The sequence below is a fragment of the Xenopus laevis genome, chromosome 3S (assembly GCF_017654675.1).
Source record: "Xenopus laevis strain J_2021 chromosome 3S, Xenopus_laevis_v10.1, whole genome shotgun sequence".
NCBI lineage: Eukaryota > Metazoa > Chordata > Amphibia > Anura > Pipidae > Xenopus > Xenopus laevis.
The window spans coordinates 95,729,080-95,801,168 of NC_054376.1; the positions used below are offsets into that span (position 1 = coordinate 95,729,080).

Here is a 72,089-nt window from a genome sequence, read left to right on the forward strand (position 1 = left end):
GTAAGTTTACAGCAACTCATTGTGGGCCTTTATAGTAAATTTTATCTTGCTAATTCATATATTTAACCCAACAGAACAGTAACTAAATTTCCTTTGAATATTGCTTTTCCTGTAAGAGAACCAGACATCAAGGAGCCCAGTGTCCTGATCACTTGCATCTGGTCAAACTACTGTACTTACTAAAGTTGCTTCCATAGACTCCTGTAACTAAGCTGACAGCAATTGGAGTGCGGGGGTAGACAGTCTTCGAAACAGAAGCATTGATGTTACAGTGGAAGCTTCAGCTTCCAGTGTGGCATATTTAACGTAAAAAAGAGTTTAAAAGAAAAACAGGAGGTATACAGAACATATTTAATAAATAAGAGACATGTTAATGGACTCTACCTAGTCCATGTGGAGTGGCAAGAGCTCTACAGAGAGGACATTCTCCAAATTAAATAAACAGAGCAATCACATTCTAGGTTATCCGACCTCTTCAGCAGAACAGCTTGAACTGTAAGTGTAAGAAAATGAATTCAGTTTTCTATTGGTTTCTCTTTGCAGTAGGGATCATAGCTAGGATGGGAATGATGCCCAAGTGAGGGAAACTTGAAGGAATCACTTGCAAGCGAGAGGAACAGCCTACCTATGCCCCTCGCTCACACCTGGTTTTGTCTGCGCTCAGGTTAAATGTGTTCAACCGCAGAACCAAATGCAACTGTTGGTACAGTGGGCTGTAATCAGGACAATGCAGGTCATCACAGGTGGAACACAACATGCTGCGTTTCGTGCTTACAGGTGTTGACGGGAGTACAGACTGTGCTCCTCTGCGGCTGAACGCATTTAGCCTGAATACATGCAAAGCCCTTACGGTACATGGCCGACAGTCAGCGAGTGGCAAGGAGGCTGAAAAGCAAAAACATTTTGCAGACTACTACACTACAGTTGCCAGTCAGGTATTGTTGCTTAAAGCAGAGAGACTTTCTTGGCTGAAGAAAAATGTTGGCTTCTGTGGGAACAGTGAATAAGTGTCATTTGGTGGAGAACAAACTCCACAACACAGAAAACCCTTTTGTTAAAGATAGGACTATTATAAATTCTACTCTAGTCAAAATTAAAACCATGCTCAATTATTAATGGGTCTATCCTAAGCCCTTGTGCCCTTCCGATTTCTACTGTAAGCATCATCTGCTGCTCTGGCTGAAGCCTCAGGGTGGTATACATTTGTCAATGAACAGTTATCCACTACTTAAGAGGAGGAGAACTTAACTAGAAATGTATATGGCTAAAATGCCATTTTATATACTGAACTTATTGCACCAGCCAAGTTTCAGCTTGTCAATAGCAGCAATGATCCAGGACTTCAAACTTGTCACAGGGGGTCACCATCTTGGAAAGTGTCTGTGACACTCACATGCTCAGTGGGCTCTGAGCAGCTGTCGAGAAGCTAAGCTTAGGGGTCGTCACACATTATCAAGCGGAAAATGAGGTTTGTCTGTAATATAAGCTGATGAAACAGAGCTGATTAAATTCTGTATCTAATTGCTCTGGTTTCTGTGCAGCCATGCAGTAATTAAATGTATTAATTACAGTCTTGTATTACATTTATATTTTATATGTACTGTATATTGTGAGTGGGTCCCTAAGCTCAGTAAGTGACAGCAGCACAGAGCATGTGCAGAGAATCAAAAGAAGATGGGGAGCTACTGGGGCATCTTTGGAGACACAGATCTTCCCTCCTAAAGGGATGTGGTTGCCTTGAGCTGGTATAGAAGCCCAAAACATAATGTACAACATTTCTACCTACTTTAGTTCTCCTTTAAATTAAGTCTGGAAGCTTGTGTTAAAAAGCAGACTTAACCATTACAGATTGTGCTTTGAGTAGCCATTCTTAACCACCAACTCATCAGCATCATCCATTCTTTGAACAAAAATCCTACTAAAATGTGTTTCTGGACGGATATTTAGTTCTGCACATTAATTACCATCAATTTGTTCATCTAAAATTAACAGATGCATAACACTCGGTCATCTGTTTATTTCAACAGATAAGTACAGCGGTAAAACCAAGTTAGTGTGTGGGCTATGGGGCAAGGCGAGAACACAACCAATAATTACATCTGAAACAACTGCAGGTCCTATTTAGTTGAATTTATAAAAACGCCTCTTGAAAATGTTGGGGGAGTTTTTCATGATTTCAGTCCAAGTTTACTGAGTGAGCCCAAGCTTCTTCTTCAAGGATTCTGGCATCTCAGGGGGAGGAGGACGAGGAAGTCTGAAGTAAACCTTCACAGAGTCATAGATGAACCACTGCAAGGCAGTCAAGGTACCAATCATAATAATACGGGCAGTCAAACCCTTCCAGACACCTGTTGAGAACAAGAGAACGGTAAAAAATATGCAAACCTGTGTGGAGCAAAGGCATATTAGTTCAAAAAGGGTATATACAAACCTTTAGGCCCAAGTCTTTTCAGAACTTCCACAGCAGTGCTTCCCTTTTCCTTGTTAAGTACAGAGACCACAGAATCAGCAGGATGAGAGACAATAGCACAGAAGACACCAGCTAAAAAGAGAGAGAAAATGTTAAAGGAAACTATACACCCAAAATGAATATTTAAACAGATAGTTTATATGAAATTAAGTGGCATATGAAGGAACCTTATATATTTAAGTAAAAACTGCCCTTTTACATCTTTTGCCTTGAACCACCATTTTGTGACTATCTGTGCTGCCTCAGAGATCACCTGACCAGATACTACAACTCTAACAGGAAGAAGTGTGGAAGCAATAGACAGAACTCTGTCTGTTAATTGGCTCATGTGACCTAACATGTATGGTTTATTTATGTGCACTGTGAATTCTACGATCCTAGGGGGCGGCCCTTTTTTTTAAAATGGGAATTTTCTATTTATGATTACCCAATGGCACATACTACTAGAAAAGTATATTATTATGAAAATGGTTTATTTACACGAAGCAGGGTTTTACATATGAGCTGTTTTATGCAATATCTTTTTATAGAGACCTACATTGTTTGGGGGGTATAGTTTTCCTTTAAGTGTCTCATTTGCAATGTTTATTAATCCCATAAAACAGCAGTCGATGTATTCAGGCATCTGTTTCTAGCATCAGCAGGTTGGTTTGGCATTGTCCCCACCATTACCTGCTGTGCTTTTAATCAGTTTATGTCCTTTACAAATGCTAGCTACTGAGCGTTTAAATCCATACTACTATTACAGCCATATCACCCGTACTAATACTACTGCTGCAGTTATTGCTCAATTTATTTTAGTAGAAGACTCCCACTTACCAATATAACCAGCCACAAAAGTGACAACCAACTGCTCAGACTTTGAACATTCATTTCTGGGCTTGGGCACGACATGCTTGTAGAGAGCTTCAACAGTACGTTCAAAGCAAGCGAATTTCATCATTGTGTATGGAATCTGCCTCATCCAGAGAGGAACAACACCTTTGTAAAACCTGTATGTTAAGGGGAGAAAAAAAAAATGTTAGTTAGGCAACAGAACAATAAACAAAAGCTTTATGATCTTTAGTCAACACAGGTGTGTTTTTAGGCTTTACTTTTTCTGTGCCAAGTCTTTGCAGATATGTCCGCACATATGAAAGATTCTGATGGGGGCATGTGGTTATGAAATCACGGCCATCAAAATACAAAGACAAATGCGCAGGTAGATTAGTCTCACATGCCAATGACTCAAGCACCTTTGACTGTACAACCAATAAAGTTGCCGGTTGTCTCTTAGCTGGAACTGCTAAAGGCCAAAAATGTGCAGTTAGCAGGACTCAGCATAAGCGGACACCCACAAAGATGGATCTAAGGAGCATGTTAGCATTCACCAGGTGTTCTTATGACTTATGATAAACCGCAATGACTCGCAGTCAATGCAAAATTACAACCTGGCAACAAAAATTAGTACCATGGAACTTGCATCCACTGGGGCTCATTTATCAACACTGGGCAAATTTGCCCATGGGCAGTTACCTATAGCAACCAATCAGTGATTAGCTTTTTGAAGCCAGCAGCAAGTAGAACAATGAATGCAGCAATTTGATTGGTTGCCACGAGTTACTGCCCATGGGCAAATTTGCCCAGCGCTGATAAATGACCCCCACTGACTTCAGAAACCAGATTCAAATTCCTAGTGGCACATTTATCAAAGGTCGAATTTCAAATTTATGAGAGTTTTTTTTTTAAACTCCCATGAACACGAAATTCGACCAATCTTAATTTAGGAAAGGAAAAAAATTGAATTTGTAAAACTTGGGTCAAGAGGATTGACCCAAAAACGTAATTCGAATTTAAGTTTAAAAACTTGATTTGAGTTTTTTCTCCGAAAAATACTTGGATGTCAGGAAGGCTGCAGACAACTACAAATTGATCCCAGTTAGTGTGAGAGTTAGGCCATAGAACTAAAAACAAAAGCTTTAGGATCTTGGTCATTTCCTCAATGAGTTAATAAGCACTGGCAAATAAGTGTCCTAACAGCATGAGGGAACCATGCAGCTGTTTGTATTAGAAACAAAGGGTTACAATGTTTGTCTCATGTCAATGCCAACTGTCAGTGTAGAATCAGTAAATTCCTGTGTCTCTCTAAGTTGAATAGTTGACGACAATTGTTTGGGCTCCACTTGCCTCTGTATGGCTACAAATGTATTATTGCTACTGCCAATGTTTAATTACATATCTATATATGCAAGCCTCTACTATTCATATTCCAGGCGCTTATTCAAATCAATGCATGGTTGCCAGGGTAATTTTGACCCTAGCACCCAGACTGCTGAAATTGCAAGCTGGAGAGAGCTGCTGAATAAATAGCAAAAAAAACCTCATTAAAATGAAAAACAATGGTAAGTTGTCTCAGAATGTCACTCTACATAAGATGAAGAGTTAACTTAAAGGCAAACAACCCCTTTAATGTACTTTTTTCAACCCAACTTAAAGGGGTGGTTTACTTTTGAGGTAACTTAGTATGTTAAAGAATGTCCAATTCCTACTTTGCAATTGGTCTTCACTTTTTATATTTTATCCTTTAAGTTATTTGCCTTTTTCTTCTTACCCTTTCCAACTTTCAAATGGGGGTCACTGACCCCATCTAAAAAACAAATGCGCTGTAAGGCTACACATGTATTGTTATTGCTGCATTTTATTACTCATCTTTCTATTCAGACCCTCTTCAATTCTTATTCCTGTCTTGTATTTAAACCTGTGCATGGCTGCTAGGGTAATTTGGACCCTAGCAACCAGACTGCTGAAATTGCAAACTGTCGAGCTGCTGAATAAAAAGCTGAAAAACTCAAAAACCACAAATGAAAAATTAAAACCAATTGCAAATGGTCTCAGAATATCACTCTCTGCAATCATACTAAAAGTTAATTTAAAGGTGAACAACCTCTTTAACTATAAGAAGTGATTTAACTTACGCCCAGATGCCTTCTTCAGCAAACATTTTGGGAGCAGCTTGTCTTAAAGTATTAGCATAGCCTGGTTGTGTCTGAATGCGTACTTTTGCAGCTTCCATTGGAGCCAGAGCAATATCAGCAAAGAACTCAGCACTGGCAGACGCAGCCAGGTAGAGAGATGTACGCCACATGTAGGTATTTTCCTGAAAAAAAAATAATTAACAATATTTTTAACCTATTAATACTAAACGTTAGTATTACTATATAATCTATATAGTAAATGTTTAATGTCACATGTTCTGCCTTGACAACAGCTGCAGATTAACAAGTATTTGCAAAAGGGTTACTAGTTACCTCGCCCAACATATTAGAGTACAGTATCTTGAACACTTCATAGAAACCAAACTTGCACAGGCCTTGCATTGAATATCCAATGAAAGTTGGAGCCCATCCCTTCGCAAGACCACGGACACCATCTTCTTTAATGGTAATGGAAAAGCCGTTGAAGATGCTCTTGTATTTTTGGGGGTCAACCTTAACAAAAAGCAAATAAACGTTATTACACAACATAGATGTCTTTTTAGGCTTTACTTTTTCTGTGCCAAGTCTTTGCAGATATGTCCGCACATATGAAAGATTCTGATGGGGGCATGTGGTTATGAAATCACGGCCATCAAAATACAAAGACAAATGTGCAGGTAGATTAGTCTCACATGCCAATGACTCAAGCACCTTTGACTGTACAACCAATAAAGTTGCTGGTTGTCTCTTAGCTGGAACTGCTAAAGCCCAAAAATGTGCAGTTAGCAGGACTCAGCATAAGCGGACACCCACAAAGATGGATCTAAGGAGCATGTTAGCATTCACCAGGTGTTTTTATGACTTATGATAAACCGCAATGACTCGCAGTCAATGCAAAATTACAACCTGGCAACAAAAATTAGTACCATGGAACTTGCATCCACCGACTTCAGAAACCAGATTCAAATTTGCAGAGGCAAATTTATCAAAGGTCGAATTAATTTATAAAAAAAAAAAAACAACAAATTGAATTTGTAAAACTTGGGTGAACAGGATCGACCCAAAAACTTGAATCAAATTCAAATTAAATGCGAGTTTTAAAAACTGAGTTTTTTTTCTTCCGACAGGAAGGCTGCAAACAATTCCAAATTGAAAAAAAAAAAAATTCTAAATTCGATTTTTCAATTTGACCCTTGATAAATCTGCCCCCAAGTGTGCAATCCAACAGCATGAAAAGTGGAAAAGTACTACAATCGCTCCCCCTTTTTGGTAGTATATTTGAAGTGCAGGATTATTTCTATTTGCATTCAATACTTACATGCATTAGAACGCTGCAGGTTTTTTTTCTGTATTTGAGTAAAACAGGTCAGTAGCGTGGCACCTAACTCTGCTGCCTTCTATCCCATGACTGAAGAGCCACGTATTATATCAAAAGAATTCAAACCCCCCAAATTAGGGATGCACAGAATCCAGGATTTGGTCTTTCAGCAGGATTCGGATTCAGCCGAATCCTTCTGCCCAGCCCACCCCTAATTTGCATATACAAATTAGGGGTGGCGACTGAAATCACACGACTGTCCCAAAACAAGGAAGCTAATTCCCCCCCCCCCCATTCCACCCCTAATTTGCATATGCAAATTAGGATTCAGATTGTGGTATTCAGCTGAATCTTTCTCAAAGGATTCGGGGTTTGGCCGAATCCAAAATAGTGGATTTGGTGCATCCCTACCCCATATTAGCTGGTCTTGAACTCATTATTTTGTATGAACGTTTGCTTCTTATATATAAAGCATAGCAAATGCATATACCTTAAACCTTCAAAAATTTTTTTTACTTGCAGTCTTGTAGAAAGACATTCACCCTTTATTAGGGGTATAAAAGTGCTTCCCCTTGCTCGCAGTTATTGAATACACAGGCAGTGCCTACAGTTAAACAGCACATGGCTCTCTGCCCTTGAGATTTTAGAGATGTGCTGACAGCTGGAAGAATCAGCTCTGCATATAGAAAACTCTTCTGGAAGGAAAGGAAAACAGTGAGAGCAGCCCTTAGACTGTGCCATACTAACCTGAAGACGACATTTGACCAAATCCAGGGGTACGACAGCAGTGTGGGTTATACCACAACTCAGGATTCCACCAAAGCCACAATATGCATAAAACTGTGTTGAGCCATATTCACAACTGAATTCACCTGCTACACAAAAATGAAGACACGCCATGCTTTTTAGTCAAGTTAATGCTTTAGTAATTGATTGTTTGGCGGCAAAGATTAGTTTATGCAACACATCAGTTAATTTACATTATAAACTAAATGAAGAGAAACAAACCTGAATCCTGCATTTAACCAGATCTAATGGGACCACTGCAGTATGGGTTGTACCGCAACTTACGATTCCACCAAAGCCACAAAGTGCAAAGAACTTGGCAGATCCGTAAGCACAGCTATATTCCTCTGTTTAATCAAAAGTGACATTACTTCAAAAACACTGAATCAAGTCCATGAAATAGTCTTAAATATATATAGTTTCAAGACACTGACTAAACAAGCAATGCTGTTGCTAAAACAGCATCAATAATGTATAAATGTCTTGCACTCCATGTTCAAATATTTATATAAACAAAAGTTAGGCAGGAAGGGATGCAGGTATTGGCACTGGCCTAGCAACAAGCCAGCAATGAATCCAAAAATAAGTGAAAAGCCGATACCTTTTTATGCAACAAACGGGGCGATCCCAAGCTTTATTCCATTGTGCTCGACACGGTTCAACAGATCAAAAGTTTTGGGACCGCATGGCCCTCCTGAAACGTTTGATCTGTTGAACTGTTTCAAGAGCACAATGGAATAAAGCTTGGGATCGCCCCGTTCTTTGCATAAAAAGGTATCGGCTTTTCACTTGTCAAATATTATATATGCAGTCTGCAGTAATTATCCCCTAAATAAAGATATATCTAATGTAAATTCTAGTGGTGGCTAACTGTCAAGAGCAAGGATATTAGCCTGGTCTTTGTACAGAATATGGCTTGGCACGTGTTTTTTTTTTTAATGTTCAGAAACATGGAGGGCCAATGTAGCCCTTTTAGCAGCAGGAAAATACAAGGTTTAGATCAGCGCTGCACAAGAAAAATAATTATTCACTATGTTAAGCACAATGAATAATCACACTAAAGGTAGAACTTGGTACATGCCAGGCCAAGACTGGCAATCTGTGGGTCCTAGCAAATGCCAGAGGGGCTGCTATAAGGTGCCATAAAAAGTCAGTATTTAGTGGGCTGGTGGGGGCTGATCGGGCCTCTGTCCTGAAATGCCAGGGCCTATTTTAATCATCAGTCTGGACCTGCCTTGGTCCTCATCTCTCCTGAAGCCTTAAGATATGAGCAGGGAAGAATGAAAGACAGAACTTTAAAAGCTTAGATTTTTACTCTACTGGACATGGTTATTTGTACATCTAGGAGAAAGACCTCTTAAGAGTGTTATTCCCAGGGAAAACAAAACATGTCCAGGTGGAAAAATAGGAGTCAGCCTGCAATAAAGTGAGCCAATTCGTTTTTCTGATAAAAAAAACTGCTGCCTCGTTGCTATGTTAATTAAGGTCTAGCAACCGTTAAAATACAAAGGAGGGAGGCCGAACAAAACTAAATAATTTGAAGTTAAAAAGGGATATTTATTGAAAACGGAGTTAGAACAGCATCAACTCCATCCTAAAATTTATTTACCGGTAGATTTAAAAATCTGCCAAAAAAAATTTAACTAAAAAGCCATGAGATACAATGACAAATACCAACGGTGTCCTTTACAGTTAAGCCAATCACAGGCTGCCCTTCAAGTGACCTACTTCAGCAGGCTTAACCAAAATGGCCCAGGTTAAAACCAGTTCAAACCCCAACACTGCAAGTTCTAACAAGGACTAAATGTTATGCAGTGCAAAGATTCTGAAGGTGATAATAAAAGGCCGAGTAAATTTAGAAAGCATGCGCAGTATAGAATACTTAAAAGCACTGCAGCAGCTGACCTAGATTATCAGTGTCACAGTAAAGATGGCTACATTTATACCTTGGCAGTAAAATGTAATCGGCTGCTGCATTCACATTTCAGCTTGTCAGAAAGCCCATTACTTATATAACGGTTACATGTAAACAAACGTACCATCTTGAACAGCAGCAGCAGCGAGCTGACGGCTTGGCTTTGCTTGGGGGACATTGCTTTTCCTTGATGTTACAGAATCCTGCACCAACTGAAAGTGGGGAGCATTGAAAGGGTTGGTCCGCGCTAACTGCGAAACGGAGGAATACATTTTGGCGGCAACTGAGAAAAAAAAAAAGGAATCCTAAGCACCAAAACAGAAAATCACAAGTGTAAACAGCACCTCAAACTGTAGATAGAATTAGATTTTCCTCCAACCAGCCACAGATTACCAACTTATTGCTGGTGGTTTGCTACACTCTATACCTTAGTCCAAGCCCACACTTCTCCTTGCATGCCCATACAATGAAGCCAAGATGCACTTCTCATGAAAACCAATGTAAATAAGTAGATAAGACTGGTACTTTTCAGCACTCCCATAGTCTTGAATCGGTTCCACAACGCACTGTTTACCCCCTGATTTAACCCTATTCATGACTTGACATCAAGAGGACCAACCCACATTATAAACTTTTATAGGGCTATTCATAGTTCACCTTAGATTTTTGGTCAGTTTAAGTATTCAGCAATTAGTTGGTTGCTAAGGTATTACTAGCCCTAAAAACCAAGCATTAGGGTTTAAGCACACAGGCAGATTTAGTCGTCTGGCGACTAATCGCCTCTTCTGCGGGGCGACAATCTCCCCAAACTGCCTTCCCCCTGCCTGCTATAATCACAAAACGCCAGCACCAATGCACTCGCGGCACTGCGATTTCCCAAGAGGAACCTTTGGGCGACTTCGGAAATCGTAGTGCCGCAAGTGCATTGGTGCTGGCGTTTTGACATTATAGCAGCAGAAAGGCAGTTCGGGGAGATGGTCACGCCGCAGAAGTGATTAGTCACCAGGCGACTAAATCTCCCCGAATCTGCCCGTGTGATTAAACCCTTAACTGAATAGAGGGCATGAGCGGAAAGTTGAAAACCAGAGATGCACCGAATCCAGGATTCGGCCTTTTTCAGCAGCATTCAAATTCAGCCGAATCCTTCTGCCCACCCAAAGTCTAATTTGCATATGCAAATTAGGGTGGGAGGGAAATTGTGACTGTCACAAAATAAGGAAGCAAAATGTTTTCCCCTTCCCACCCCTAATTTGTATATGCAAGTTAGGAATAGGTTCGATAATTGGCATAATATTTCACCAAGGATTCGGGGGGGGGGATCAGCCAAATCCAAAATAGTGGATTTGGTGCATTCCTAGAGAAACTTAAGACTACACCATCCACCCCCCAAGCAACAATTATTAAGGCTGCCAGGATCAGTAAACCCATTTGAAAAGCTCAAAGCGGCATATAAAAGAGACCATCGGAAAGGTTGCTAAAAATAGGCAGTTCTAGAACAGGCTAAAATCCATCTATAAAGGGAGAAGCTTGTTTAGAATTGTGAGCAGGGGCAGTTACATATGACCTTGTTACGTTTTGAGCCAATTTATCAGCGGAATGAGGGGGGTGACATCCGTAGCCTGTGGCCAGTCCCATTGCTCACGGTGCTTGTGTGTAACTAAACCCCCTTATTTCTCTCTCTGACAGGCTCGCGCGCCAATAGCCCATAGGAGTTCCATGCGGCGGAACAGAATAAGACCAGTCCCGCGAGCAGAAAGTTACATTTGACATTACCAAACCAAAACGAGGCTTTCGACCATTTCCCTCTCCCAGGCAACCTTTAAAAATCGCAAATCGAACGCTAAGGCACCGCATAACCACTAGGCAACACACAAACTAAGCCCCGCAATGCGGCCTAGCAGAACTCACCCTACAAGATGGCGTTCACCAGCCCCCTCACCGGCTAACAGAGAGCGATCGTCCTCCAGACCTAATGAATTTGTCCTTCCGTGACGTCACAGCAACGCCCCTACCGGCAAAACGACGAGCGGATTGGATAAGGCTACCGACGTCACATAGAAACCCGCTTTCGCATTGGCTGGGGAGTTGCAGAGTCTTGAAAAAAATATGTCACGTGGATTGAAGTACGCGAGCTGTTACGTAACGGACGTATCTAATCTGCCCATTGGACGTCCTGCAAAGTGACTGTGCCCAATGTCAAAGCGGGAGGTCAATTTCCTCTCCGACCTTTAAATCCTTCTCAACAAGGTGTTCAAGGGAATCAATGTGCAGATAGTGGCAGTGATAGCCGTTTGTTTAGTAAGAATACACTACTTCCGCTTTGCCTTCTATTTCATAGTTACAATGCTTTTATTAGCGACATGCTTTGTGCAATGGGTCGGTCTTGTTTGTTGGCACTGCTGGGCCTTCCAATGTCAATGTCCAAATGGTAAATGTATTCAAACGGATCCGAACTCACACAATTGTTTGCAGTCGGGGAGCTTAGCCCTTTTATTTTGCTACCAATAACAACAACTTTGGGGGAGAGGGAACCCTGGGGGGAGGGGAAGGGCCTCCCCCTCCCCTGATGGGGGAAACATTGGGGTGGACCTCCCTGATGATGGAGGAAACCCTCCCTAGTGGGGGAAACATTTGGGTGGGGGAAACCCGTTTGGGGGAGGAGTAACCCATTCCCTCCCTGATGGAAGAGACCCTCCCTGATGGGAGAAATGTTTGGGGGGAGAACCCAAACCCCTCCCTGATGGAGGAAACATTTGTGGGAGAAACCCCTTTGGGGGGCGAACCCTCCCTGATGATGGAGGAAACCCTCCCTGATGGGGGAGACGTCCCTGATGATGTGGGAAACCCTCCCTGATGGGGGAAAGATTTGGGGGAGAAACCCGTTTGGGGAGGAACCACCCTCCCAAAGGGGAAACCCTCCGTGATGATGGATGAAAACCTCCCTGATGGGGGAAACGTTTGGGGGAGGGAAGAGGAAACCCTCCCTGATGGAGGAAATGTTTGGGGGGAGAACCCAAACCCCCTCCCTGATGGAGGAAACCCTCTCTGATGGTAATATTATTTTTTTAAAGGTGAAAGTCTGAATAAAGATAAAATTTATAGAAATGTCTATCTAATATAAGTAATTCAAATTACATTAGATAATTAAATGGCCCCTTCTATCTCTTTCTGACCGCCCTAAGCTATTCTGTCTTGAGCTGTTTTAATGCTTCATCTGGCTTTCCTCAAGCCTCATTTTGCTGTGCCCTTGTATGTACAAATTGCTGCAGAGGCAGACTGAATTTACACAGATTTGATTTAGATTAGTTTAACTGTCAGAAATTCTTCTGCACCGATTCCCTTGTCACTATTTTAGAAAGAGCATTTTGAAATGATCTTGGCTGCCTCATGCCAGCTTTGATTTGTCTGTCGCTACATTATCTTCTAAATATGCGTCAAGGGACTTTCATTTCATTAGATGCTGTCAACAGAGACAAAGTTTTAACACTTATGCAGCACTTGCAGCAAAATTTTTTTAAAGTTGCAGCATTTATTGCATTTTATGTGGGAATTCTTATGTGGGATTTCTCTGCTGGGTTGGGGTATCTTTTTGAAGACTGACCTGGTTGTTGGCATTAAATCAGGATTTGTTGGATCTCTTTTTCCAACTCCTTTAATTGAAAGGAGACATTTTGTGTAAAAAATAAGAATGTACCAGTGCATTATACTATTTAGATGTAGAAGAATTGTGCTAAAAAAAAGTAGGGTTTCAGGCTGATCAAGTGAATATTTCTGAAAAAACCTTTATAAACCCCCCATTTCCTTTCACTTAATGGTCCCTCGATTCCCAGGCTGTGCAGGGGAGCCAGTATCTCTCAGCTCACTGTACTGTAGGACAGGAACCAATCAGCAGCTAGCAGGACCTGATAGGGAACTGAAGTCTGTCTGTGCTTGTGTGACTGCAGGGCTGTGATTGGCTGTCCCCCTCCTACTGTGCTTCTGGCAGGGACTGTTAGGACACGCCCACTCCTCATTTGAAACTCGGACAGAGAACAACCCCTTTAATTCAGCACAGGTCTGACAATGTTCTTGCTCAAAAAGGCGTGGGGGGACTGCTGATCAGTACTGGATTTAAGACCAATAATTTCACATTTAAGGATAATAAAACTCAAGATGGAATCAATTCATCCTGACATCCTAGAGAAGAATATAAAACATAATGAAATTCAAGATAATATAAATTCATCCTGTCTTCCTAGAAATACATTCAGAAGACTAAATGCTATTGCTACATCTAAAAGATGCCTATCTACATATACTGTACCAATAGCCAAGACACTTTAAAGGTTTCTCAGGTTTACAATGGAAAAAGAGCCCCCCTTTTAGCTTAAAGGGATACTGTCATCGGAAAACATGTTTTTTTTCAAAACGCACCAGTTAATAGTGATACTCCAGCAGAATTCTGCACTGAAATCCATTTCTCAATAGAGCAAACAGATTTTCTATATTCAATTTTGAAATATGACATGGGGCTAGACATTTTGTCATGTCAAGTCATGTGACTTGTGCCTGCACTTTAGGGGAGAAATGCTTTCTGTCAGGCTGCTGTTTTTCCTTCTCAATGTAACCAAATGTGTCTCATTGAGACATGAGTTTTTACTATTGAGTGTTGTTCTTAGATCTACCAGGCAGCTGTTATCTTGTGTTAGGGAGCTGTTATCTGGTTACCTTCCCATTGTTCTGTTGTTAGGCTGCTGGGGGGGGGGGGGAGGGAGGGGGGTGATATCACTCCAACTTGTAGTACAGCAGTAAAGAGTGATTGAAGTTTATCAGAGCACAAGTCACATGACTTGGGGCAGCTGGGAAATTGACAATATGTCTAGCCCCATGTCAGATTTCAAAATAGTATATAAAAAAAAATCTGTCTGTTCTTTTGAGAAATGGATTTCAGTGCAGAATTCTGCTGGAGCAGCACTATTAACTGATTCATCTTGAAAAAATTTTTCCCCATGAAAGTATCCCTTTAATGATATCACCGCATGTTGCAAAGTCTTGCAGGTCCTAATTAAAGCTCTGAACAATCAAAAGGCCATCTCCCAGTAAGGGAGGTGGTGAATCTTTCAGGCAAAAACAGTTATTGTGACTGATTGTGAATAGGACAGGTAGGAGTGGTCATAGAGACAGGAACATACAGTTCACTCCATTCACTTCCTTTTTAGCTTAAAAAGACTGGAAAAATCATGCCATCCTGTCGTATTAAAGATATGCAAAGGCGGCAAATTGGAAAGGGGAATATAAAGTAGGAATTCACGCTGAACTTGTTTGGCATCACATGGAATGGCTTAGGATAAACAGATGGTCAGGGGAGAAAGAAAGTTGAGGCATTGGCAACTTACTTCTTCACCAGCATACAGTATATTGTGAGAGGAGATCAGTTATGATCATTTGTACAATTGTTTTAATAGAAAAATATGTTCATGCATGTGGATGGCCAGTTTGTACTGATTCAGTGGATAGCTTCACAGATTGGACCATTTAGAGGAAGTATAGTATATAGATTTTAGAACCCCTTATCAAGCCGAAATGGGTAATAAGTTTGCCATGTTTTTGGCATTCGCTGATCAACTTTGGTATAACTGCGCAAATGGTTGATTGGCTAAATTTGCATAGATAATTATAGTTAAAGGGACATACAGCATAACTTAACATCACCCCAATAGTCTAGGCAATGATGAATAATACACAGAATGTGCTTGATTTCTCTGTGGGCTAAAAATGATTGTTAACTTTAAAAATGACCCCTTTATTAGAGATCCCCAAAGGTCCACATTGTTCTTCGTCTGTGTTTGAAATGACTGGTGGGTGTGCCTTAAAGTCCTTCCAAAAGCACAGTAGCAGCTCTTCATTCACACAAGCAAAGACAGTATGTAGTTCCCTGCCAGAACTTCTTGCTTGCCGAATACAAACATGCTGAAATAGAGACATTATTAATATTTCATATTTTAATGTTTCATAGTGCTGATCAAATAACAGTTGCTCCCCACTTCCCAGCATTGCTCCTCCGTCTCTATGACATGTTTTTTTTTTAATGTAGTACTGGGCAATCTCCTCATCACCTATAGTTTAAACACAATATTTAAAGCTACAAGGTCACTATCCCTTTAAATCTATCCCTTTAAAAGTGAAACAATGTCCCCCAGGTTTTAATGAGCTCATTATAGGACACCTACTGTCAATATGAAAAAAAAATGGTTTCCTTCACCAGGTGAGGGCTGAGTTGTTTTTTTAATTGCCCCAGAAGCCAAGCTTCGTACAAGCTATGTACTTGCATAGGATCCATGAGTGGAGAAGAACTCATTTGCTCTTACAAAATCCTATGCATTTTTATATTTGGAAAATGAATTATGGTATATTGCCACCTTACAATTCATGATTGTACATGCATTCCTTAGATACAAAGTGGATGATGCAAACCTTTCCTTTATTATTGCCTTGTCCTAGAAAAGATCTAAAGCCAAGTCCCACTGAGACTGATTCAGTTCAGGAGAAATAACAGCCTGCCAGAAAGTAGTTTCATCCTAAAGTGCAGGCACAAGTCACATGACTGGGGCAGCTGGAAATTTCAAAATTGGATATAAAAAAAAAAAAACTGTTTTGCTCTTTTGAGAATTGGATTTCAGTGCAGAAGTCTGCTGAAGCAGCACTATTCATGGATGTGTTTTGAAAAAAAACATGTTTTCCCATGACAGTATCCCTAATAACTTCAGCAGTGTTACTTTAAGCACAACCAAACAAAACTGTGCACTATAATAAATATACTTGGAATTGATATAAAAGCACTTTTCCAGAAAACAAACAAGGCCTTATTGCTATTTAATGGCAACATCTAAAAAATAATTCAATAGGATGTAGGCCACAGACAGTTTTGTTAGCCCTAATACTTTGATGAAAAAATTGGGATAAGCTAAACGTGCTTCCCTCCCAACAGGAAGCAAGTATTGTTGGCAAACATGGAACTTGAAATATGTAAAACCATACCTGCTTTTCTCAGAAAGGCCCATGAAAAACATGTCATGCCTTAGACCTTAAAGGAATGTATAAAAAGTATTACATTGTTAGAAGTGCTATAGTTTATATTTACTGAAGTTACTGTCCTAACCATAGGTTTCAGAAGCCATAGAACAGTTATGACCCTTGCCTTCCAAGCTGTCCACAGGAGCACCCCATCTTGGATTTCTTGATCTTTTGCACATATTCAATATGTGCACTGTGGCCAGTTCAGGTAACTGATAGTACCCCAAACCCTTTAGCAGTAGTAACAACTTTTAAAGGACATGTAAACCCCCCCCCAACAAAAAATCTATCAGTATACAGCATCTTTGAAATCTTTACATAACCGCCACTCTGGTTGTTAAAAAGTTAACAGTAAGGCTGCAGCGTCTCCTTAATCACTTAGAAATCCCTCTCCTCCTCTAACCCACTCTGCAGGCTCCCTCAGGATTTTGCTTTGGCGGCTGGCTCATGAGCAGTTCTTTTCAGCTCATTTTACTAAACACACCCTCCAGTCTAACAGCCAATGAAGAGATAGCATTATGGGTTCCCATAGAAACTCTAGCTGTCTGATCCTATTTTACTTTCTCCTAAACACCTCTACTGAGCTCATCTCAACCATTACAGTGTTCAACCCCAGCAGAACTTTTTATCAAAGTATGTTTTTTGTAAACCTGCATTCTGCATTGCATAAACTTTACAGCATACATTTCTCAATGTTACTGATGATGTGTCAGTGGGAAAATGGCCGCCAGATGAAAGCTGCTACCGTATATACTCAAGTATAAGCCGAAGTACCTAATTTTACCTAACGAAAACTGGGAAAACTTATTGACTCGAGTATAAGCCTAGACACAGCCCTGTTTCCTAGCAGCGCACATTCCGCCAAAGCGACCCCCCCCCCCAGCGATCAACCGGACTTCTTTGCAAAGTTGATGGTGACAGAGAATTGCCAAAAGGATTACTGTGTGCATTGTCCCACTACCATGTGCATAGGGTGCTGTGTGATATTGCCATCACTGTTAATCTTTCGTATAACCAACAGAGGGCTCTGTGTGATATTGCAGTCACTTCTTTCATATAACCAACAGATGGCGCTGTGTGATATTGCAGTCACTGTTATTCTTTCATATAACCAACAGAGGGCGCATTGTTCTTTCATATAACCAACAGAGGGCGCTGTGTGATATTGCAGTCTCTCCCCAAGCAAACTGTTGGTATAGGAATGATTAAAAGTGACTGCAATCTCAGCTACTGCCCGCTGACCCGAGTATAAGCCGAGGTAGACTTTTTCAGCACATTTTGGATGCTGAAAAACTCGGCTTATACTCTAGTATATACGGTATTTGTTTAAGGAAAATGTGACAGTGCTGGCAAATGATGGGGTATATCCAGTACAAATGATGTGGCTTGGGTGGGGAAGATATGCCCAACTTATATACATGGTAGGAAAATGTAGGCTTTACATGTCCTTTAAGTATGTGTTGAAAATTAGAAAAGGAGATCGGAAGTTACTGAGGGTATTTTAAAAAACATAGGCCTTTACCCCCCCAAAAATTTTTTTTGCATATCTAGACTGATTTTTTAGTATTTCCTTTAAAACTAGATATGCGAACTACACTATACTTAAATTATATACTGTAAATACAAAATTATATTATCCAGCTTTTGATAAACACTGCTGATCAAAAATAGGGAATTCTGTTTTTTTAGTACTGAAAATGCACAAATAGTAACCATAAAATTTCAGAGTGATGCATCTTCTACACATGAAGGTAATTAATTAATAAGTTAAGATTCCTGAAGCACATCAAGATAAGTATCCAACATAAAATAGAAAGGGACAAAACAAAACTTTTCATTACCCTATTTTAACAAGACGAACACACAACTGTTTGGAAAAAGGCCATTGTATTGCTCATATTGGTTCACACAGTATTGTAAAATTGCTTGATGCTTTATACTTTGATTTGCAGAAAACTATGCAAAAAAGGAGATTTTGTGTACTCACCGTTAAATCCTTTTCTCTTCAGTCACTTGGGGGACACAGGGACAATGGGGTATAGCTAGTACCATTAGGAGGCAGGACACAACTACAAAAAAGACAACTGGCTCCTCCCCCACTGGCTATACCCCCAGCAGGCTGGAGAAGAGCTCAGTTTGTACCAAAGTCAACAGGATATTACCTAACTAAGTAAAAACTTTTCAAAAAAGCCAATAACAGTTAACAAGAAAAGGGAACTTGTCTGACGGAAGTGAAAGCCTCAATCCAGGGAGGGAAGCCCTGTGTCCCCCAAGTGACTGAAGAGAAAAGGATTTAACGGTGAGTACACAAAATCTCCTTTTCTCAACGTCAGCTTGGGGGACACAGGGACAATGGGGACGTACCAAAGCTGTCCCCTAACAACCGGGTGGGAAAAAAGAGGCTTATGTGGTGTCAGCCACCGCGGCCTGAAGCACTTTTCTGCCAAAGCGAGTGTCAGATGCCGCAAAGGTGTCAAAATGATAAAATTTTGCAAACGAGTGGACAGATGTCCAAGTTGCCGCTTTGCACAGCTGTTCAGCTGATGCCTGGTTTCTGAAGGCCCAGGACGTACTCACACCCCTGGTCGAATGGGCAGTGACCCTGGACGGAGGTGTTTGACCCCGGGCTTTGTATGCACCTTGTATAGCTTGTTTGATCCAGCGAGAGATGGATTGTTTGGTAGCCGATGCGCCCCGACGTGAGCCTGAGGGAAGTACCAGCAGGGAATCGGATTTGCGGAAGTCCTGAACTCTGAAGAGATAAAACTTCAAGGCCCGCACAGGATCCAGAGTGTGCAGTGCCCTTTCCTTCTGGTTTGCTGGAGATGGGCAGAAGGAAGGAACCACGATCTCTTGGTTTATATGAAATTCTGAGACCACCTTAGGTAGGAAGGATGGTATGGTACGAAGGACCGCTCTGTCATGGTGGAAGACAAGGTAAGGCGACTTGTAGGAAAGAGCGCTGATCTCAGAAACCCGTCTTGCTGTAGCAATAGCCAGGAGAAAAACAGTTTTCCAGGTCAGGAACTGAATGGCCACCGACCCCAGGGGTTCAAAGGGAGGAAGTTGAAGAGCCCGGAGCACTAACGTCAGGTCCCAGGTAGGTGTGGGAGCCCTGACAGGCGGAGTCACATGAGCCACTCCTTGCATGAAGGTTTTGACGTCAGGAAGCAGAGCAAGTCTTTTCTGGAAAAGTACGGATAGAGCCGATATTTGAGATTTGAGGGAACCCAAAGACAGTCCAAGTGAAAGGCCCTCCTGCAGGAACTCCAGTAGAGATGGTAGAGAAAAAAGCCGGAAGTTAACCTTGCGAGTGAAACACCATTGACGGTAGGTGGACCAGACCCTGTGATAGGCCCTGGCTGAAACTGGCTTCCGTGCCGCACACATAGTGCGTGCCACGGCCCTTGAAAATCCCTTCTGAATTAGAATCTTGGTCTCAAGAGCCACGCCGTCAAGTTGAGGTAGGTCGGATTTGGGTGTAGGATTGGACCCTGAGTGAGAAGGTCTGGAAGAAGAGGCAGAGGCCACGGTTCTGCGACGGAGAGGTTGAGAAGGTCTGTGAACCATGCTCGTCGAGGCCACCTCGGTGCTATGAGGATGAGGGTGGACCTTTCCCTTTGAAGCTTTCTGATCGTTCTGGGAATGAGAGGAGTGGGAGGAAAGGCATACGCCAGGCGAAAGGGCCAGTTGGCCGTCAGAGCGTCCACGTTTAGGGCCAGTGGGTCTCTGTAACGAGCTAGGAAGGTTGGTACCTTTCTGTTGTGCCTGGTCGCCATGAGGTCCACCTCTGGATCGCCCCATCTGGAAGTTATTTCCTGGAATACTTCGTCCTTTAGTGACCACTCGCCTGGGTCCAGGGATTGCCTGCTTAGGAAGTCGGCTTCCCAGTTCAGCAGTCCCGGTATGAAGATGGCGGACAGCTGTACGCTGTGATTCTCGGCCCACTGGAATATGATCTTTATCTCGCTTAGAGCCGCCCTGCTCCTTGTGCCGCCCTGGTGGTTGATGTAGGCCACCGCCGTGGAGTTGTCCGACTGTATCTTCACCGCCTGCCCCGTCAGGTCCTGCTGCCAGTGGATGAGGCCCAGGCGAATTGCACGGATCTCGAGGAGATTGATCTGCAACGTCGTTTCTGTGAGGTTCCACTGCCCTTGGGCCGACCTGCCTTCGAGCACTGCGCCCCAACCGAAGAGACTTGCGTCTGTTGTGAGAATGCGCCAACTGGGGTCCCCGAGGTGTTTTCCCCTTGAGAGGTGAGTGGTGTTGAGCCACCACAGAAGGGACGTCCGAGTTTGAGGAGAGAGGAGTATCTCTTGTAGTAGGGATTTCCGTCTCCAGGTGCTGAGAATGTTCCACTGGAGCTCCCGGAGATGAAATTGGGCGAAGGGGACTGCTTCTATGGTGGAAACCATGACACCCAGTACTTTCATGCAGAACCTCACGGGATGTTTGGGCTTCTGCAGCAGTGACCGAACCAGGGCCTGGAGATGAACAATCTTCTCCTGAGGGAGGGAGATCCTCTGGGTCAGAGTATTGAAGTTCATGCCTAGAAAGTTCATGGATTGACTGGGGATTAGAGAGGATTTTTGTAGGTTGAGAACCCAACCTAGTTCCCGTAGCTTCGTCATGGAGACCTGAAGGGACCGCTGAGCCTCCTGGGGCGAAGGCGCCTTGATCAAAAGGTCGTCGAGATACGGGGTGATGGAGATCCCCTCGTTGCGGATCAGAGCAGTGGCAGCCGCCATGATCTTCGTGAAGACCCGGGGAGCCGAAGTGAGGCCGAATGGTAGACTTGTGAATTGGTAGTGGAAACTTTGGAAGGCAAAGCGCAAGTATCTCTGATGAGGAGGGAAAATGGGAACATGAAGATAAGCGTCTTTTATGTCGAGAGACATTAGGAATTGCCCTGGGGACATCGCCGCAATGACAGATCGGAGGGATTCCATCTTGAACCTTCTCGGACGAATGAGCTTGTTCAGTTCCTTTAAGTCTAGGATCGGCCGGACAGAGCCGTCCTTTTTGGGGACTATGAACAGGTTTGAGTAGTAGCCCGTGAAGTGTTCGTCTGGGGGGACAGGAGTAATCACGCCTGCTAGGAGGAGGTTGGAAATGGCCCTCTGAAAAGCTGTACGTTTGCCCGATTCTTGAGGGAGTCTTGACATGAAGAATCGGTGAGGTGGAAGAGACGAGAACTCTAGATGGTAGCCTTGAGAAACCACCTCGTGAATCCAGGTGTCCTGAACAAGAGATACCCACGTGTCTGCATAGTGGGACAATCTTCCCCCTATACAATTCGGCCCGGGAAGGACGGCGTCATGCGGAGGCAGTCTTGTCGGTGGGCTTTGAAGAGTGTTTTCGGTTCTGCCAGGGAGTTCGATGCTTGTTGCCGAAACGGCCCTTGTTCGAAAAGGAGTGCCTCGGGGGAGAAGATCTCGCGCTCTTGGTCTGAGAGCCACGAAAAAACTTGTTCTTCCGAAAGGAGGGACGTGCTTTAGGTTGGGGAAGAAGGGTGCTTTTACCCCCGGTAGCTTGACTAATGATTTTATCAAGGTCAGGACCGAAAAGGAGCTTCCCCTTGAACGGAATGGAAGTCAGGGACTTCTTAGAGGAAAGGTCAGCTGACCATAGTTTCATCCATAAGGATCTGCGGGCTGCCACCGAGAGAGCGGAGGCTCTGCTGATAGCTTGAGTGGCGTCAAGTGAGGCCTCACACATGTAGTCATTGGCTTCCTTGATTTGAGATGCCAACTGAGCGAGTTCGTGACGTGGTGCTCCGTCCGCAATAGCGGTGAGGAGAGTGTCAGCCCAGGATTGTATGGCTCGGCTTACCCATGCTGTAGCCAGGACTGGTCTCAACGAGGACCCGGAAGCTGCGAATGAAGAGCGTAGCAAACTCTCTAACTTCTTGTCCATAGAGTCCTTGAAGGAGGACGCGTCAGGGACTGGTAAGGCCGTGTTCTTAGAGAGGCGGGACACTGGGGCGTCCACGGATGGAGGAGAAGCCCATTTTTCAGTAAGCTCAGGTGGAAAAGGATACAGCCTTAGGAAACGACGGTTTGTTTGAAAACGCCTCTCGGGTTTGTCCCATTCTTGTTGGATAATTTGATCAAGCTGGTTGTGGGACGGAAACATAGGTGAAGTCTTATTGCGTCGCTTGAAGAGAGATTTTGAAGACTCCGCACGGACCTCCGGTTCCTGAAGGTGGAGGGTTTCTAGCACCGAGGAAATAAGAGAGTCCACAGTGTCAGAGGAAATTCTAGAATCATCTTGATCTGAATCTGAAAAAAGCTCCCCATCAGAATGATCTTGTTCGTCCCCGGAATCAGGAGGTGAAAAGATCCTAGGAGGAGAGTCGCTGTCATCTTCGGATGGGGAGGGGGCCCTGCGTTTGGAGGGTCTAGGTTTATGAGTGTCCAGGCGAGAGAGCAGTTTGTCTAGTGACTGCGCTAGTTTAGGAATGCCTGTGGCCAATTGGGCTGCCCACTCAGGTGCTGCTTGTACTCTGTGTGGAGAAGCTTCAGGGCTAGATACTGAGGGATCCCCCTGTGCCGCCTGATTCACCAGAGGTGGAGAAGGTGGTGAGGGTTCAGAAACCTGCAGTGTAGTGCACTGGTTGCATAGAGGAGATTTGTGCCCTGAGGGCAAATGTTTGCGGCATTTGGCACACGACAGAAAAGTGACCAGGGCTGAGGTTGCCCCCCTAGAAAAAAGGCTAGCACTGGGTCCCTCAGACATAGTGAAAAATTTTTGCAAGTGGGAATGCCTGGGGGAATAACCCAGTAATGCCTGACACTTAGCTGTAGTAGTAGGAGGATCAGTTGTCAATCCTGCAGTGGTGCCCTGTGTCTCCGCTCCAGAGTATAGCAGTCTGGGAGCAGCGTGGATATTCCCCTGTGTGTGATCCAAAATGGCGGCCGCTAGGTAGAGGAGCGCGCTTAGGATCGCGCGAGATCACAAAACCGCGGGCATTTACTTCCGCAACAGGGAGAAAGAAAGGCGCCTATCCTAAGAAAATGGCGCCCGTCTGTACTGTGCGCATGCGGAGCGCATCTAACCGCATCAGAGCGCATAGGGAAGATCACTGCGGCTGCTTGGCGAGCCGCGTATGTGGTAGGAGACCCGTGCGCTCCACTAGTAGAATCCTGTAGGGGAACCCCCTCCCTGCTCGAGAGGCTTAAGGGGAAGCGCAGAGCCAGGAAAACCCCCCTCTCACCTCTCCAATGAGGCTGCTAGGGGCTGAGGAAAAAATCCATTCTGCCCTCCATGGATAGGGGAGGGAGAAGGAAAAGGGGGAGAGAGAGCCCATTGGGACTTACCTGTCCTGGAGACCGCTCTCCCAGTACTGTCTGCCGGCCAGCCTGGTCTCCATCTGTAAGGGAAGGAGAGGAATCGGCTGGGTGGTCTGTGTGAAACACCTGTGACCCCAGAGACAGGTCCCACGTTGGAAGGTGCCAATGAGGTACTTTACGCAGTGTAAAGGTTCCAGCAACCCCCTGGTGTCAGCAAAAACTGACTAAATAATAAAATAAAAAATTCTTCTGTCCTAACCTCCTGAGGACACAACTAAAACTGAGCTCTTCTCCAGCCTGCTGGGGGTATAGCCAGTGGGGGAGGAGCCAGTTGTCTTTTTTGTAGTTGTGTCCTGCCTCCTAATGGTACTAGCTATACCCCATTGTCCCTGTGTCCCCCAAGCTGACGTTGAGAAAAAAAAAAAAAATAGCGCTCAGAAGGGAATTGAAAAATATCCCTTGTTGCAAGAATCGGAGCTATAAATACAGGATTACATTTACATAATATCCTAAGTGTTACAGTCTACAATGCCAGGCTTTTAAGCATTATACAAAACATTTGCTACGTAAGTATATCAAAATATTTTCCCTTCACGTTGTAACATAATAAACCAGCTGAATTCAACCCCTCCAATCACAGTACAATTGCATTACTTTTTTCTGCCTGAGAGAGAAGGAAAAGGCTTCACATTGAATTTAAACCACTTTCCCAAACTCCCAAAAAAAATTCCTAAAATAACACGACAAACAGTTCACATTAAAAATAGCACTACAAAAATGTTCACACAATTCTATTAATAAGATATTATGGCACACATTCCTCTTCTAGCTGTCCAGAATAATGAATGGAATTCAGGTGTCCAAACGTACCATCTTTATTAATGTACAAAAGTTTGAAGTGCGGTGATATTTTCAGACAGTATTGGACAAATGGAAGTTTTTCTTAATCCTTGAGTTGTTAAAAATATAAACTGTAATTTAACCCCCCCCCTCAAAAAATTAAAAATCAGTTTTCAGTCTTGTTTGATTCTGTGATGCCGAGAAACAATTTAGAAAATGCTATTCCATCATTTGTTTCCATAGCTTGATAGACTAAAAAGCAAAAGACAACCAAGATGATACACAGTAAAATCTTTATCCATGCAGGTAACGATCGTCCAGGTTTCACTTTTGCAGACTTCGCCTCCACCGCTGGAGTGTACTTTGAAACATTTGAAACATATTTTGAAGTATAGGTTTCATCTGTTTTAAAATCTGTGGCATTTAATGGTCGCCCAGCGGCTCCTCTTATTGGCCTGCGACAGCTGGCACTGAAAAAGAAAAATGGGGAAAAAAAATCTCAGTTTAAAAATTTGCGATAATCATTTAAAACAATATCATGTAAATATGTAATCATTTAATGGAGAACAGCATATTTTACGGACCTCAGTACTGATGCTCAAACATAGAATACTTTATCCTAGTTGGGTAAAATACATTGTTTGCCAATTGGAAGCAACAAAATGTCTATTACGATGTACAGGTGTGGGATCTGTTATCTGGAACCCCGTTATCCAGAAAGCTCGGAATTACAGTTACGCTGTTCTCCATAGGCTCCTTTTTATTCAAATTTGATGATTTCTTTTTTTTTTCCTCTGTAATAACAATAGTACCTTGTACTTAATTCTCATTCATCCAGGTCATGATATCCAGTATCTAGTAGAATTAAGTCAATAGTACACAATACTTGAGCCAAACTAAGATAGAATGAATTCTTATTGGAGGCAAAACCAGCCTGTTGGGTTTATTGAATATTTAATTGATTTTCTAGTAGACTTGGGTATGAGGATCCCAATTACAGAAAGATCCATATCCAGAAAACCCCAGGTCTCACACCTGTACTTATGACACTCCAGCATATTCGGCAGCATTGTAAAATAAATGGGTGTATACATTAGGGGGGTTTACTAAACTCTTAGTATAAAATCAGAATTTTTAGTGAAAAAACAACAACAAATGTTTCGGGATTTATTATACCCAGAGGATGAAAAAAGTCTGCATCTAAAATTCCGGCATCTCTGACATATGAGGTTGCATAAGTCAATGGGAGAAGTCCCAAAGATAATTTGGCCTGCGCTGGATTTCGTGGTCTTTGGGCAAAAAAAATTTTTTTTAGAGCTTTCGGGTGGAAATTTGTAGGATTCATTTTTTTTCCACTATTTTTTCAGGTTTTTTTCTTGCACAGAAAATTTTTGAGAAATGTATTGATAAATAAAAAAAACCCGTGCGGATGTGGTCGGTGTAATTTTCCAGAAAATAATGAGATAAATCTGTACAGGAAAACACACAATAACCAATACAAATGATAAAGAGTACCACAGAATTTGCAGCATCCGTAGCTCTCTGTTAGAAGAAATGCCACCAAATTAGAACTGCAGGGTTCACTAGAAAGTCTATCTGGTGACATTCAATGGGGCATATTTATTAAAGAGTGAAGTTAGAGATTGCCACAGTCCACTAGAGTGAAATACTCAATACTATTCATTTCTATGGGATTTTTAAAGGCATATTTATCAAAAAGTGACAGTTCACCATTTGATAAATACGCCTTTAAAAATCCCATAGAAATGAATGGAGAGAGGCAGTATTTCACGCTAGCCGAATGTGGCGATGTCTAACTTCACTTTGATAAATATACCCCAATGTTTTTGCTTGCAAAATGTCTAGCACAAACCTGCCTGTTAAGTAAATATCTTATAATAGTTTTAATATATACTGTATGTTGATTTAGTACGAAGATTCAGGGAAGCCTCGGACAATTTACAGGGGAGCTTCACTAGGCAGTTACATTTTTGCATGTTATGGTGCATTCCAGAACCCTAGCATCCTATTCTTTTAATTTGAAGTATCGAATAATCAAAGAAAATGCATTTTAGTGTTAGTGTATTAATAAATATTATTATAACAACCTGATTCCAGTTGGAGTTAAAAATTCTTTTGGAAACATTTCTTTAAGAATATCTCTTTCAGTTCTTCTCTCCTCAAAATTCTTTTCTACAATCTAAAGAGAATAAAAAAAAAATCTAGTTAAAATGCAAATGGAAGGAAAAGTATTAAGAAAAACCATAGATTCACCAACTTAGAAAGTGGCTAGATAAAAAGTTTCACCACATGTGCGAAAAAAAGAAAAAGAGAAAATAAATCTTTCCTGCTTTTTTACAGGTGTTACAAACTTCGTTATTTTCAACTGCTTTGTCTTTTTGGGTGTTTCCAAAGAGTCTTCAATGATTTGTTTTGTTTCCTTCAATATGAAGAATATCTTCAGGGTTACTTAACTATACATTGCCAGATCAAATTTAAAAAAAAAAAAAAAAAAAAGGGGGGGGGGTGAATTTAAGCCATCACCTCTATTAGAGCTGTGTTTAGAAGATCAGTGGGGTTTGAAAAACCAATACTATCAATCAACCTGATTTGAGAAGAACCTGATTCCGTTTCACGTGTTACGTTCAAATGCTGCAACAGTATAAATACACGTTATAATAAAACGGCACCTTGTAATTAACACAGTTATAATACAACAGCTGGCTACATTTGAATATTTACCTTTAAAATTAACATTCAATTTTACAAAATTGAATCCCCATATAAACTTAACCACAATCTAAGGGAAGGTTGCAAAAAAAGCACGTTAGCTTGCAGAACTAAAATTACTTTTTTGTTACAAGCACAGTTTCATAAATGTAAATGACCATATAATGCTTTATTGCTATTAGGAACCAAAAAAAGCTAATCTAAATTTATAATTATTTACCTTTTCACTGATCAGCTGTTTCTTTGGGGTCCTTCTCGTCAGTTCTGAGATTTCGCCGACTGACAGTAATGTCTCTGCATGCTTCAAACTTCCAGGCACCCGATTAACAACCTTACTAGATTCAAAATGCTCATTTTCAGCATAAGCCTACATAAAAAGAAAAAAAAAAAAGTTAAGCGTTTTAGAGGGAATTATGCTTGTCCTCCAGTGCAAAAGAAAATTTTAGATATTTAAATTATCAAATTACACAGCTGTAGGCAAAAATCTGTTAATCGGTAAATCAATGCTTAAGGAAAGCTGCAAAATTAAAAAATATACTTACAAAAATTTGATTGCTTGCAGGTACTACCAATTCAGATATAGGAGGGACCTCTGAAATGTCTGCATCATCAAAAAGGACTGGATCTGGAGCTACCACCTATTAATTGAAACCAAAAAAAAAATTGGATTAAAAGGGATACTGTCATGGGAAAACATATATTTTTTTCAAAATGAATCAGTTAATAGTGCTGCTCCAGCAGAATTCTGCACTGAAATCCATTTCTCAAAAGAGCAAACAGATTTTTTTATATTCAATTTTGAAATCTGACATGGGGCTAGACATTTTGTAAATTTCCCAGCTGCCCCAAGTCATGTGACTTGTGCTCTGATAAACTTCAATCACTTTACTGCAAGTTGGAGTGATATCACCCCCTCCCTTTTCCCCCCCAGCAGCAAAACAAAAGAACAATGGGAAGGTAACCAGAGAACAGCTCCCTAACACAAGATAACAGCTGCCTGGTAGATCTAAGAACAACACTCAATAGTAAAAACCCATGTCTCACTGAGACACATTCAGTTACATTGAGAAGGAAAAACAGCAGCCTGCCAGAAAGCATTTCTCTCCTGAAGTGCAGGCACAAGTCACATGACCAGGGGCAGCTGGGAAACGGACAATATGTCTAGCCCCATGTCAGAATTCAAAATTGAATATAAAAAAAATCTGTTTGCTCTTTTGAGAAATGGATTTCAGGGCAGAATTCTGCTGGAGTAGCACTATCAACTGATGTGTTTTGGAAAAAACATGTTTTCCGATGACAGTATTCCTTTAAGTATAAACTAGTGTCAGGTCGACTTATACGATCCCCAAGGCCAGTGACTTCAGTGTAATAATCACCTTTTTCCTTGGGGTTCGTCTGGATATTTTAGTTGACTCCTTATAAACAGTCTGCACAGGTCCACTTTTCACAGGTCCAGATGTCCAAGCTGCCTCAGTAACCACATCTTCAGATACAGTCTGATTAAGTATCAAACATGAATTTAATAAACCCCAAACTCAAATTAAAACTTCAGTGGCTCAACTGTCTGGTACATGCAGGGGTGCCCAATGAAATAGCAAACCAGTGAAAGGGCAATAAAAAAACAAGAAACTGTATACATACATACTTACATATATGAGAGAGAGAGAGAGAGAGAGAGAGAGAGAGAGAGAGAGAGAGAGAGATAGAGATAGAGAGATAGAGAGAGATAGAGATATAGAGATATAGAGATAGATATATAGAGATAGAGAGATAGAGAGATAGAGATAGAGAGATATATATATAAATCATTTTTTTTTTTATTTGCAGAGAAGAACCAGCAACCACAGTGTATTGTTAAATCAAATAAATGTGTATTTGGTAAAGCATGTATGGCTTAAACATGCTTTACCAAATAAACATTTTTTGATTTAACAATACCCTGTGGTTGCTGGTTCTTCTCTACAAATGTATATCAATCTTTAACGGTGCAACTGGCAGTAACTTGGAAGTGGTCTGCCATCCATTGTACAACTATCTCTCTAAATCTTGGGTGCTGCTCCCATATATCAGAAGAGTTAAACGCACTGGAGGCACTCACACAAATAACCTGATGATGGTTCAGAAATGCGCTGATGTGTGTGGGGGGGGGGAAAGATGTGCGGATTGAATAAATTCACTTAAAATTATCTCAGTGAGTGCGTTTAACTATATATACGCAAGGTAAGTATTATTTCAGAGAAAAAGGAAATAATTTTTAAAGTTTGGATTATTTGATTATAATGGAGTCCATGGAAGATGGCCTTTCCATAATTCGAAGCTTTGTATGTAACGTGTTTACAGATCCCTGCCTGTTTATGAAGTTAAATCTCATGGCAGCATCATATATGATTGATATGGAGTGTTCCACATATACACACTTTGCTTTAAGTTGAATGAAAGATGATTACTCATAAATAACTACATACTGTGTGGTTTATGTGGCATACGGCAAATCAAAACAAGCAGCATAAAGCCTCAAACTAAGAAAAGCCAAAACCATAACCAGAAAATATGGGGTAGGTGATGCTTTACAAGTAACTATTTCAAAAGCATGGATAATTAGATTACACTAAAAGCGTTCTTATTTCAACTAGTAGTTTTATTTCAATAAAAGTCTTAAACAAACCTCAGTTTTTTCAGTCCGTCTGTTACGCATTGTTACTTGTGGCTTTGGGTTTCCCCTCAGTGGTTCTCTCTTTTCAAAAGTCAACTCTACTTTAGCCTCTGAAAACAAATAAACAGAATTACCTTATCTCACATTTACAAAATATGCTATGACAATGGCAACTTAAAGGAAAACTATACCCCCCTCGAATAATGTAAGTCTCTATAAAAATATATTGCATAAAACAGCTCATATGAAAAACCCTGCTTCATCTAAATGAACAATTTTCATAATAATACACTTTTTTAGTAGTACGGGTATAGGATCCCTTATCCGGAAACCAGATATCCTGAAAGCTCAGAATTACGGAATGGCTGTCTCCCATAGACTCCATTTTATCTGAATAATCCAAATTTTCAAAAATGATTTCCTTATTCTCTGTAATAATAAAACAGTACTTGTACTTGATCCCAACTAAGATATAATTAATCCCTATTAGAAGCTAATCCAGCCTATTGGGTTTATTAAATGTTTAAATGAATTTCTAGTAGGCTTAAGGCATAAAGACCCAAATTACGGAAAGATCTGTTATCCGGAAAACCCCAGGTCCCGAGCATTCTGGATAACAGGTCCCATACATGTATGTGCCATTAGGTAATCATAAATAGAAAATTGCCATTTAAAAAAAAAAAAAAAAAAAAATGAGCCAATAACAGACAGAGTTGTGTCTTTTGCTTCCACACTTCTTCCTGTTACAGTTAGAGTTGTAGTATTTCTGGTCAGGTGATCTCTGAGGCAGCACACAGACCATCACAAAATGGTGGCTCAAGGCAAGAGATATACAGGATAAAAACTGGTGTGTTTGCTTCAGAAACAACTATATTTTATATAAACAAGCTTCTGTGCAACCATTCAAAGCTGAAAAGGGGGAAACGGCAAAGGATACAAAGCAGTTAAAAGATACAGTAAACTCTCTAGTTTACAATGGAATTCTTCAGAACTTATCTGTTATCGACTGTGTCTCCTGTGCTTGAATGGCTGCCTCATGACTACACAGCAGCTTGTTTCTATAAACTATAGTAGAGTTTCTGGAGCAAACACTCCACTTTTACTAGTGCAGGGCAACAGTACATTATATTTCCATACCCTTTCATTTTGTGGTGTTACTGTTCCTTTATATAAATCTGCATCCATACAAATTTCAACTAAAGCACTATTATAATATATCCCATTGGTGTCTAATAAAAGGGCAGCCAAGTTTGGGAGTTTTACTTTGAAAGCAGCTAGTAAGTTGCAGGTAAAACGTAGTCCCTTTGTAAAATGTATAATGAAGTAATCGAATTCTTAATGAATCAGATGAAAATCGAGCGTAGGACTGGCCAGATATGGGATGACTTTGACGTAGTTGGCCAGCTTAAATATATTGCAATATATGGACAAACAATCCCTGTTTTGTTTAAAGGGTAAGGCATTTTTCAGTAGCAGTATGCACAAAATGTCTCTGTCTTAAATATATTGATAATGGGTTGAGTGCTGAGGACTCTTGTATTTGTCTATATGTACTTTGTGGTCACAGCCTCATTGCATCCCCGCCTAATGGTTTTAAAAAATAGCGGTGAGCACAACTTTCCCTTCTTTGTTTATATATATATATATATATATATATATATATATATATATATATATATATATATATATATATATATATATATATATATATATATATATATATATCTCTATCTATACACACACACACACACACACACACACACACATTCATTCTAGTAAACAACAAAAACTATGAAACACTGCACTGAAAATAAACATAACATATTTGTACAAGGCAGAATTTTGTATTTTACATATATTTCACCTTACCTTCTTCATTATCACTGTATTGCTCAGAATCTGTGTTTCCATTTTGCTTGTTGTCTGCTTTTGTAGTATCAGCTGGAAGAGCAGAAGATGCCAGACCTTGTTCCTTTAGTTTAAAAAGTCTTTGCTCATACAATTTCCTGGTATTACCTAAAAGATAATATTAAAAGTATATTATTTCATTATAATACACTTACTGGGGTAGCTCACCAGAAAGTTTTTATTTTTTTTGTTTTTAATTAGATTTGTGTAGGTTTCCCAGAAACAGAGGGTTGCCAATTCTCTAAACCAGGGGTCCCCAACTGCCAGGCCATGGACAGGCTTGAACTGGGCCGCCGAGCCTAGGAAACAATTAAGGTGGTGCGCCGACGCTCCAGAATTGGACGCTGACCCTTCCCGACCCCAGTCACAAAAGGTTGTGGACCCCTTCTCTAAACAACAAAAATTTGACAATTTAATTGTTTAGCAGCAGCAACTTCAGCCCCTGCACTATATTAAAGTTAAAGGGGCAGTAACTGCAATGAATAGGACTTGTGCTGAACAGACTTCCTGACTATTGTTTTAATCATAAAATCTAAATTTTATGTTGTTATTCCTTGAGCTAAACTGGAAAGCTTAAAAACAGATTTAAAGGAACAGTTCAGTGTGAAAATAAAAACTGGGTAAATAGCGACTGCAAAATAAAAAACATTTCTAATATAGTTAGTTAGGCAAAAATGTAATGTATAAAGACTGGAGTGACTGGATGTCTAATACAGTAGCCAGAACACTACTACCTGCTTTTCAGCTCTATAACTGAGTTAGTCAGCGACTTGAAGGGGGGCCACATGGTACATTTATGTTCAGTGAGTTTGTAATTGATCCTCAGCATTCAGCTCAGATTCAAAAGCAACAGATATGACCCATGTGGCTCCCCCTCAAGTCACTGATTGGTTACTGCCTGGTAACCAGCCAGTGGAAGCCAAGAGAGCTGAAAAGTAGGAAAAAGTGTTGTAGCTGTTATATTACACATCCAGTCACTCCAGCCTTTATACATTACATATATGGCTAACTAACTATATTAGAAACATTTTTTATTTTGCACAGCCTATTTACCCAGTTTTTATTTTTATACTGAACAATTCCTTAAAGGATTTCTTGCATTCCTTGCTTGTAGCCTCTCTCAGGCTAATAAAAAAAACCACTTACTTAAAATAGGGCCTGGTTTCATTCCATATTTAAGGAGCTCTTCTTTAAGAGCCTCATTGCTGAGTTCTGTAACATCTGGGTCATCTTTTTCTTCAGCTTTAGGTTTGTCAGTCTTCTTTGTTGCTTTCTAGAAAAACAATTAATAAAATGGTATTGTTTGTGAATACGTATAATATTAGGACCACCCATTATAATTGTGTACAAACTTGTTAGCAAAAGGAAATAAAACACAAAAAATTACTCACAGTTGTCAAAATAAAGCTTAAGATTTTCAGGAAATATGTGTACCTTTCTACAGATATCAGAGGGACTTCGGAGTATTATCTTTCCTATTAGTCTGTGAAATCAAGTACAGTCATGTGAAAAAGTTTGCGATCCCCTTTCAGCCTGCATAATAATTTATTCCACTTTCAACAAAAAAAAGATAACAGTGGTAATCTTCATTTCCCACTGGGGTGTTTTCTGAACAAAGATTTTTAATGACGCAGTATTCAGTTGAAAGTATGAAATTAAATCAAATGTGAAAAACTGGCTGTGCAAAAATGTGGGTACCCTTGTAATTTTGCTAATTTGAATGCATGTAACTGCTCAATACTGATTACTGGCAACATCAAATTGGTTGGATTAGCTCGTTAAGCCTTGAACTTCATAGGCAGGTGTATCCAATCATGAGAAAAGGCATTCATGCAGAGGGAGAAGTACAATATTCTGGAATGGCCGTCACAGTCCCCCGACTTGAATATCATCGAAAATCTATGGGATGATTTGAAGCAGACTGTCCATGCTCGGCAGTCATCAAATTTAACTGACCTGGAGAGATTTTGTATGGACGAATGGTCAAAAATACTGAATCCAGACACTCATCAAAGGCTATAGGAGGCGTCTAGAGTATTACATTTGCAAAAGGAGGCTCAACCAAGTATTGATGTAATATCTCTGTTGGGGTGCCCAAATTTATGCACCTGTTTAATTTTGTTATGATGCATATTGCATATTTTCTATTAATCCAATAAACTTTATGTCACTGCTGAAATACGACTGTTTCCATAGGGCACGTTATATATTAAAAGTTAGTTGCTAATTTGAAAGCTCAGCCAATGATAAACAAAACGCCAAAGAATTAAGAGGGGTTCCCAAACTTTTTCATATGACTGTATGTCTTGATAATTTCAACCCTAGCAACCAGATTGCTAAAATTATAAACTGGAGAACTATTGAATAAAAAGCCAAAAAAAAAACACAAAACACAAACAAATAAAAATATATTGGTTTATTTCGTTTTTAAATATTTTTTTTTTACTGGACTTAAGGTATTAAAGATCGAGCCTACGGAAAGATATGTTATGCGGAAAACCTCAGGTCCTGAGCATTCTGAATAACGGGTGGGAAGGGGAAACATTTTTTTACTTCCTTGTTTTGTGACAAAAAGTCACGTGATTTCCCTCCCCGCCCCTAATTTGCATATGCAAAGGATTCGGTTCGGCCAGTCAGAAGGATTTGGCCGAATCCGAAACCTGCTGAAAAAGGCCGAATCCCGAACCGAATCCTAATTGTCAATCAGATTTCAATGGTTAGTTTGACTGCACATTTTACTTAATACATTTCAACCACCTTTTCAGTCTATAAGATGTCACAAACCAACACACATAAAAATGTAACAGTCAATACAAAGGAGTGGACTCTGCGCTTGTTGGTTGCTTAGTGGCAGCGCTTATAGCAACTCCAGAACCCGCTAGTCCGTATATAAAAAATGTCAAGCAAAGGTAAAGCATGCTTCTAAGACTTAGCCGTTTCCTGGAACAAAAAAAAGGTGCCAACAGTATATTATCTTCTTAATTGAATAGCTGTAGTTTAAGTAAACCTACTCACATTCAGTAGGAACAATAAGACTGCATTTAAGTATGTAGCTTTCTTGGGTTCCGGATTGACCTGCCGGTACAAAGCTGCAATCGTGAAATACTATGAGGACCCCCCGGCTAAATCTTAGAAGCGTGCTTTACCTATGCCTGACATATTAAAATTAAAAGTGGGGAAAAAAACACCTACAAGCGTGCACATCAATATTTCTGCCAATAAAGTGTATATAAAACATCAGGTCATAGCATGAAGCCCATGTACCAGGGCGATAGTCTCAAAGTACCCAATTTCTGCTTATTTGTCTCATTAAGTTTTAACACCAGGTTTTGTATATGTCTAGAGACTAATAATCACCTATGCTTGAGACTGGCCAATTTGCAAAAAAACAAAACTAGATATTTTGTGCTTATTGAGTGCATAGTGCAGGAGCTCATTCCTATACTAATCACTTTACTATTGGTTTTTGTCTATGGATGTTTTATAAGATCACAACAGTAAATAACCCTGGTTTATAAGCAGCCAGTATCTGCACAGTTATTTAAGATGCAAAAGTAAATGCGTGTCAAACGCCGGACACTGACATGTCTAAAACCTAAAGGCACTGCATGGGGCCCCTCTGCCTTATAAGCAGGACATTTACTAATAAATTGTTTCTTGCATAATGAAAGATAATGCAACTTTAAGCAATATATACAGCTTTAAAATATGTCATTTTTGTTGAAAAGCAGTTGGGCTGTTTCTATTCTGATCACTCCTGGTTCTGTCTCTTGAAACAATGTTACATAAGCCAAGAAGAGTAACAAATCCTGACAACTAACTTTGGCTACACGGTTTCATGAGCAAAGGGATAAACAAATCCAGCTTTTAACTAAGATACATTTATTTTTGGAAAGCTGCTTAAAGTAGAATTGAACCTATAACTTAAAATAACCCCTGCCCTACGTAGTCCCCCCCCCCCACGGGGAAATGCCCCTAACTTTTTACTTACCCCTCGGTGCAGTTTCAGGGATCGCAGTTCACCGCATGCCATCTTCCGGGTCTTTGTGTCTTTTTCCGGCGCTTCGACAATTTCCATCCATTTCGGCACATGCGCAGTTGCCCCTAACCGGGAAATTGCTCCAACTGCGCATGCGCCGCTTCGCCGGTCTCAGTCTCAGATTACTGAAGACCCGGAGGATGGCTGCCGTGAACTGCGATCCCTGGAACTGCGCTGAGGCATTTCCCGGAGGTGGGTGTCTACGTAGGGTGGGTTTTTTTTTTTTAGTTATGGGTTGAATTCTCCTTGTGCACTTGACTTGCGTTGCAGCCGAAATGAGTGACACTTTGCTGCAGAAAAAGGCATATTGTTTAAAATTACATAACACAATTGGTCATAGATTTAAAAAGTATAAAGACTTCATAGGAACTCCCACGCCTTGTGTCTCATCCCCTTCCCCTTTAGATTGGAAGCCCTTTTGCCCAGGGCCTTCCTCACCTTTTGTACTGGTACATGTTGTTATGTATGTAACTCTATGCTATGCAATTCATGTGATGGCTTTGTACAAGCACATTTATTTACAGGTTCTGGAATAAAAACCAGGGCAAAGAAAAAAATTTTTTTTTAAAAAAAGCAGGAACAATGAGTGTTGTGACACTAGGGGGCACATTTACTATGGGTTGAATATCGAGGGTTAGTTAACCCTCGATATTCGACCATCGAAGTAAAATCTTTCGACTTCGAATATCGAAATCAAAGGATTTACCGCAATTCGTTTGATCGAACGATCGAAGTAAAAATCATTTGATCGAATGATGAAATCCTTCTAATCGAACGGTTCGAAGGATTTTAATTCATCGATCTAACGATTTTCCTTCGATCACAAATTGCTAGGAAAGCCTATGGGGACCTTCCCCATAGGCTAACATTGGTGCTCGGTAGGTTTTAGGAGGCAAAGTAGGTAGTCAAAGTTTTTTTTAAAGAGACAGTACTTCGACTATCGAATGGTCGAATAGTCGATTAAACGATTTTTAGTTTGAATCGTTCAATTCGAAGTCGTAGGTCGAAGTAGCCAATTCGATGGTTGAAGTACCCAAAAAAATAATTCGAAATTCAAAGTTTTTTTCATTCGAATCCTTCACTCGAGCTTAGTAAATGTGCCCCTAGGGGTCGATGCATCAAGACAGGCTGTGGGAAACAAAGTCTGATATTCATGAGTTTACTTGTGATTTAAACACTACAACGGCAACAAAATTAAATGTCCGATTGCAATTTTGGAGTCAGAAAGGAATTTTCTGGAGAGGCTTCAGATGGGTTTTTTGCCTTCCTCTGGATCAACTGGCAGTTAGGCAGATTAAAAAAATAACTAAAAGGTTGAACTTGATGGATGCGTTTTTTTTTAAGCTTACTTACTATGTTACTATGTCAATCTGGCAACTCATTCGTTAACTGAACCCCCTACAGTACTGTCCAACACCAACTAGCTCTAATAATCCGGCTATGAATGATGGGAGTAGCGCACACAGCCTCTGGGCAGAGACACCTGACAGAACACCTGACTCGTGTCTCCCTATCAAAACTGCAAACACCAGAGCGCGCCTAAGGCCTTTGGAACCTCTGGCAGTGATAGAGTTCCCCAGCAGGAGCCAGAGCGGTCACACAATGGTGTTCACTCTAGTCTCGCACTCTTACCCTTCCCGGCGGGCGGCCTCTGCCCCTCATAGGGGTGGCCTCTCTCTCTTCGTCGCTGGAGAAGTCAGGGGTGCCGCTGTTCTGGGAGGTGAGGTGCTGGAGATACAGTTGCACGTATACATCTTTCCGCTGCTCCCCACTCGGCAAAGTCACGTTGTTCGCAACCAACTCGCTCTTGAGCTTTTCCTTAGTGAGAACCGACGGGTCTTGCAGAAACTCCGGCATGGTGTCTCCCCCCCTAAACCAAGAGTCCCTGTCCCGCGAAGCGCAAAACAATGAGAGTAGGTTCCAATGAGCAGGACAAGAAGGGGGGGGGGAATCAAAACGGAAACAGAGCGCTCAGTAACAACGGTCGCACTTCATTCGACGATGCCGTGCAACAAAGCGCGCCTCCATTGGCTGGCCGACAAACCAAAACAACAAACCATTGGCTGCGGGGTTTCTTTAAAAAACAATCGACAGCGCGGCCTTTTACAACATGGTTTGAGGTGGGAGTGAGGGAGGGCCCGCCGTCTTTGTGTATATGGTGCTGCTGGGTAGTCTCCTAAAACAATTTGAGCTAATAATCAGCGCTTCCTCAGGGCTTACATGGTCTGACGAGTCAGGGGAAAGAGAGGAGCAAATTGTAGACGAGAATGATTGCAAATAATCTAAAAAAAAGAAACGATTTAATCAATTCATTAGAGAAAGTGTCACATTTAGTAGTACATGGGTGGAAATGTATCCCTTGAGAAAGCTCCTTGGCCAGGCTTCTAAAAGAGATTTCTTAAGTAAAGTATGACATCGGCTTGATAAATAATAATATTTATTTAATAAAGCTGACAGGCTGTCCATAACAGTTGTGGCTATTCGATGGAAGCTGTTACATTTAACAATTTATTATTGAAATCCTCTACTACCCCCTGCAGTGGAAATGTATATGGTCGTCGATCAGGACCAGACCTCGCTAGGATTGCCACCTCTTCACTTTTGGCCTGAACAGTTCGGTTTTTCTGAGGCCTGTTCGGGTCTCGACTTTCTGTTCGGTTTTCAGCTTTGTGAAACCTGAACCATAATCTGGCCAATAAATAAAAACATTTAAATACAGATATAGGATCCCTTATCCGGAAACCCAATATCCAGAAAGCTCCGAATTACGGAATGGCTGTCTCCCATAGACTCCATTTTATCCAAATAATCCAAATTTTTAAAAATGATTTCCTTTTTCTCCATAATAATAAAACAGTAGCTTGTACTTGATCCAAACTAAGATATAATCAATCCTTATTGGAAGCAAAACCAGCCTATTGGGTTAATTTATTGTTTAAATGAATTTCTAGTAGACTTAAGGCATGAAGATCCAACTTACGGAAAGATCCGTTATCCGGAAAACCCCAGGTCCTAAGCATTCTGGATAACAGGTCCCATACCTGTAATTTAAGTTAACATGGCTTAGTTGTTCTTATCAAGTACATTTAATTTCTTATTACAGAAAAAAAGCAAATCCTAGTTACATAGTTAAGCTGGGTTGTAAAAAGATCAATGTCCAATCAGTCAAAAATAAGCATTTGTTTTTCTAAATTAGCATTTCTGTATTTCAGATCTTTCTTGATAACCGATTTTCGTATACTAGATCCCAAAACATTCAGAAAACTGAACAGAAATAAAGCCATTTGCATCTAAGTGATGCACTCTGATGAAGTGCCCAGCTTTAGGGCATGAAACGCGTTAGAATCATACTCCCTCCGATGTAATCTTCACAAGCGTTTGAATAAAGCAGTAAATTTGATGTTATAAGCGCCTGACTCCTGAGCAATCTTTGAGCAGCGCTCCGCAGTGTGGATTCAATGGATTCAAGTGATGCACTGACCCTACCCTGGCTTCATAACACCACTGACATCATTGTGCCTTCCTCTGATGTCATCATGCCCACCCCAACATCACTGCACTAGCCCCAATGCTATCTGCCCCCTCCCCCTGTTCGGGTTTAGCCTCTGGCAAAGGTGGCAACCTTAGACATCACAATAAAACAATGTATCTATTATGGGTAGGGTTGCCACCTTTTCTGAAAAAAAATACTGGCCTTCCTATATATTTATATTTTTTCTCTGTTGATAACATTGTGATCAGCCATCATTTTTACCAGCCAGGTCAGGAAAATACCAGCCATGTTGCAACTCTACATTTGGGCAAACTGCTCCCTATGGAAGTTCTATAAAGTAAACCTTTAACGTGATGATTGTGTGTACATATACAAATACATCAGTGATCGTGTTCTAATTATATAAAACTACAATTTCAGTTCAGGATTAGTATGCATGTCTATTACATGTGAGTGTTTAATATATAGGGACTGATTTATCAGCTTTTGAAATTTTCACCTCAAGTCAAGTTTTTTGTAATAAAACAAGTTTGTTTTCAGTTTCACAAATTTGAATAAGAGCAGTGGCATAACTAGCTATACTGCAGACCCCCCCCCCCTCCTCACTTTCTTTACCTTCAGTTCGGTGGCACAGAGAGACCCGACGCGAGCGGGATTGGGGACTGTTCCTACCTGTCAGGGAGCCGGGAGCTCCCTCCAGGGAGGTAGTCAGGATCAAGGAGGAAGCCCACTGTGAAATCAAGGTCGCGGTATCCAAAGGGTTAATCAAACGGCTTATCAGAGTCCAGGCAAGAGTTCAAAGGCAGGCAGAATAACAAGCAAAGTCCAAAGTCCAGGCAAGGGGTCAGGCAACAATCAGAAGCAAGATACAGTCTAAAACTAGTACACAGGATACCCAGGAAACATGCAGGAAATTAATCCTATACTTGGGCGCCATTCAGGTGTCTTGGTAGCGGTTAAATATTTGAATTTGGCGCCAACGTCGACGCGCTGACGTCATTGCGCTGGCGCCGCTACCCACGTGGCGGCCCTGGGCGCCGCCATTTTGAAAGCGACACCGGCAGGGAAGGACGCGCCACCCGGAGCTCCTGGAACTGGAACGATCGTGACACTACCAGGCCCCCTATGAAGATATTTTTTGCAGGGGGGCCCAGCACAACCAAGCTACGCTACTGAATTAAGCTCACCATAGACGTTAAGATTTTTCTTTCCTTTACGACCGATTTTAGTGCGATCAAACAAATCTGTCAAATGGGCACCAAACGATCATGCATGCAACCTTTTTTGTCATCATTGGTCAGAAAGTCGATCAGGCAGGTTAGAAGATTTTCATCGTTCACAGTGAAATGTTTCCGTTGTCCAATTGTTTGCAGGGACAAACAGGCAGCTACCCACACTTTTCCTGGCTTCAACTAGACAATATCGCTTGAAATGGTCTTTTAAGTTGATGGACAAATCATACATTCAAACAATCTTTGCAAGATGAGTTTGGTTGCAAGATGAGCTTGGTTTCAAGATAAGCTTGGTCTTACCACAACAAAATATCTTTTAAAAATCTTTAACATCTATGGTCACCTTAATAGCTTCTAGAACTTGAAGTTTAGAGATTTATTAAGCAAAAAAATAAGCATCTAAAACTAAATCTAAAAAATTGTAGAAGCCAATGTGCATTTTCCTAGCAAAATGTATGCAATTTCTTCTTCCAATTTATGTTTTTTTGCATCTTCCTTGAGACCCATTTAAAATGATTAGTAAATTGCTAATTTGCTGCATTTAAGTTTTTAATCAATTTTTCATGTTTCTGAGAAGTGCAGATAATGTTTGGCAGATTATTAAGTCTATTTCTAATTAAATATTTCTCTGTGAGTTACCAAAATATTTTCAAAGCCAGAGAAACTATATGAGGCAGCTCAAAAAACTCTTGCCCAAAACTACACCTGGTGCTTTCAGGCACTTTCAATTCAAGTTAAGAGAAGGCTATTTGAAGTGTTTTTACCAAGCCATTGACGTGCAAATGCTGCAAATCAACTTCTGTGCCAATACTCTTATGGGGAAGATTCCAGTTTTCTTTATAACAGCACGCAGGCCTCTGTGGCCCAAGCTCCTGTCTGAAATCCATCATTTACATCAAATTTTAAACCCTATTTATTGTCAGACTAGTTGCCTGAATGCTACACGAATGCTTTATAGAAAAATGATAGAAAAGTGACTGCCACTGCATACAACAGCACAGAAATATACCAGATGGAAATTTGGGGGTTGATGGTATTTCTTCAATTAAAACAAAATGATTTATTTTGCCAGATTATGTGCCATGGGCTGTTAGTTTATGCCCCATGATAGCTCCTTGGAAGGTAATATAATAAAACAGGAGGTTAAAGAAAAGTAAGGTCCAGATGGTGATTTCTTAGTCAAAATTAAAACAGACTGTGAGATAAAGATTCTAACAAAGAGACTAATTTGAAATCAATTCATTAAATCAAACAATCACTCTGGAATTAGCACTCGCACTAATATATTGATTTATATATAAGACAGGGAAAAAGCTGGCACTCATGTCTAGAAGATCAATAAATCAGCCTGGGTGCAGTCCTGGGTAATGATGTGTAGCGAAGGAAAAAAATACCACACTCGCAGGACTTAAAAGAAGTGAAGATTTATTTAGATGTGAAATTGATTTATATATATATATATATATATATATATATATATATATATATATATATATATATATATATATATATATATATATATATATATATATATATATATATTCATTATTTATTTTTCTTTATTTCCAAGATAAAGGGATACATGTACTGTTAATAGGAATGAATTTTGTTACAACAGTGCCACCTGCTGGTCTATTGTTAGTAAGTGGAGCCTTATTTAGTAAAGGTGGAATTTTAGTGGTTTCAGAGGTTTTGGAAAACACGACTATGTTTGGAAAACCACGCCTGTCATTGAATTTATTAAAAGTTCAGAATAAAAAAGTATAAAAAAAAAAAAAATGTGTTGGAACGACCTGAAAAAATACCAGAATAAAAAAAATTAAGTTTTTCAGGAATTCGTAGAGAAAAAAAAAATCCTAAAACCTCTAACGTTTAAATTCGAAAAATGGTTGTATAGGATCAACACTCGTCCCACACTCGTCGACTTGTATAGTACCTCAACAAAGTTACTTGGCAAAGTTTGGCATGAAAGACTTCCGTGGTTTTTTTGCTTGATGAATCTCAAATTTTTAAAGCTTTACTAAAAACTGTGAAAACCACACATTTTTCATGATTCGTGGGAAAAATTCTAAATTTGATTATTAGTAAATGGGCCCCTTAATGTCTTGGAATCCGAATTGAACTTTGTTATATCTATATAATGTTATGACATTTGTCGGGTCAATTTTATGGCACTTGTAAAGATTTTAAATTATCAATCCAAATCTGGTCATGAATTGCCATCTTAGGTAATGCCTTCTCTAGGCTTTTATTAAATGGTTTTCACACTACAGGAGGAAGGCATAATGTGATGATATGGAAGATAGCAGTAAGGAGTCAGAGTAACTATAAAGAAAACCATATGACTTATTAACACACACACACACACACACACTCCACAAGGTAGCCAGCACTCTCGAAAAATAGTATAAATTGCCTGGGTTCAGTATCAATAATTACAATTCATATTTGGCAAGTAAGATCCGCACTCTCAGGTCTTAAGTACAATTATAAAGAGTTTTATTGTTACATACGAGACTGATATTTCGGCCCCCTCGAAGCCTTTCTCAAAGTGTCTAATCAATTGCAAGAAAGCCATTTATACAAAAGTTGGCTGGGAAATAGACTGCCTGGAAGATCTAAGAACAACATTCAATAGTAAAAACCATGTCTCACTGAGACACATTCAGTTATATTGAGAAGGAAAAACAGCTGCCAGATAGCATTTCTCTCCTAAAGTACAGGCACAAGTCACATGACCAGGGGCAGCTGGGAAACTGACAAAATGTCTAGCCCCATGTCAGATTTCAAAATTGAATATATGAGAGAGAGAGAGACGTAGCACACACAAATGCAAGGGTGCACAAAAAAGTCACATACAGAAAAAAGTTTGTCATACAGATTTAATGTTTATTTATACTGTATTTACTGCAAAAAAGTGTCTGCATTCAGACCAAGCATTCTGTGGGTGCTATTGCCAATAAATGTAAATCTGTGGTATAAAGGACCAGCACTCTGTAGATAAATCAAATTTATGAGGATTTTTATTTCACACCATCACATTGTGAATCTGACCCATTTATATATATATATATATATAGAGATATAGATATATATATAGATATAGATATCAATCCACAGTTTCAAATGAGTTTTGCATCCAAAGTGCTTCAGTTCACAAATGTAGGCTTATTTACTAAAGGTTGGATTTTAGTGGTTTTAGCGGTTTTTGAAACCAAAACAAACATCACAAACTCTAAAACCACAATTGTCAATGAATTTATTAAACAATCCAAAACAAAAAAGTATGAATGAAAAAAAATGCTGAACAAGAGCTAAAAAATACAAAAACCTGGAAAACCCCTAAACATTTGAGTTTTTTTGGACAATTCCTAGTGAAAACAGAATCCAAAAACCTCTAAAAGTGCAAATGGATTAGAAGTGGCCTGATAAAATCAGCGCAGCTCCCATTGACTTCTATAGGACCTCTACAAGAAGTTTGGCATTAGAGGTTTTTGTGATTTTTTTTTCACTTAATAAATCTCAAAATATTAGAGTTTTAAGAAATAGAGGAAAACCACAAATGTTTTGAGATTTGTGGAAAAAATGCAATTTAGTGGTTAGTAAATTATATCATATATAGTCCAAGACATTCATCAAAATGTCCACTCTGTGGTATCTACTGCGATTACTAAATTTAAAACCTATAGGCCAGTGTCTGCAATATATATTAAATAATTACTTGGCATGGGAAAAATTATTATTAACCAATGAATCAGTTAATAGTGCTGCTCCTGTAGAATTCTGCACGGAAAATCCATTTCTCAAAAGAGCAAACAGATTTTTTTATATTTAATTTTGAAATCTGACATGGGGCTAGACATATTGTCAGTTTCCCAGCTGTCCCAGTCATGTGACTTGTTCTCTGATAAACTTCAGTCACTCTTTACTGCTGTACTGCAAGTTGGAGCAATATCACCCCATCCCTTCCCCTCCCAGCAGCCTAACAACAGAACAATGTGAAGGTAACCAGATAGCAGCTCCCTAACACAAGATAACAGCTACTTGGTAGATCTAAGAACATCACTCTAAAATCCAGGTCCCACTACGACATATTCAGTTACATTGAATAGGAGAAACAGCAGCCTGCCAGAAAGCAGTTCCATCCTAAAGTGCTGACTCTTTCTGAAAGCACATGACCTGGCAAAATGACCTGAGATGGCTCCCCACACACCAATATTACAACTAAAAAATACACTTGCTGGTTCTGGAATACAATTTTATATCGTTGAGTGAATTATTTGCAGTGTAAACAGTGTCATTTAGAAATAAAAGCTACACCATAAAAATCATGACACTTTTAAAAAAGTGTTGCTATATTTAGCCCCACAGGCTAACGCTAGGGTTGCCACCTTTTTTGGAAAAAAATACCGGCCTTCTTATATATTTATCTTTTTTCCCTATTAATAACATTGGGATCAACCATCATTTTCACCAGCCAGGCCGGTAAAGTACCAGCCAGGTGGCAAACCTAGCTAAGGCCCATGGCACTCATCATCATAATGTATTTCTACAGTATATCGCCAGCAAGTTACACAGGGTGTTACAATAATTTATAACAAACAGGGGTCTTACAATAATTTATCGAACAATAGTTACAGAGTAGAAAATAGTATGAGAGGGCCCTACTCCCAATAGCTTTACACTCATGATCTATTCTCTTTTGGTGGTCATGCAGCATATGCATCAATGAAAATCCCTCACTGCTGGGCATATATAGTTTACCCTGAAAATGGACATTTCTAGCCCACAATTAAATAAAATCAGGCTTAAAAACAATGGCTGAGAATATGCTACATGTACCATGAGCCTATTAGGCATATATCAGCTAATTCATCTTTTGCATACATACTTTATTTGTGCTTCTTCAAAACAGATTAGGGCACACTAAGCAAATGAAGTGTTGCAGATACAGTATGAAGGGAAATGTCAACCACAATCAGAAAAATGGGAAGCTATTGTGATCAGCATTGAAGGCAAGTTTCACTGTTTGCATTATTAATGTTCAAGAGCTGCCTTATCTCTGTTTTGGAACAGTAAGCCCTATATAAAACATATAATTCCCAGCCTAAACTCTAGTTGGGTTTGAGTTACATGTATAATAAACTGTTTTTACATTCTACCAGATATTTATATTATTCCTTTCTCGAGGTTCTCTACTGAAAAAAAATGTTTTTTTTTTTTTGAAGAACCAGACATATTTTCTGGTTTCAAAGGAGAATTCAATATGCCAATATGTTATGCAGCAGTTTCTACTTGAAAATATATCATGAAGAATGGAATGCTGTTAGTATACATAAAGCGTATGACTTGGATTATCCAGTTAAAGCCAATTAGCAGGGTAATAGTGAAAGAATTAAATTATTTTCTGATTGCTTAGCAAGTGACCTTCATGAAATCAGTACATTAATCAAAGGCAGCTACAGCTGCATCATCCATAGCGCCGTCTTTAAAGAAAAAGACAATTGTGAAAGCCATATTTGCTCCAAATTCATTATTTCAGAAAACATATTCAAAATTATGTGTCACCATTGAACAATCCAACTGCACAGTTATCTCTACAGCGGTTAGAGTTACAGACTGGATCACAGTCCAGTGAGCCTGGAATGTAGATCAGGTGGCTAGAGCAATGACGTTTTGGCTTAGGACAGGGGACATGGATAACTAACTGAACCACAAGCCTAAGAAACTGGCTGGAAAAATGGACTAAATGGTGAGCATAAGGCCTGACTATAATACTGTCTTAGGAATGTTAGTTGATTAATTATACAATGTAGTCCTATACTGATAAGATTCTCAGGCCAGACTTTAATATGACGTCAGAAGGAGCAGAACAATAACAAGTAGAGGCTTACATAAGCAGAGATTTGGCTATTTAGGTGTTATAGGACTCAAAGAAGGAAGAATTATCTACCTTATATGGACATAATGAGTGAAGAAAAAAAGTTGTTTTTGGATATTGTATTGGTACTCTGTTATACCATAAGATGTTTTTATTAATGTCATCTTTATAACACAAGTATGTTGTGGCCAATGGTATTAAGGCAATAAACAAGGAAAACATGGTGTTCTTTGAACATTTTGGTTAAATTCTCACATTAAAGTAACAGTAACGTCAAAAAATATAAGTGTTTTAAAGTAATGAAAATATAATGCAGTGCTGCTCTGCATTGGTAAAACTGCTGTGTTTGCTTAAGAAACACTACTATTGTTTATATAAATAAGCTGCTGTGTAGCAATAGGGGCAGCCATTTAATGGAGAAGACTCAGGTTACTCATCAGATAGCAGATAAGCTCTGTCTGTCTAATAATGTTATCTTTTATCCATTAGTTATCCTGTGCCATATAGCCATTTTTCAATTTCCGCCATTGCTCCACAGCAGCTTGTTTATATGAACTATAGTAGTGTTTCTGAAGCAAACAGATCAGTTTTACCAGCGCAGGACAACAGTACATGATATTTTCATTACTTTAAAACACTTACATTTTTTTGTGTTACTGTTCCTTTAATAAGTATAGTGGGTGACAAACTGCCTCAGAAAATATATTCAGCTGAAGTCTTAACCTTTTCAAATATCCAATGTCCTTGCAGTATTCTTCAATTTTCCTGCTACTTATATTTTAGGGGGAAAATAATTTTAGATACACCTCTATACATTCCCCAGATTTTCATATACGTGCTATATGTCTACAGAAGTAGAAAGACATCTCAAAGTCAAAACTGCATAAACAAGAGAAAAAAAAATAAAAAAAAATATTATATACCAGATGAACAAGCAGAACTCAATTTGTTATGGCCAGTTAGAGCAAAACTCATTTCACACAAAAAAGAATAACCAAATTTGACATATGATCCAGGTACTTATGCTTTAGACCTTCATCAGGGGATCACATATAAAAGCAAGTCAGTTGTAGACCCCAAGAATAAATAAAAAACTTTTACAAAAGTGACCTGAGTTTCTTGATATTAATAATGCATATACAAAGAGGATAATTTCCAATAATAACAAGATAACAATATTTACTGTTCATCTCAAACTGTTGTCTGCTACCAGTACCAACAGAATCCATTTGATCTTCTGTAGATTCCTATAGCGCATAACATCTCCAGTCTACCAGAATAATCTAACAAAAAAAAAAAAAAGTGCAGTTCAATGTGAAATGGGGGTTCCAATTTGTTGGGCTTTTTGTTAGACTCTTTTTAAAGGTATAATCTAAACTTGGAACCTGTGCAAATGTATTTTTCTACATATTTATTTTAAGGATTTCCCAGGGGTCGCCTGTAGTGTCAAAGATTGACACAGTGCTTAAAGAAAAATTACTCTGGTCCAGTGTGTGTTTTTAGCAAGAAAAGTACCGGCCCTGGCCTCAGGGTTAGAGATTATATTTACTGCGGGTGCCTAGGTGAAATGCACTTTCCTCATCTTTTAAGAAAAAACTGCATTCCCAAAATGCTTGCCTGAATCCATGTGCTTCTGCCTAATGTAAGCTCATTTCAATCCAAAAGCAAAAAATAAGAAGGGAAAGCCTACAAAGCCAAATAAAATGAAGCTATAGCTATCAATAAAGAATACAGTTATAAAACATAAATATTCTTAATTAAAAACACACTCATTTATCAATTATTACTCAACAACTTTCCTTTTGAAAGCAATAAAATACACCCTGATATATATATATATATATATGATCAAAGAGTGATGGTATATTGAACTGGAATGGACAGCCATGGCATTTACACCTACTGTAGTTTTCAAGCATTCAAAAAGAAATTGCCAAAGTAGTCCATATGAAAATATGAGTTAAAGCAGAACAAAATGAAAGAAACCAGTTAGTATAAAACATTGATTAATAACCAGTGGGCACAAATGCCCAAATGCCGCCCCTCCTGCTTCGAGCTTAAAAATCATTGTCGGAGCAGGTCAAAGGGGGCAGCATCACTAGTGCAATGAGCATAATAGCGCTTTCTGCACTAGTGGAGCTAAATATCCGGGTTGAAACTGGGAAATTCCTCTGCTCACTGCCTCCTCAGGCAATGTTCTTAGTAGGGTCTTGGCCTCTACCTGCTAAAGCTCCAGGACCAAGTATTACTACTTATGAGCATTTTTATGCAATAAGTTAATGTTTGCATCTGTGAGATAAATGTAATGAATATGAGGCCTCTACTCACAGATGGATAGCGTTTGGATTAGCGTTTGGGGTGCTACCTGAGAAAGTAAGCAAACTACTATGGGCTTCATGCTCCAGAGTGTTTTGTGGATTTGTCTCCCCTGGTAGTGATTACTGGAGGAGAAGTGATTGAATAACAGGATATACTGTATCAGAGTGCCTGTATTTTGTGGTTTTACTGCTCAGTATCCATGTTAATGGTTGTGATAGAAAAGAACTCAGGTAAGTTGTTTGGCAGAATCATCCCTTTAAACAGAGAAAGGAGATGTCTGTGTGCAGTTAATTACTGCAAGGTTTCTTTAGCCAAAGTCCTGTACCTATCATGGCTTTATGGGATACAGCAGTGACCTGCAAGAACTGAGTATACAAACTCTTTGGCTATAAGCTTGGAGAAGCAGATACGCTTTCTAAATATGCTATACCTGTCAGAGAGAGGCTACTAAATCAACTAGAGGTCTGAAGGCCTACTTACCTTTCAGCCTGTTATGGTTTATTGGAGACATACATGTCCCGCAAGGTATGTTTAGCTAAACTCCTACAAGTACTCAAACTTGCAGAGCAGATATGCTGTGTAACAATGTTATACCTCTCAGAGAAAGGCTCCTAATGCAATGAGTTGTCTGTATGGCCTAATTGCCTTCCAGCTTAATTATGTAATTATTTAATTTGCAGTGTTGGTGTAGCATATTTCTCTGCAGTAGACAGAATGCTGGCTTTCACATACCATTTATTTAATGCCATATGCCAAGGTTCTAGTCAAGCTTACTCAAAGAAGCATGCTAGAAATATAGTTTATAGCAGTTCTGCATGATGTACTTATGCAGTCTCATTATCAAGTTGTGCTACTAAATTTATTTAGTCTGTATATTTATGCAGGTTATTACCAGTAGGTAGCTGCTCAGTATATTACTACTCTGTACTTATGCAGCCATTAATCTTTTTCTGTGCTGCTATGTTAAAAGGGCATAGTGCTTATGTGGTCTCCGTTACCATATTGCATTAGTAAGTTTAAAGGAGAACTAAACCCCCAGATAAGAAAAGCCCCTAGCTACTACCCTAGATAGTCCTCCCTCCCTGCTTCCCCCCAGCATAGTTTATTACCCCTGAAGGTGTCCCTAATACTTTGCTCGCATATCGGTGCAAAGTAAGCGCAGAGGAGCATCTTCCAGATCTCTGGTCTTCTTCGGGTCCTCTTCCTTCCCTTCGGCAAATTCCGGTGCTCCCTTACAGAAAAATAAGAAGATCCGGTGCGCATGAGCTCATGCCCCTTGATCTGATTGAATTGTTTGATGACAGTCACATGGAAGGATGAAGCGTTTCTATAGCTTTTGTGCTGTAGTAGCTGTGGCCTAATCAAGTGAAGGTACTGCAACAAAACTATGTAAAACACTTATTCATTTCTAGAAACATTTTGGAGTCTAACATCTTAAGTGGGCTTTGTAGATTTATCCCAACTGAACTGCTTACACTGGAAATGTCAAATTGATTGTACTTCAGTAGTAGGGATGAGGAGTTGATAACCTTTCCCCTTTTCTGCAAGGAGAGAATTACATATAAGGACCAGCCCAGGACTTGAACTCTAGGAGGTGCGCTCCCTGTGTGCTGCACTTACTCCATGAGCCACTGGAGGCTCTTAGGGCTGGTTCCTATGCTATATGTTAGGTGTTCTCCCTGTCTATAGTTTTCACCTCCCTGTTCTCCACCCACCTCGTTTCCCTCATGTGTTTCCCATTCCTCATCACCATCCCTCAGACATCATACAGTCATTGTGTGTGTTCCTGTATGACCTGCGTTCCTTGTTCCTGAATCCCTTGTTCCAGTGTGCTTGTTCCAGTGTTCTTGTTCCAGCATTCCTTGCCCTCCTGGATTTCCTGGTAACAACCTTGGCTTGACCTTGTTTTTAATTTATCCTGTTTCTGTTATCTTCTGTTGCCATTAAACCTGCAATATCACTATGTCATCTCTGATTGTTTATGGGTATCCCCCTGGACTTCCACCATACCCACTTCCAAGTTTGTGGCTAACTCCAGTTATATCGTCTCCCCGCTGTGAGTGTTACAATAAGCTTTATTATCCTAATATTTGCTTGCATCTTTTTGTTGTCTTGCTTCTTTAATAAGATGCTGGCTGTTCTAAAGCAGAACTTTGATCTGACTTTTCTGACTAGTATTCTGATGTTCATTTCTTTTCATTTTTCATTGGCTTGGGAGTTGTGCAGGCTTTGGTTGGCAAATGGCAATGGAGAGGGGTTACATCTTTTTAGATGAAATCTGGTTTATCTAGGTGAACTTCAGTCCTACCCTTTTATGTTTAGCTGAGTAAAAACCCAATCAGAAGCCAATTTCTTACACTGATAACTGTTTCGCACTAATCATCAAGGTAGGACCAATTTCTGATACTGCTTAAAAGAGTAAAGCTATATATAGTGCTAGTCATGACAAAGATATGCTTTCCACTTCATTAATGAATAAATGCAATATATTGTCACTGGAAAGCATTAAAAGGTGCAGTGACACTCTATTCTACTCATAACATTTGGATTGTCAGAAACCATAGATAAAAACAGCTTATAGTGGAAAAGCAAGGTCAAGGGTGCACTACCATCTATCACTGTTACCTCAAATGATCAACCTTACTGCTTCAATTACAGGCTCTCCACCCTTAATTTACATTATATGGACCAGCACCCTTTCTCTTACTTAGGACAGGAAACCCAGTACAAGCTTCATACAAAACAAAATGGCAACCATTGAAGGCGGTGCTTCTCCTCATTCCCAGGAAAAAGCACTGAAGTGTTAATGCATTTAATTATCTGGCTAAAAGTAAACCTTAACCCCTTCTTCACCAAGCAATGCACAATGGTCCTATGAAAACCACATTTATGTACATTACTGACCAAACAGACACATGAGCAAAATATATTAAGCATATTATGCTGAAAATATGTTTGCCTTTTTTCTTTCTTTTATTATAAAGTAATTACACATAATAGTTGTGGTTTCACCCTTTCTAACTCCCCTAAATTAAGCTTGCCATACAAACAGCTGAATCTCCAGAGTTGGCATCTTGATGACTTGTCTATTGGGGCCACCTGACTGCTGCCCAATATTGCAGGTTAGACTATGGCTGCCATTGGTGAGGACAACATCAGCATGTTTATAATATTTTCGACCAAAAAGTGTTTTTAGTAGACAGTAACTGACACTGCCTAGAGTTGCAAAACCTGTTATCCACAATTACCCCACATCTTTCTCAATAATGGAGTCTCCAACACAATTAATTATTTTTATAGTACAAAAGCATACACTTATGTCTATTAGTGTTATTGCTATTGCCAGTTTTTGCCCCCACATTTATTCAAATCATATGTACCAAGTGGAAAAATTACATAGAATCAGTTGTTTAAAATATTTTAGATCATAAGCATACAATTAAACAGTTGGCTTCATTACAGGGCATATATTTGGATTTCACTCTGTAAGTTCTCCAAATACTGGGCAACTTTCCCAGCCAGAAATTCAAGATGCTGAATCAAGCACCAAACATTAGGAACAAGATATAGAGGAGCAAAAATTCGCCAGCGTGACGTAATTTCGTTACTTCGCCGATTCACTAACGGGTGCTGGCATAAATTCGCTAGCGAAGTGGACCTACTCTAGCGCTACTTCGCACCCTTACACTAGGCGAAGTTGCACTATGGCGAAGGGACGTAACTATGCTAATTCACTAACTTGCGGATTTTACTGAACGTTACCTCTTGCGCCAGACTTGCCTTCTCCACCTCAGACCAGGCGAAGTGCAATAGAGTAGATAGGGCTTGCTTCAAAAAAAGTTGAAATTTTCACAAAAAATGCTGGCGTCTTTTACTTTTTTAAGGGTTATAGGCTGAAAAAGAATGTAAATTTTTTTGGGGGTACCCTCTTTCCCCCCTACATTTCCTAACATATGGCATCTAAACTATATAGGGAAAAATAACAACTCTATTTTATTTTATGAAGCTTTCCCGGGTTTGTGTAGTGTAATGTATTTGCTGCTACATATACATCCATTGTACTTTAACTTGGTGCCGTATGCAAATTAGGCATCACTCGCGTAACTTTGCTTTGCTTCATAAATTACCGGTAGCGCAACTTCGCTACCTTTCGCCTCCCTGAGCGCAACTTCGGATTTTAGTGAATTAGCGCGTCCTGGTGAAATTTTGCCTGGCGAAGTGCAGCGAAGCCATTGCTGGTGCAACTTCGAAGGTAAGTAAATTTGCCCAACAGTGTTTTTTTTTAATCTAATTGTAACCTTGTATAATAAACTAAGGGATGGGGGTCACCAGGTATTTGACCAGAAAGAGGATCTTAACCTAAGGATTTTAATACCCACTATCATTATATGATCAACATGAAAGACCTTTATTCGTCTCAGGGCCAAGACATATGAATACAATGTCAGAAGCTTACACTTAGCTCAGTGAAATTGTTCTTTATGGGGATACTATTAAAGGAAAGCTATACCCCTCACACAATGTAGGTCTCTATAAAAAGATATTGCATAAAACCGCTCATGTGTAAAACCCTGCTTCATGTAAATAAACCATTTTCATTATAATATACTTGTTTAGTAGTATGTGCCATTGGGTAATCCTAAATAGAAAATTGCCATTTTAACAAATAAAGACAGCCCCCTGGGATTGTATGATTCACAGCGCACACAAACATAACTAACAAACTAGACTTGTTAAGTCACATGAGCCAATTAACAGAAAAGAGTTCTGTCTTATGCTTCCATACTTCTTCCTGTTACAGTTAGAGTTGTAGTATCTCTGAGGCAGCACAGAGACCATCACGAAATGGTGGGTGAAGGCAAGAGATGTAAAAGGCCAATATTTACTTAAATATATATTCCAGTTTGATACGATTCTTTAATATGCCACTTAATTTGATATAAACTATCTGTTACTAAAGTATTCATTTTGGGGGTATAGTTTTCCTTTGAATTTGCACTTATAAGTCCACAAATAACAAAAAATCATATTGAGAGTGAACTCACCAATAGATATGTGAGTCCAGGTGCACTTGCCCCAGACTTTCGGGTTAAGGGAGGTTGCAGAATTTTTAACTTTTCATGTAGCAGGCTGGCACATACTGGATCCAAAGTAGCCAACAAGGTGCAGATAAAAAGATATTTATTTAATGAAAATACGTCATAAAATGCCTTACCCGTTTCATGCCAGAAAAAAAGGCACATAATTATTATGTAATAGTATATTACTATAATACTATATTTTGTATATGACTTATCAATAAGCAATTTATAATAATAGTTCCTTAGGTCTAGAAGAAATGTATCTTCTTGCCATCTATATTTTGTCCACTTGATGTCAGTGTACTACCATATACTGGATGCTTGCAATTTGTACTTTCTCAGATCATAACAAATGCATGCCTGTGTCATTAAAAAATATGACAATACTTCTTTTGTCATGCATCACATATCCCACATATTCTATCACTTGAATTCATCTGCTACCCTGGATAACTTCAAAGAATCAGACCAAATGAATATATTTGATACCAGTAGCTAATTGAGAATATTTCAAGGATCAAAAGTTTTCCGTAGTGTTACTTCTAACCCTCTGTTCTTTTATTTAATCCTAATTAAGTAAATAATAGAACTGAAAATGACTATTCATCATTCACAATCCAAGAAAAGTATTTATGTAAATAATAGATCACTGAAATCTGTTTGGCTTTATTAATAAAGCTCTCTTATCTTTTCTTCTCCTTCACAAACATTAAATCACTTTTATGAACAATTTTTCCTTATTCGTTTTCCTCTTGTCAGTGTAATTAAAATATAATATTGCCTAGGCCTAATCCTTTAGAAGACAAATCCACTATCCCGCTTTCTCCGCAGCTTCAAACTGTTAATGTAAAAGATTATCTCCAAGTACAGAAAATAAAGTGCTAGAATCCTCAAAAATTCATTGAGGAGGGGGATTTAACAGAAAGGATAAAATATAGTGTAGTATTTTTTCAAAAAAAAAAAAATTTTTTTTTGTTATTTGTTTTTTTTAAAGAATTTCTTAAACACCCACCGTGATTATTGACAGTGATAATAGTGTTCTTTTATTTGACTTAGAAAAAAAGAGAGCCCAAACTGTGATGGATTGTGAAATAACAAGTGAAAAAAATATATATAAAAAAATGAAAAATGAAAAATAAAAAATAAAATATAAATAAAAATAAATATAAAAATAAAAATAAAAAATAAAAAATAAAAAAGAGTGAAAAGTGAATTTGTTCAGTGAATTAATAAATACCAACGATTTCTTTCCAAGTGATAATAAATGCAGTGTTATTCATTACTTAAAACACATTCAGTGCAGTAGGTGAATATTAATCTGATTAGTGAATATTTAGTGTGGGTTAAACTTCCCCTTAGATTTTTCTCGTTTGAGATCCACACTCTATGGATTAGAGGAAAGGTAACGTAAAATACTTTGCCACAATTCCGGTACAACCGGTTGTGCAGCTCACTCACCAAATGTGAGTTAAGGGAGAGCGTCTGATAGGTCCTGTTCGCGCTGTTTCCACTCTTTTTCTGCTATCCAGGTTTTTGTAAGAGGGATAAAAATGGAGAGGGGCATGTGCAGGGATCACTTTAAAACAGTTTAATAGAATAAAAAATACACTCACAAACACGATCGGTAAAACTGCAAAAAGGATTGGTAAAAGTCCCGCGAAAGTCGCTGTGTTTCCTTGGCGTCCCTCGGAAGGTACAGACGTCTCTCTGGGTCGGGTACTCCTGCAAAAGGTTAGCGTGGTCTTTTTCGCTTACGCGTTTCGCCTGGCTGGCTTCTTCCTGAGCGATGACGTCCACATACTTTCTTGCCCCTTTATTCTCTGTGCGCTCTCAACCAAACTTCCAACAACTTTATTTACAAGTGTTCCAGTGCATTTAGGCACTGTTCTTTATGCAGCTAGTGCGTATCATAACTTTAAAAAATCTTGTCCTATTATTTCTACACCCACAAAGAGTTTTGTGTACCCATTTATACATATAAAACAATTAAACATATGTATTTAACATTTCTACAGTATTAAAATTCATTATTATTAAAAAAAATTTTTTTAAAAACAATTTAGAAAACAATTTAAAAAACAATATAAAACTTGGACTCCAACATTAGTTTAAGTGATAATTGTCACATACAGTGTTTGTCACACTCTCGCATATAGCTTGTATGGCATCGCTCTGTATTTTATGAAACTTACAATTCAAAGTGTCTATTTCTGTCTCCTGATAAGACCTGAAACAAGTAGCTGTTTCCTTATCTAGAATTGTTTAAGGGAAGTGTCAATTATCATTACAAAAGTAACAGTTTCAATCCCCATAGTGTTATCAGTAAAAAATAGTTACATTCAGGATTTTTGTGACTCTGTTGCTTATTTATTTGTCTAAAAACGCTTTAAGGTTAAAGTCTATGTTTAACCCCAAAGGGGTGAGGGATTTTATCCTATGTATCCCTCACCCCTTTGGGGTTAAACATAGACTTTAACCTTAAAGCGTTTTTAGACAAATAAATAAGCAACAGAGTCACAAAAATCCTGAATGTAACTATTTTTTACTGATAACACTATGGGGATTGAAACTGTTACTTTTGTAATGATAATTGACACTTCCCTTAAACAATTCTAGATAAGGAAACAGCTACTTGTTTCAGGTCTTATCAGGAGACAGAAATAGACACTTTGAATTGTAAGTTTCATAAAATACAGAGCGATGCCATACAAGCTATATGCGAGAGTGTGACAAACATTGTATGTGACAATTATCACTTAAACTAATGTTGGAGTCCAAGTTTTATATTGTTTTTTAAATTGTTTTCTAAATTGTTTTTAAAAAATTTTTTTTAATAATAATGAATTTTAATACTGTAGAAATGTTAAATACATATGTTTAATTGTTTTATATGTATAAATGGGTACACAAAACTCTTTGTGGGTGTAGAAATAATAGGACAAGATTTTTTAAAGTTATGATACGCACTAGCTGCATAAAGAACAGTGCCTAAATGCACTGGAACACTTGTAAATAAAGTTGTTGGAAGTTTGGTTGAGAGCGCACAGAGAATAAAGGGGCAAGAAAGTATGTGGACGTCATCGCTCAGGAAGAAGCCAGCCAGGCGAAACGCGTAAGCGAAAAAGACCACGCTAACCTTTTGCAGGAGTACCCGACCCAGAGAGACGTCTGTACCTTCCGAGGGACGCCAAGGAAACACAGCGACTTTCGCGGGACTTTTACCAATCCTTTTTGCAGTTTTACCGATCGTGTTTGTGAGTGTATTTTTTATTCTATTAAACTGTTTTAAAGTGATCCCTGCACATGCCCCTCTCCATTTTTATCCCTCTTACAAAAACCTGGATAGCAGAAAAAGAGTGGAAACAGCGCGAACAGGACCTATCAGACGCTCTCCCTTAACTCACATTTGGTGAGTGAGCTGCACAACCGGTTGTACCGGAATTGTGGCAAAGTATTTTACGTTACCTTTCCTCTAATCCATAGAGTGTGGATCTCAAACGAGAAAAATCTAAGGGGAAGTTTAACCCACACTAAATATTCACTAATCAGATTAATATTCACCTACTGCACTGAATGTGTTTTAAGTAATGAATAACACTGCATTTATTATCACTTGGAAAGAAATCGTTGGTATTTATTAATTCACTGAACAAATTCACTTTTCACTCTTTTTTATTTTTTATTTTTTATTTTTATTTTTATATTTATTTTTATTTATATTTTATTTTTATTTTTCATTTTTCATTTTTTTATATATATTTTTTTCACTTGTTATTTCACAATCCATCACAGTTTGGGCTCTCTTTTTTTCTAAGTCAAATAAAAGAACACTATTATCACTGTCAATAATCACGGTGGGTGTTTAAGAAATTCTTTAAAAAAAACAAATAACAAAAAAAATTTTTTTTTTTTTTTGAAAAAATACTACACTATATTTTATCCTTTCTGTTAAATCCCCCTCCTCAATGAATTTTTGAGGATTCTAGCACTTTATTTTCTGTACTTGGAGATCGTCTCAAACAGGTGGAGGAGGACCTGCAAGTGCTGAACTGTGGGGAAACCAAAGTTTGTCCTTGGATACAACCTGATATAAATGTAAAAGATTATCCTAGATCTTGCCATGTCAAATCTAAATGCTTTCTGTGAGAAGGTTAGCAGAAACCTAGACCTTGGGGCTATAGTGGATGGGGTTACCTAATGACTTATATTTTGCTAAAGCATTAGATACAGTATTGCACTGAGGAATACTGGCCTTGGACATTATATTTGTACCGTACATGGATATAAAGGTGGGAAAAGATGGATTACAAAGAGATGTGATAAATTGATTTTATTTTTAGGTGGACTTATGTTGTTAGTGGTGTACCTTAGGCACCTTTCCTTGGTCCATTGCTTTTTAAATTATCAATAAATGACCTCAAGGCAGGAATTGTAAGTACTGACTCTGTGTTTGCTGATTATACTGAATTGTGCAAGAGAATAAGTTTCTCACAGGATGTTGCCGTTTTGACAGATGTGGTACATTTATCAAGGGTCCAATTTTGAATTTATGTGTTTTTTCTTAATTCCCCTAAAATCCCATAAATTCGAAATTCGACTAATCGAAATTTGTTATTAAAATCAATTTTTTTTTAAAGTCGCACAAATTGAATCAACCCGAAAACTAAAAATTGAATTAGTTGAGCCCCATCTTGAGATGGTATGTGTGCCATCTCAAGATGTTCTTATAAAAGAATGTAACTTAAAGTGTGAATTACGGAAAGGCCATCTCCCATAGACTCCATTATAATCAAATAATTCAGATTTTAAAAAATATTTAATTTGCCTGGTCATGTGCTTTCAGGATGGAACTGCTTTCAGGCAGGCTATTGTTTCTCCTACTCAATGTAATGGAAGGTGTCTCAGTGGGACATGAATTTTTACTATTGTGCTGTTCTTATATCTACCAGGGAGAGGTAAGTGGTAGGCCATCCAAACCTGTACAAGATATATTGGTGCCACTTAGCGCTGAACATTATGTATACTCATAATCCGGTTATGCAATATTATTGGATAATTTAAGCTCCTTATAATTGATTAATGAAAACTGAAATGTTCTTATAATCTCTGTCTTCATTAGTAACAGTGAAAATTCTGTAATTATAATGCCTACACTAATTGCATCAAGGCAAGAATTCATTTTCTTTTTATATCTCTCCTAAACTCATCAAAAAGCTATTATATTCACCCAACAATACTCCATCTCAAACACAGAAAAGCTCCAGCATATGGATATACAATTTATGAATAATACTCAGAAAAAGACTCAGAAAAAAAACTGTTTTACTACTTAAAGGGATTCTGTCATGATTTTTTATAGTGTAGATCTTATCTCCAAATTACACAGTTTACACTGCAAATAATTAATGTAAAAATTCTTTCTTAACACACAGTTTACACTGCAAATAATTAATGTAAATTCTTTCTTAACACCACAAGTATATATTTTTTAGTTGTTATATTGGTGTCATCTCAGGTCATTTGCCTGGTCATGTGCTTTCAGGATGGAACTGCTTTCAGGTAGGCTATTGTTTCTCCTACTTAATGTAACTGAAGGTGTCTCAGTGGGACATGGATTTTTACTATTGAGTGCTGTTCTTATATCTACCAGGGAGCTGTTATCTGGTTATCTTCCTATTGTTTTGCTGATGGGCTGCTGTGGGGGAAAGGAGGGTGATATCACTCCAACTTGCAGTACAGCAGAAAAGAGTGACTGAAGTTTATCAGAGCACAAGTCACATGACTGGGGGCACCTGGGAAACTGACAATATGTCTAGCCCCATGTCAGATTTTCAAAATTAAATATATGTTGATAAATGGATTTCAGTGCAGAAGTCTGCTGAAGCAGCATTATTAACTGATGTATTTTGAAAAAAAATGTTTTCCCATGACAGTATCCAGACAATTTTAAGAAATAAAGTAAATTAAGGCTAGTATTTTCTGACACTTCAGATACAGTATGTGTTAATGTATATTTAATGATCTGATCTGCAAGTGATATTAATTGCAAGATTTTGCATTTGTGAATCTGTGCTTTCCAAATAACTGCCTCCAAAGTTGGGGAAAAGTTTGTGTGTGGTTTAGAATTTAGAATAGTTTGAAAAAAGGATGGCATTTTTTTGCATTTGCAGTAATAACGTGTTTCCATGGTCAATATAGTGTGTATAAGCACACTGCAAGGGATAAGGCAAACATGATGTTGGGGTGCTCTGATAAGCAGAACCCTGGTCCATTCTTTTAAGATTATCGTCAATGGGGAAGTCAGGAATTTTATTTATGGGGGCGACCCCCAGTGCATTTGACTTAACTTTTACTGAATTACCTTTTTTTGACTGTATCATACCACTGGTACTGTCACAGGGGTACAGGGGTAGGATGTATTAAGTAATATTACTTATACTCTTGGTGCATTTTTATTTATGCTTGGTGTGTCTTTTCAACATATTATTTTATACACCAATGCATAAATGGATGGCAATTTATACTATACCTTCCTTTAACATCCTTTCTTTAACATCTATGTTTATTCCCTAAATGCTTTACCTCGTTTGCCTTGTTTACAAGGAGCTAAGTGCAAAAGTATTCTGGAGGATAAACTAAATCCATGTTGCCCTTTAGTTCACACGTTTTCATCTGGAGGCCAAGTTTGGAAACCATAGTAATAGGGCACTGCAAAGAAATACTATCACTTACTCCTACTCCTAATACTATGCACTACTAATTGTATTGAACGTAACTGCTACACTGTCTTAAAGTGATACTGACGCTAAAAAACTACTTTTTAAAATATGAATGTACATTGAAAGTTACCTATAGGTCATGTTGATAATTTTTTGCTCGGAAGTCTGTTTTTGTAAATAATTTTTAGTTGATGTTCCTAAACTGGACTGTTTTGCCAACCTGACTGTCCCATCTCAGCCTGTCAGTTAAAGTTTCTAATACTAATGGACTTCTGATGCACAAATATGTGCTTCATAAACGAGCACTGGGAGTCAGATAATGTAAAAGCTTTGAGCAAATACTTTATGGCAAAATTATATGTAGCAAACAAAGCCAATACTATGATAGATGTAAAAATGGTTTAATTTCTGGTGTCAGCATCTCTTTAAAGGAAAACTATACCCCCCGAACAATGTAGGTCTCTCTATTATTCCAATATTTAAAAAGGGATTATGATCTCCGCCTGGCAATTATAGGCCAGTAAATTTTACATCTGTGGTGGGCAAATTATTTGAAGGCTTGTTAAGGGATCACATTCAAAATTTTGTCCTAGTCAATGGCATTATGAACAGCAATCAGCATGGCTTTATGAAGGATAGGTCATGTCAGACGAATTTGATTGCTTTTTATGATGAGGTAAGTAAGATTCTGGACAATGGAGGGGCAGTAGATGTGATCTATTTGGATTTTGCCAAAGCGTTTGATACTGTGCCCCACAAACGACTGCTTTCTAAACTAAGGTCTGTTAGGCTTAATGAAGTTGTTTGCACGTGGATAGGAAACTGGCTACAGGATCAGGTACAGAGGGTGGTTGTTAATGGTACATTCTCTACTTGGAGTAAGGTTCTTAGTGGGGTCCTTCAGTGCTCGGTATTGGGTCCACTTTTATTTAACTTGTTCATTAATGACTTGGGGAAGGTATTGTAAGTAATGTATCAGTGTTTGCAGATGACACAAAACTATCCAGCCCAATTAATTCCATCCAGGATGTGGCATCCTTGCAACACGATCTTGACAAACTGGCAATCTGGGCAGCTAAGTGGCAAATTAAAAAAAAACTAAAAGGTTTAACTTGATGGACGTGTGTCTTTTTTCAACCTTACTTACTATGTTACTATGCTATAAAACAACTCATATGTAAAACTCTGCTTCATGTAAATGAAGGGCCGCCCTCTGGCATCCTAGGATTCACGGTGCACACAAACAAGCCATACATGTTAGGTCACATGAGCCAATTAACAGGCAGAGTTCTTTTTTTTGCTTTCACACTTCTTCCCTTTAAAGTTAGAGCTGCAGTATTTATCGTCAGGTGATCTCTAAGCCAGCACAGAGACAATCACAAAATGGTGGTTCAAGGCAAGAGATGTAAAAGGGCAATATTTACTTAAATATATATATACCAGTCTGGTAAGTTTGATATAAACTATCTGTTGCTTAAAGGAAAACTAGATCCCCAAAATGAATACTTGAGCAACAGATAGTTTATATCAAATGAAGTGGCATATTGGAGAATCTTATCAAACTGGAATATGTATGTAAGTAAATTTTCTCAGTCTAATACTCTCTAAATACTGTCCTGTTTCTGAAACAATAAAGCTAATGATTCCCCAGAAGTTAATCTGTCTCTCATCATAGAGAAGTCAGAATCAGATTTTGATTGGGGGTGGGATTCTTTTGCCTAAAAGTTGTATTTGAGCTGTTGGTTTCCGACACATGCTTCTCTATATGTAGGATTTGTGTCAAGAGTTTATTTTGGAACAATTAGAATTAAAAAACATCTTTTAGGTAAAGGAAGCACCCCCCAGTAATGTATTAGACCTAACTGTCAATCAAAACCAGACTCTGACTCCTACATGAAAATAAAATGAAGAGAGACATATTGCTGAGAGGGGGATAGTGAAGATTAACTTGATTAAATCAGAAATAGTACAAAATTTTCATCTGAATGAATTTAAAAAGTTTCTTATTTCTAAAGGGATTACAAGGAACATTGCCTTACAATATCGTTTGCCTGAGAATAAGGGTTAAAGGGATTTTCCTTTTAATTTGTAATATTTTTATATAATAATTGAAATGTATTTATGCATTTTTTTTATTATTTTATAAACATTCAAAAGGCCTTAAAGGAATACCCTTTTTCGAATGTGACCTTGGAATATTTACAGTTACATGTAGTACTGATATTCTTCGGCAGGGATAATACACTTTACCTCTCATTGCTTTTGTTCCCTGTTAAAGAATAAAAGTGCTAGCAGGAGCTTTTAGCTCCACAAATACAGGTCTGCTATCATTCAAACTTACTATCTGTAGGCAAAGTTCCTCTGCCAGACAAAATAATTCATGGGCGTAAATATACAATTACAATATCTGGTAGAATGTGTTGAGTGTTCCAACAACAGATGGAAGAGTCGCTATAAAACATAATAACCTTTTACTATCACTCAAATAATTCCTTTCTGAGTCTTAAAAGGTCAGTAAACACAATCTGTGACAAGCCCTTTGCATTACAAAGTAATATACTGGCAGAAGCCTCTGCAAAGGAAATAAAATATGTATTTCAATTATGGTAGTTACATAAATTGTCAAGATGGAATTTCAAAATAAAATGTAAATTAATATTTGGCAAGAGGCACATGATGATGTTGTGACTCTAATAAGACATGCATTTGCAAACGAGCCATGATAGAATTAACTGAAGAACATCTAAATAAATGTTTCATGTCTACATTTGTATTGGACAAAATGGCCATGACCATGTGCCCTGGCCAAGATCTCTGCACACATTGGAGCACAGTAACATCTACATAACACTTTAAAAGGATGCTGACTTCCCAAATTAGTATTCACTTTTAAAAATGCCTTATATGTCATATTAACTATTTACATGGCAATTACCTCTAAAACTACAGACGTTGAGGCAACAAAAAAATTAACCCACACATCCAAAGAGCAGCTGGCTGGATTGGTAACTGGATCCGGTCACATTCAGCCATGCTTCATGGAGCAAGAATTTGGATGATCACTGCTATAAAAATACATTATTATAGGCTGATTTATTATGTCTATTTAAGGCAATTTTTTTTTTCTAAAGTGAATTTGTAGCCTTACAGAGCATTTGTTTTTTTTTTTGATGGGGTAAGGGACTCCCTTTGAAAGCAGGAAATAGTCAGAAGAAGGCAAATAATTCAAAAGTATAAAAAAGAAAAAAAACAAAGACCATTGAAAAAGTTGCTTAGAATTAGCCATTCTATAACAATAAAAGTTTAAAGGTGAACCACCCCTTTAAAGAAAGTTGAGCACTCTGCGCAAAAAGCAAACATTGCCTGCATACATTGCCTTAATACATTAAAGGAGAACTAAAGCCTAACTAAAGAAGTAGGTTAGAAATGTTGTACATTATGTTTTGGGCTTCTAAAATCTGATTCTAAGATCTGTGCCTCTGAAGATGCCCCAGTAGCTCCCCATCTTCTTTTCTGAGTATTCACTGCACATACTCTGGTCTGCTGTCACTTACTGATTTTAGGGACCGAATCACAATATACAGTACACATAGCTAATGCTAGAGTCAATTCGCTATTGCTACCGCCTGTCACGGTTGACACCCTAAATCCAGCACCAGTGCTAAGCATCCTGTTCTCGGCTCTTGCTTCGCCTTTAACAGCCGCCTTTCACCTCGGGAGGAGACCTCGGCTAATCGGATGATGCCAGGTCTTAAGAGAGGTGCCAAGCAAAAGGTTCTGGACGAGCAAAGGGGCACGACGGTAATGCAGAAGTCTATTGGGCAGAAGGTCACTGTACAAGGCGTAGGCAGAAAGCGCAGTCAATTGGGTCGGGGCAGGCAGAGTACAAGCGGAGTCAGACAGGCATGGGTCAACCAGGAGATCAATCAGAAGGGATTCAGATACAGAAGAGTTGGTTACCAGGCAGGGTCAGGATTTTAGAAGTCAGGATTGTCAATAGCAGGCAGGGGTCAAAACAGGTATCAGATAACAGAATACAGAAGCTTAAACAGCGCAGCGGCACCAGGAACTCACAATGATGAAACCTATAACGGGCAGTGAAAAATACATTCTGCCACTTTTAAACTTTGCGCCATTGCGCGCTGGCATCATCACGGGCCAATAAATAGGGAGAATGTGCGCCCTAACTAACAGGCTCATTGGAAGAGGAGTGGCGTGGCAGGCGTCCCCGCCACACCACTAGACCACCAGGGTGAGTTATCACACCACCTGCAGGGACATCGGCAATTTACTAACGGATACAGGCGCCAATCCGATAGTGAAAGAGACAGGCGCTAATGGTCATTCACACTCTATCACCAGGCAACAATTCAGCACCTCAGACCAGGCAAAGTGCATTAAAGTAGCTAGATCTTCCTCAATCTTTTGTCACTAACATTATATATTCTGTGAGCCGAAAATGCAAAAAAAAAAGTGCAAAAAACACTGGGGACTACACTATATAAAACTTTCTCTTATCTCCCCCTCGATAAACCTTGGTTTTTGAGGGATACAGCAATTAATATTGGAAGAGCATCAGCTAATATTACAGGCCAACCTCATTTTCTGCTTGATAATTTGCAACAATCCCTAAGCTTAGCTTCTCAACAGCTGCTCAGAGCCCACTGAGCATGTGAGTGTTGCAGATACTTTCCAAGATGGTGACCCCCTGTGACAAGTTTGAAGTCCTGGATCATTGCTGCTATTGAAAGCTGAAACTTTAGGCTGGTGCAATAAGTTCAGTATATAAAATATGGCATTTTTAGCCATTCATTTTTAGGCTTTAGTTCTCCTTTAACTGCATCCAGTGAGTGTAACAGGCAGTTACTAAACCCTGGGTATCGAGTTTATAGTTATCAAACACACATGGCTCAGAAAATGGCTTTAATTACACTTTTGTGGCAGCAGGGCCAGATTTCTATTTGCGGCGCCCTGAGGCCTCACGGTCCTAGCCCCCACCTATTGTGCACACACGTGCATGCGACATAGCGATGGGGAACGATGCCATCCATGAATAAGGCTTACATTATAGGCTGATACAATGGGAGGCAAATGTCCTTGTCCTGTGAGCTTGAAATCTATAATAATATATAGTATTAAAGTTGTACACAGTAAGAAGTTGTATGGTGTTGAATGTACACACTACCATGAACATGTTATTACACAATTACTTATCATTCCACATCATTGTTGTTCTTCTCTCTAACCATAAGGGTGATGGCTCCTGAAAATGCTTCTCCACCTGCTATAATTGAAATTGGCAGTGCAACTTTGGGCGACTTCAGAAGAATTTCAGTTAAAGTCAGTGGAGAAACATTGGGTCATATTCAGTTCAGTGTGAAAAAGTGGTCTTATCACATGAAAACTCATGGAAGAGATTCAATTTCAGTAGAAAAACTTTTCTCCTACTTCATTTCCAGCTTTTCCCATAGACTTCAATAGAGTTTTCACATGATAAACCGTGAGATAAGTTTTTCTGAATTGAACTGCATTTTGTCCATTAACCTTTTTCTTTACTGAATTGAATCTGGGCCATTCATATCATGGGCGACAAACCTCCCTGCCTGCAATGGTCCTGACTTGGCTGCACATAGATTCCTCAGTTTGACTTGTTGACTATTGATTTAATCATGAGATTTTTTAAGCCTACCCCTCTTGCTAGAGTACTAACCAGTGGCCAGAGATGTAGCACACTTTGGGGCAGATTTATCAAGGGTCAAATTGAAAATTCGATTTTATTTTAGTGTAATTCAACTAGAGAATAGTCTAAATTCGATTCGAGCTAAAAAAAAAATTCAAATTCAAATTTGAATTGGGCCTATGAGGGACCTCCTACAATCAATTTGGAGTCGTTTGGTGGAATTTTTTTTTTTTTTGGTGAAAAATTCAAATTAAATTCAATTTGAGTTTGCATATCGATACTATTCACCCAAATCTAAAATTTTTTAATTTTTTCATAAATTTCGAATTTCGTTTTTTTCGAATTTCAAGTTTATGGGAGTTTTTATAAACTCTAAATTTGATCCTTGATAAATATGACCCTTCATGTGATTTGAATATATTTAAAAAAAATCCTCAACTGTGTAAATTACAGTCTTATAAAATAACCAGGAATCTTCTTGAGTACATTATATTATACTATACATACTTCATCCCAGTACATGTTGTAATTTAAGGTTTTTCTTAGGGGCCAAGAGCTTTGTAAATGTAATTGTGCTTTGCACTTAATTAGCTATCATTTCTGTTTTCTATCATCACATGTAACTAGAGTCTTAAATAACTAAGTAGTCACATTAATGTGATTCTCAATTAAGGCACATTACCTTTTTGAATATTTGCCTTAATTCTAATTGCATTTCCCCTTAGTGTGAAGAATATTATTTGGCATATGCTATGCATACAGTCAAGGGATAAAATGTTTATTGATCAAATTATGATATGAATAATTTTTCTTTGTTATGGGATAAACCTGAGAGCTTATTTTTGACTAGTTATCATTATGATTATATATTAAGATATAATTATTGATTGTCCATTAACAATTTTGTCCCATATTTTCCATCTTTTTTGCATAGTGTAGGAAGTCCCAAGGGACACATTGATTTCTGTTTCAATAAAACATGGAGAACTTTTGAATTGAAGGGATTCTGTCATGATACATTTTGCATACATTGCAAATCATTCACAAAATGTTATTCTTGAACCAATACGTGTATTTGTTTTTAGCTGTAATATTGGTGTGAATATACATTGGTAAAGCATCAACTATATAATCAATCTTGCAGGACCTGGAAGCAAAGCAGTACAGTTTGAAAAGGAAAGTTTGTGAGAAGGAGAATATGCTGTAATATGGCAAAGATTAGTGACATGTAAGCCTGAATCCTCAGGTTATGCCAGGGGTTCTGCCACCCTTCATTCTCACCTTGTTTTAGGCTGTAGAACATGGGTCCCCAACCTTTTTGTTCGGTGAGCCAAATTCAATCCCCAACCTTTTTGTTCCATGAGCCACATTCAAATATAAAAAGAGTTGGAGAGCAATGCAAGCATGAAAAAGGTAACTGTCGGTGTCAAATAAGGGTTGTGTTTGGCTATTTATTAGCCCCTATGTGGACTGGCAGCCTACAGGAGACTCTAGACAAACCAAGGAAACAATGCAAACCCAGGGAGCACACTACTAACAGAGCACCAAAGCATTTGGAAAAATTAAAATGTAGCTTTTATTAACATCTTAAAAGCCATCATGAGGCATGGATACAGTGAAACCTATGTTTACGTGTTTCATGCGTCCTGCCACTTCCTCAGAGCTATAGCCAATCCTGGAACACTGCAGATAACAAAAGCAAATTCTGTATGCAGAAGTATCAAGTATACTGGGATATGTAATAGCACAATACTACATTCACTTTAGAAGTATTACCACCACTTTACATGAAAATTAATGAAAGCTAAATTGTACTTAATGTTGTACTTTTTCCCATCAAAAATATAATATATTTAATAGAATACCATCAACATGGCAGATTGTATACTGGTAATCTAGAACGACTAAAAAGTAGTCAAGTTGGCACATGCAGGTGGCTTGGTGTGGTGTACTTGTAGCTGCATGCTGTGAAGGCTAGAGCATGGATGCAAGTATTGTATTCGCATGGTACAAATCTGAGCTAATACACTGCTTTAATTTTCTACTGGTTCTTATCTGTTACAGAGTTTCAAAGGGAAAATGTCTGCACTAGAGGCATTATTAGATAATATGCCTCTCACACTTTATAAGAAGTGATTATGGTGGCCCACTAACAAGCATACCTGACATTTCTCTTCCTAACCATTTTGAGTAACACATTTATCTGACATATAGAGCAATGAAACCTAGAGTTTGCTATCAGAAAATAACGTACTGACTTATCTAGTCTACCAGTTCACTTGCTGTCTGAAGAAAACCAGGTTTAATTAATGAAACACAGGGTGGTCACATTTTAAAGGAGCCTTATCTACTTTTTTGTAATGGGATAAGAATAGATGTTGCAGAATCTTCTAGCTGATTGAAGCATAACCTTAAACTAACAAACATATCCATAAACTAACAGCACTGAAATTGTTCAAATTATCCAAATCTCGGAATATATGACCACCTTCATGGAGAAGCCAGCCTATACATAAGTTACCAAAAGTGTCCAAGTAGAAAACCTCCGTGCAGTTTGCCATGTTTTTACTCAAAGTACAACATTTATACCAGATACCAAGGGTGCAAAGTTAACTAGTAAAGGTATGTAAATGGGTTCAACTTGTACCCATAACATGAGTAACAGTATGGTTACACGACCTTCATTCAGTCACAAATGGCAAACTGATACATGACACTGGTATAGATTATTTTAAGTAGGCACACGTTTGCAAATAGTGGGAACAGCTCGATGACAACTTTGCACCCCTCACAGGCACAAATTAAAAGAAAAAAAGAAAATCGGCCCTAGAGGTCTGCTGTCATCGGCAACCTACAGTGATTGAAACTCACTTACCTTTTACATCAACACCTATAGTGTAGGATGGAGATTCATATTATTTTTATATAAATGTCAGGTAATGCAGGTTAGCAAAAGTTATTCTGTAGTGAGAATGGAAGCATTGAGGGGAACCTAGGCATAAGAACATACAAAGTCATACAAACTCAATGCCAGGCTGGAACTGAACCTAAGACCCCAGTGCTGCAAGACAGCAATGCCAACTACTACACCACCATGCTGTGCTCTTTCTGTTATTAAGAACACTGAACTCATAAGTGCAGGATGCAACCAAATGGAATCCTGCATAAAAGTGTTGGCAGTATACAGAACCAAAACTAAACCTTTATTTGCATTCTGAAAGTTAATACCAATAAAGAAATTTGCACCTTCTTCTACAAAAAAATGTGTTCTGCCTATTTCTCCAGTACAGTTACATTAGGTTACATGACAGTAGAGGTTCCAATTCTGCTTTATACTAAGAATTGGCTAAATTCGGAGCATGAGCTTTTTTCATCAGAATGCTGAACTGATTCCTGGATTCACATGACCAGGGGCAGCTGGGAAATTGACAAAATGTCTAGCCCCATGTCAGATTTCAAAATTGAATAAAAAAAAATCTGTTTGCTCTTTTGAGAAATGGATTTCAGTGCAGAATTCTGCTGGAGTAGCACTATTAACTGATGCGTTTTGGAAAAAAAACATGTTTTCCCATGACAGGATCCCTTTAAAGAAATTCAGCCTCAGTATAAGATCAGTGATATATCCTGCAAGACGTTTCAAGGAAGGATAGGACTTAGCTGAACACAATGCAGGAACCTTATTGGAAGGCAAATATACAGGATATGATATATTAGAAACTGATAATTGTTGCTACAATATTCTAATGATCTTTATGTTAGAGCGCAAACAGTGCCAGCCAACTCTTATGGCTTGTATACCAAAGCAGTGTTGCAGATTTCTGTAATAATGTGTATAAGCAGGATAACCCAATTCTTCTGATGTGCACCTTTACATGCTGGGATTTATCCTGTGTTAAAAACATGGCAATTAATTTGCTGTTTTAAAGCTGAATTCCGTATGGTGCCAGTTTAGATAAAGGCATATACTTTCATTATTATTCCTCAATATGTTTGCCAAAGGTAAACATTTAGAGGCAGATTTACTAAGGGTCGAAGTGAATTCGAGGGAATTTTCAAAGTAAAAAAATTTGAAATTTGAAGTATTTTTTTGGTTATTTCGACCATCGAATAAGATACTAAGACTTTGAAATTACTTCGACTTCGATTCGAAGTAAAAATCGTTCGAATATTCGACCATTCGATAATCGAAGTACTGTCTCATTAAAAAAACTTTGACTTCGATATTTCGCCAAATTAGGGGACCTTCTGCAACATTTTTCTAAGTCTTTACACATCGAATAAAAATCATTAGATCGTACGCTAAAATCGTTTGATCGAACGATTTTTATTCGATCACAGTATTGCCAAATTTGCTGAAAAAACTTTGAATTCAGAGTTTTTTAATTAGATTTTTTTGTACTTCGAAATTTGACCCTTGTTAAATCTGCCCCTAAGAGTTGAATGTATGTTAATTTATTGTCTTTATATCTCCAAATATTACTGGAGCTCTATCTCCAGTAATAAATAGCCCATCTTGTCCTTGGCAGGTTAAGCTCCCACAGGGCACCTATTCGGCTAATGGCTCATTTTCTCAGCTGATGTATACATGATCCACTGTCTTCCATCTTCTCTGTGCATGTGTGCTGACATGCAAAATCCACATTGTGTTAGCTGACAGGCTGATCGTGTGTCTGTCAATGGGACTTTTCTCCGCTGGCATGTACATTGTTATGAAGCTGACTAATCAAATTAGCTGCTTTGGAAACTTTTCACAGTAAATCATTCCATCATCCATGCGATTACCAACTTTTCCTTTTCTGTCCGGACTGTGGACCTGACAGTGGTACGTATTGATTGTCTTTGATGCAAAAATAAAAATGCCACTTTTTTGTTTAAGGGGTTATATAGTCACACTGCAGCCAGAGGCAAATGTAAGCTAATTTTACCATAGCCACAGGTGTAAGAGCGCTAAGGGGTGCAAACTTGTTGCCCACAGGGCCATGCAGTTGCTGGTGCATAGGGCAGTGCAGGAGAACCCTGTAATTAATGCTTGGTTAGGTAATTATCCTTCACCTTGCAGACCCTGGGGGTTCCTTATCTGAGCATGTAAATTACCCACTATAAATGCAGCACTGTTGAATGCTGGCAGTGCTGCATGCAGAGCAAGGTGCAATTCTGGATGCTCCATTCTAGATGCATCAAACACAACTGCATATGGCCATACCCCCAAATAGGGTGAAGGTAAACACAAGGGAGCAGCACATCTTCCACTGGAAGGCAGATGGGCGGGGGCGGATCCAGTTCTTTCACGAGAGTCCGTGGCCCCAAATTTATGCCACTGAGTGTGCAAAATGTGAAACCTCAGTTTGTATGTTGCCCTTTGCATAATAAATGTTCCCTACAGTTGGATTCAGCATATGGAAACTTCCCAACAACACTCACCATTTTTCTGGGAACATAAGAAGAGTTTTTTTGTTTAGGCACCGTTTAGGGGGTAAAACCACAGGGTTACCCATGCAACACAATGGCAATCAGCTGGTTATTTTAGCATGAGATAACAACACATCACTAAGCATTAGAAAGTAAACAAAGTCACTGATAACTTGCTAAACATATAAAGATGTTTCTAATGATTTGTATATGATTGTTACAATGATTCAACTACATGATATTTGACAGTATGTGTTAACAAATGGCAGCTACGTTTACTTTTAAGGAAAACCTACTTGAAAATGAAATTTATTTGA

General features: G+C 38.9%; 2 protein-coding genes and 2 non-coding genes across 10 annotated transcripts; all 4 read right to left on the minus strand.

Moving 5' to 3' along the window:
* Positions 1-2,002: 2,002 nt before the first annotated feature.
* On the minus strand, positions 2,003-11,511 carry slc25a3.S (solute carrier family 25 member 3 S homeolog). Of its 2 annotated transcripts, none has more exons than XM_018256044.2 (8): positions 11,352-11,511; positions 9,568-9,726; positions 7,490-7,617; positions 5,758-5,937; positions 5,425-5,606; positions 3,290-3,462; positions 2,432-2,542; positions 2,003-2,348 (listed from the first exon to the last, which is right to left on the minus strand). In XM_018256044.2, the coding sequence occupies exons 2-8, from the start codon at positions 9,713-9,715 to the stop codon at positions 2,188-2,190; spliced, it is 1,083 nt and encodes a 360-aa protein (XP_018111533.1). In that variant the 5' UTR covers positions 9,716-9,726; positions 11,352-11,511; the 3' UTR covers positions 2,003-2,187. The 2 variants fall into 2 exon arrangements, with proteins under 2 accessions (XP_018111533.1, XP_018111534.1); XM_018256045.2 differs by lacking the exon at positions 7,490-7,617 and adding an exon at positions 7,751-7,875.
* LOC121402329 lies at positions 3,590-3,831 on the minus strand. The gene has a single exon (XR_005966760.1). It is a non-coding gene; the product is annotated as a small nucleolar RNA SNORA53 (small nucleolar RNA).
* LOC121402328 lies at positions 6,020-6,261 on the minus strand. Its single transcript, XR_005966759.1, has one exon. It is a non-coding gene; the product is annotated as a small nucleolar RNA SNORA53 (small nucleolar RNA).
* A 13,136-nt stretch (positions 11,512-24,647) lies between the features above and the next one.
* Positions 24,648-38,079, minus strand: tmpo.S (thymopoietin S homeolog). 6 transcript variants are annotated; one of them, NM_001088178.1, is given in 11 exon segments: positions 24,648-25,098; positions 26,737-26,828; positions 26,976-27,068; positions 27,173-27,280; positions 27,579-27,725; positions 27,901-27,996; positions 28,735-28,854; positions 30,024-30,121; positions 31,881-32,027; positions 33,066-33,192; positions 37,591-37,894. In NM_001088178.1, coding segments are annotated over 11 exon segments (1,557 nt in total). In that variant the 5' UTR covers positions 37,816-37,894; the 3' UTR covers positions 24,648-24,794.
* Between the last annotated feature and the right edge of the window lie 34,010 nt (positions 38,080-72,089).

Coding starts and splice junctions, on each gene's coding strand:
- slc25a3.S (XM_018256044.2), bottom strand. CDS start 9,715: ATGTATTCCTCCGTTTCGCAGTTAGCGCGGACCAACCCTTTCAATGCT. Junction 5,607..5,757: donor ACTCTAATATGTTGGGCGAG/GTAACTAGTAAC, acceptor TTTTTTTTTCAG/GAAAATACCTACATGTGGCG. Junction 2,543..3,289: donor TTTTGTGGCTGGTTATATTG/GTAAGTGGGAGT, acceptor CTCTCTTTTTAG/CTGGTGTCTTCTGTGCTATT.
- tmpo.S (XM_018254128.2), bottom strand. CDS start 37,815: ATGCCGGAGTTTCTGCAAGACCCGTCGGTTCTCACTAAGGAAAAGCTC. Junction 28,855..30,023: donor GACGGACTGAAAAAACTGAG/GTTTGTTTAAGA, acceptor ATACTTAATCAG/ACTGTATCTGAAGATGTGGT. Junction 27,726..27,900: donor CTGCAAGCAATCAAATTTTT/GTAAGTATATTT, acceptor CTTTTTATGTAG/GCTTATGCTGAAAATGAGCA.